The following is a 72,089-nucleotide window of genomic DNA, read 5'->3' on the forward strand; positions in this document are numbered from 1 at the left end:
GACTTTCCATATTTCAAACCTTCGAAAATGCGTAGCCGACCACGACGCAATAATACCACTCGACGATCTTCAGGTCAATGAGACGCTACACTTCGTGGAAAAGCCTGTCGAAATCATGGACCGACAGACCAAGCAACTCAGACGCTCTCGCATTCCTATTGTAAAAGTACGATGGGAAGGCAAACGAGGCGCGGAGTTCACTTGGGAACTCGAAAGTGACATGAAGGCCAAGTACCCGCAGTTATTCAGATAGATCTGAAGCATCAAATTGGTAAATCGCACGGTGATGTACGGTTCTCGGCCTAATTTCGGGACGAAATTCCCTAAAGGTGGGGAGACTGTAACACCCCGTGTTTTCCAAAAGTCAAAGTCAAAGTCAAGAGTTGACTGTTATTGGAATTAAAGATCAATAAAGATTAATTTCATTTTAGTTTCATTTTGATTTTCGTATTATTTGGAGTAAGTGTTGTATAATCAAACTAATCGGACGATAATCGAACTGTGAATCAACGACCGACTGTGAATGATAGGAAGTAACAACGCAATAAAGCTAGTCAATCAATAATCAAGCTAATCAAATCAATCATCAAACTCAAGTGTGGGGATTTTAGTACTTTTTATACGTGTGTGTGTGCCTTATGTGTTACTTGTGCATGTTTACTTTTATGTTAAAGTGTGTGGTGAATCAATCAAATCAATCAAGACTCAAGGGTGAATCAAACTCAATGGAAAATCGAACCCGAAATGGTTGTAAGGATGCTCGTATGTTAGATATAGTAGTTGAGACTAAAAGTAATTTGATTAGGAATTCTATCATCCTCAAATCATCGTTCATCGAAGTCGAAATATCGAAAATCGTCGCGAAACACTCAAAACCAGGCAAGCCGATCGAACAGGGCAACCTGATCGAACAGGCTAGCCGATCGAACAGGCTGTTCGATCGGACAGCCGCTCGATCAGGGATGCTGTTCGATCAGCTGACCCTTTCCTCTTTTGGAAGCCTATAAATAGGGCTGTCCTTGTCAAACTTTCCACTTTTGGAAAGCTCTGACCGACCAGCCTCTTCTTCTCACTAAATCTCAGATTTCTCTCAAACCAGTAAGTATTTCGCTCTAATCCTTGTACGTTTTTGTTCATTAATCGATTCTACATCTTTCTATCTTTCAAAACTTGGATTTCATCCATGAAATCACCAAGATCTAGGTGTTCTTGGGTGATGTCATCATGTGTTCTTCAAGAACACTAAGTTTTGGCATCATTCCACCATGAATAACTTAGATCTAACCGATTTCCACATAAATAACCTAAAATCTTCCAAAAATCTTAACATTTCACGGTGGAAAAGGATTGGAAGATGGGTTTTCATCTATCTTTCAACTCTTTTACACTCCAAAAGGGTGAAAACGAGACTTGAACCGATTTACAAATCAATCTAAACAAACACATGGTTCAAGATTCGGGTTCTACCGAGAGATATACCGATTTCGGGTTAAACGTTAAACTTGGGTTCCAAACCGTCTCTGACCAAGTTTGGGTGATTCCTGCTCGAGTCAGTGGGCTAAGTGGGGACTTCAGTTTTGTGGTTCAACTCGTAGTCAAAATATCTCTAAAACATCAACAATTAACGGGAATAACCAAGTGTTAAGTGATAGGTTAACCGAATCGAGAAGCTGGCCGAACGGCTAGGCTGTTCGATCGAACAGCCCAACCGAACGACTATGCCAGCCGATCGACTAGGCTAACCGATCGACTAGCACTTAGTTCCCCAAACTCACAAGGTGTAGTATTGAGTGAGTTCTGTTCGATCGATCGAGCTACTCGATTGTGATCATCACTACTCGAATCATGAGATACTACACTTCAAAACACTTAGACTTTTCGAAACATTGGAATGTCACCCGATCGAGCGTGCCAACCGATCGAGTGACATATTTGAAAACAATGAAGTGCTAGCCGATCGGTTGGGCTAACCGATCGAACAGCCCGTTCGATCGACCAACTTGAAAGGTAGTACAAACCATCATACACAAACACATCCTTCTCATCAAAGGGAGAAACAATCCACTTGAAGGAACCAGCCGATCGAGCCAGCCGGCCGATCGAATGGATGTTCGAACGGACTTTCAAACCAATCGAACAGCCCACTCGATCGAACTGCTGTCCGATCGAATGGCCTACTCGATCCAAGTACATTGTTTACTTTTCCCGCGTTACTCATCGTTGTGTTATCGAACTATTCAGGCTAACCTATTCTCAGTGCTCCTTTCAATCCACAACCAACCACTGTGAGTATACTCGATCCCTTTTTGCTTTCAGCACTTTTGGGTGTTACATACGTAATCTATCAAATTCACAAACAACACAAACTATTTGAACGCTAACCTACTTGCATGTATTACTTGACTAAATGATTGCTGTTTATTATGTTTACACGTGGAGTGCTATCTGCCTGCTTTAGCAACATAGTACTATAGTTTGGACTCAGCACCCGTTCACACGGGGGTTGCTAAGGACAATTACTTGCATGGATTACAGTGGTAATCCTGTATTGCGAACTGCCTCGGACAGTCAACTTGAAGTCGTTGGTATCGATGGTCCCATGTTGATAATTTACATGCATCGTTTGCCCTTGTGTACGTGCTTGGTTATGCGTAAACTTTTCGAACTTTATATGCTATATCAAACTTGTGTACTCACCTTTACATTATATGTATTGACTTTTATTTTAACGTATGTGACAGGTGTTTAAGCTACTAGCGTGCTAGGGAAGCGAGGCAATAATACGCTTCTAGGAGCCTGTGACCTTAGGACAGTGTCCACATACCTGCTCCAGGGTCATAATTATCTGTAGATCTTGTACTGGCACCTGTAGTCAGTAAGATCTATAGTTAGCCGTCTAGAAGTCTTAAAACAATATCTAAATTCGGTCTGTAATAATTAAGAATCTGAGTTGTCGGAACAGTTCCCATATTGTTTAGTTGATTTCTATGATAACTTGTTATTATTTGGGACACGGTATGGGACGTGTTATATAACTGAATTGTATGATAGTTGTTGTGGAAACTTCTGAACAATCTGTTTCGCTCAGTGCCGCGCCCCGATGATTCCGCCATCGGTTGGGGTGTGACAGATATAGTGGTTGGTACGGATTGGCTGTCTAAGCACCAAGCTGAGATTCTGCGTAAGGAGAAGATTATACGTATTCCTCTCCCTGGTGGAGAGTCATTATCGGTTCAGGGGCATGGCAGTGGTGCGATGGTTGGTATCATCTCAGCTATGCAAGTGCAGAAATGTCTACGAAAGGGGTATCCTGCTATTTTAGCACTTGTTACTTATACCCCGTCAGGGGAAAGAAAGATCGAGGATCTGCTATTTGTACGCGAATTTTCCGATGTGTTTCCTGAGGAACTTCCTGGTTTACCTCCTCACCATCAAGTGGATTTCAGATTGATCTTGCACCAAGAGCAGCCCCGATAGCTCGTGCTCCTTACCATTTAGCACCTGGAGAATTGCAGGAGTTGTCTAATCAACTGCAAGAGTTACTAGATAGGGGCTTTATTCAACCCAGCTCTTCGCCTTGGGGAGCGCCGGCTTTGTTCGTAAACAAGAAAGACGGGTCCTTTCGCATGTGTATTGATTATCGGGAACACGACAAGGTGGCTGTCAAGAACCGTTATCCATTGCCACGCATCGACGACTTGTTTGACCAGTTTCAAGGGTCAAGTTTTTATTCGAAGATCGACTTAAGATCGGGCTATCACCAGATGAGAGTCCGAGAGGAGGATGTTCCTAAAACCGCTTTTCGAACACGTTATGGGAACTATGAGTTTTTAGTTATGCCGTTTGGATTGACGAACGCGCCAACGGTCTTCATGGATCTCATGAACCGTGTATGCAAACCGTATCTCGACGATTTCGTTATAGTATTCATCGACGATATTTTGATCTACTCGAAGAGCAAGGAAGATCACGAGCGGCACCTGCGTCTTATTTTGGAGCTCCTGAGGAAGAGCAACTCTATGCGAAGTTTTCTAAGTGTGACTTCTGGATTCAAGAGGTACACTTCCTTGGCCATATTGTGAATGAAACGGGAATACACGTGGATCCTGCTAAGATTGATGCTATCAAAAATTAGAATACACGTGGATCCTGCTAAGATTGATGCTATCAAAAATTGGGCGGCACCAAAGACTCCTTCGGAGGTGTGACAATTTCTTGGACTCACTGGGTTCTATCGCAGGTTTATTAAGGACTTTTCGAAGATCGCCCAACTTCTTACTTCATTGACACAGAAAGGCATTGTATACTCATGGGGAACGAAACAAGAAGAGGCTTTCCAGTTGTTAAAACAGAAACTCTGCAGTGCACCGATCTTGTCTCTACCTGAAGGTACAGAAGACTTTGTAGTATACTGTGATGCTTCCATACAGGGTCTTGGTTGCATGCTGATGCAACGCAACAATGTGACAGCTTATGCCTCTTGACAGTTGAAGGTTCACGAGAGGAATTATACGACACACGACTGGGAGTTGGGAGCCGTAGTATTTGCGCTCAAAATCTGGAGGCATTACCTGTACGGTACTAAATGCACTATTTATACCGACCACAGGAGCCTTCAGCATATTTTCAACCAGAATGATTTGAATATGCGACGACGTCGCTGGGTAGAACATTTAAATGACTAAGATTGTGCAATCAAGTATCATCTGGGTAAGGCCAACGTGGTAGCTGACGCTCTCAGTCGAAAGGAATCAAAACCCAAACGTGTTCGTGCTTTGCAGCTCACCATTCATTCTAACCTACCTGACCAGATTCGTTCTGCACAAGCTGAAGCATTGAAGGAGGAAAACATCGAAGCAGAGTACTGAGAAGAGATCTGACGGCATTTATTATTTTATGGAAAGGGTATGGATCCCTTTGTTTGGTAACCTTAGAGATCTTGTGATGGACGAAGCGCACAAGTCTCGATACTCTGTTCATCCGGGTTCGGATAAGATGTATCAGGATCTCAGAATCATGTATTGGTGGCCGAAGATGAAAGCTCACATCGCAACCTATGTGAGCAAGTGTTTGACCTGCTCAAAAGTTAAAGTGGAATATTAGAATCCATCTGGATTGCTTCAACAACTAGAAATACCCATGTGGAAATGGGAACAGATCGCAATAGATTTTGTCACTAGGCTACCTAGAACTCAAAGCGGATACGATACAATTTGGGTGATCGTTGATCGTCTCACGAAGTCAGCGCACTTTCTAGTAATCAAGGAAACGGATAAGTTCTCACAGCTAGCTGCAGTCTATCTTAAGGAAGTGGTTTCTAGGCACGGGGTGCCGACCTCTATTATTTCTGATCGTGACCCGTGTTTCATCTGAGATTTGTGGCAGTCTGTCACACCCTGGCTTTGCGGAAGCGTGGTTAATTTGGTGTGACTTCTTAATACCATAGCTTAACCATAACAAAGCTATATGAATAAAAACCATGCAAGATCATCCATTCGATTAAGTTTTAAAAACCAAATACAATAACATAGTATCAACGGGAACACACCCTAACGATATAAACATTGTTCAACAAACATTACATACTCAAACATAACATAAACATGGTTTAAGGACTGTGATTTGTCCAGGAAAGAGTCACATTCCCTAAACCCGGATGACCTCGGAAATAGTGCAGCGGGAAAACGTGCCATACCGTGCCAGATCCTTTAATTCCCTGAAATACGTGTAAGTTGAAAAATCAACAATAATGTTGAGCGAGTTCATGTGTAAGTGAGTAAATAAACCTTTGTTTGTGTAAAAATCCTGGTATGTAGCAAATAAGGAAAAAAAGATCACCAATGGTTTGCAAGGCCATTGATATGTGTGAAATGCAAGTAGGAAGGCTCAAACCTAGCAGATTTATGCGCCGGGTACAAAGTCATCCCGAGGTCCGTTATGCTGGGCCTGGGATTGGGCTCGCTACACCCAAATAGATCTATCGCTCCTGCCCCTCGGCCCTACCCTGAGGATTAATGACCTCAAGTTTCCGCCTACCCATTCACATGATCTAAATAGTAACCCTCCTTACGCTAACCATACCATGTATAAGTATTCATAATCAAAGTAACATGTATTTCACCCCCGCAGTTTAGAAAACTGAAAATACTTAAGAGAAAAGGGGGACATGAACTCACAGCGGTGCGTCTCTACCAAGTAATACTCCAAGTCAAGCAGCTGTGCAACGACCTACATGTACTAACTCTATTAGACGGACGGCCGTGCCTTAGCTTTAATGTTTAGGTTTTGGGAAATAGTTAGACAACTATTTCGTGTTTACATTTAGTGCATACTTGGTAATTATTTCCTTCCCAAGGATGGGGGATTTAATACATGTGCGTACGAAATATATTATTAAGTCTCACTTAATATTTATTTATTTCTAACTCCAAAATATAAATATTTTTCTCAAAAATATTATATTTTGCTTCACACAATTCTCCCAAAATAATACTTTAACAAAAATACGCGTTCATAAATATGGTCGTAAAATGCGTAAGTTACGTTTTAACGATCGAGTGGTAATAGTAATTACCGGTGTAACTTATGTATTTATCGTGAAAGCGTTCATATTATTTTGGATCCGTTAACGTTCGATAATATTATTTTTACTCTAAAATAATATTACATACTTCACAAAAATAGTTGACAAGTGACGTTGTGCAAAATATATTTACCAAACATATATATCACGTTTTATTTTGTGAAAATCCCACCTCCGATATTTGTAAATAAAGTCGTGGCGAAATTTATATTTTGAAAACATGTCGAAAAGTATTTCTAACACTTTATAGTGAAAATAATTCTAAGTATTAGGTTTTTGGAAAAATTTCGCCAGAGTTTCCTCTGTAACTGGAGGTGGCCACGCTTTCAAGCGTATCATTTTCTTTTACAAATCAATTCAACAATTTTCTTATTCAATCAAAACAACGTTCGAGTCAACAAACTAGTAAATAAATATGTAAATCGCAAAGATTTCATGAACTTGTGATTTACTCAAAAATACGAAGTAAATCTCATTACTTTTAGCGGATCTTAATATAAATTAGTCCGGTTTCGTAAAAACCTTGCTTTTAAAGAAATTCCGTCTTCACAACTTCTCGTCATCTTTTACAAAAATTGTTATTTTGTCGAAACTTTGCGTTACACAAGTGTTTACACACTTGTGTGTTCTAAAAATCATCCTAGTTATCATAAGATCCATCTTTAGAAAACATGATTTTCTTGACACTTGGTCCTTTGAAAATACCACTTGTAGATACGTAGATCTGCTAGTTTTAAACACTATTTTACAAGTAAAAACGCTTTTACACAAGTTCATGATTCGTGTGTGGTAGAGGTTCACCCTTTAACCCTTGTTTTATTCAAAACAACCTTATGTCATGATCCATGATCATGACCAACCCGGGTTAAATGATGATCCGAGCTACCACAACATAGATCGGGTCCAAATAACCACACAATTTAATTACTACAACATTTACACATCACATGAGCTTTTAACCATCATTTTAAGTGTTTTTAGTGGACTTTAAAGCATCAACTTGTAAGATTTCGAGTTTTAACCGTTACATATCCTATTAACCACTTCAAAATAGTTCAAGAAGGTGATTTGAGCAACATACCACTAGCTCGAGGCTAGGGAAGAATCTAAGCGCAAAATGAGAGGATAAAAGCAAGAGGATGAGGTCCTTCGAGCTCCGAGTGCACCAAGACTCCTTATACGTGACCCTTGACACTTGAATGATCTTAGAATGTGAAGATGGAAGCCGAAAATATGATGGATGGACAAAGGGGATGTTCGGCCGAAGCCTTTAGAGGGAGAGAGAGGAGCTTGTGTTGAGTTTGTGAAAGTGTATGATCATATGTGCAAATCCAAGTTACTTATAGACAAATGTGGGATTATAATCCAATGGATCTTGTGCTCATTAGATATTAAACATCCTAGATTATAATAATCAAAGTTGTACCATGCATGTCCCCTAGATGGGGACGGTTTCTAAGGGGGGGGGTTCTAGTTCAAATTCAACTAATAGTTAGATTAATAGTTAGGTTAGTTAAGTAATTAACCCGGTTAGTTGTGTGTAGTGTTTTAGGGCGGGTGTTAGGGTATTCAGGGACCCTAACTGGCTCAGAAAAAGATAAATAATGTTAATGGCAATATTTTCATGTTCCGGGTATAGTCCGGTTGTTCGGTTGGATAGTAATCCGTTAAAGTGCTTAACAAAGCTTTAGAGTGTCGTTAATACCATTTTTAGTGACACAACTTATTCCCGACACTTTAGAAAGTGTCTAGTAATATTTTTCTCATGTTTTGGCACTTTATTAGTTAGCTAAAAGCTGAATTGTTTGTTAAAGTGCTGAGTTTTGTGCTTAGTGTCCGTTTTAGGCACATCCTGTCATTGTATCTTATTCCTAGAGACGCAGTTCTACAACCCTTGTGTCCCTACATTCACTATGGGTGTAGTAAAATCTTTCTGGCTTATACAGGCCTTAGAGGCAGTGTCTGCCTGATGCTGGCTTTATCAGCATGTTCAATAGGTTATCCGTTCATAGTGCTACTGTGCTTTTGTGCATCATGTTTGTCACTAAGGTTCAGCATGTAAATAATGTAGTGACGGTAATTAAAGTATGAAGATATGTACAAGTATCAGAGATCAAGTAGCAGTTCATCAGTAATCTCAAGCAAGCACAGTAATTAAGCAGTAATTAATTATTAATTAAGTCATACGGATACCTGGTTTAGTGAGGGTTGTCACATTCTCCCCCCGTTAGAAAAATTTTGTCCCGAAATTTTAAGTTCTGCTTCTAGTCGCAGGGTTCTTGGGAAATAAGTGGGGGTATTTCTCTTTCATCCGGTCCTCACGTTCCCAGGTGTATTCAGGACCATGTCTGGCATTCCAACGAACCTTGACGAGCTTGACACTGCTCCGGCGGGTCTTGTTCACTTTCCAGTCCGTAACCTCAACGGGTTCTTCAACGAAGTGGAGCGTGTCGTCAACATGAATTTCGTCGGTAGGAATGACAACGGTATCTTGAGTTGGACTCTTCTTCAAATTAGATACGTGGAACGTATCGTGAACACCATTCAGTTCGGCAGGTAGATCCAACTTGTATGCTACGGACCCAATTCTTTGCAGAATTCTGAATGGGCCAATATACCGCGGATTCAACTTCCCACGCTTCCCGAAGCGTGCCACACCCTTCCAGGGTGATACCTTCAACAAAACCATATCTCCTACCTCAAATTCCAGAGGCTTCCTTTTTCGATCTGCGTAGGCTTTCTGACGGTCACGAGCCGCACTGATGCGATCTCGGATCTGTGCAATCTTATCTGTGGTTTCCTGGACCACATCAGAACCAACCAACTGTCTATCACCTGCGTCAGACCAACAAAGCGGTGATCTGCACTTGCGGCCATATAGAGCTTCAAACGGCGCGGCACCAATACTGGTGTGGTAGCTGTTGTTGTATGAAAATTCGACCAGTGGCAAATGTTTATCCCAGCTACCACCCAAATCCATAACACACGCTCTCAGCATGTCTTCCAAAGTCTGTATCGTTCGCTCGCTTTGACCATCGGTCTGCGGGTGAAACGCGGTGCTCATATTCAATTGCGAACCAAAGGCTTCTTGGAAGGATTGCCAAATCCTTGAGACGAACCTTCCGTCTCTATCAGAGATGATTGAGAGAGGTACTCCATGGCGTGTAACAATCTCTTTCATGTAAATTTCGGCCAACTTGCTCGTATTATCCTTCTCTCTGATAGGTAAAAAGTGTGCTGACTTTGTCAATCGATCCACTATTACCCAAATAGTGTCATGGCCTCTTGGCGTTCTTGGCAACTTTGTAATAAAATCCATGGAGATTTGTTCCCACTTCCACTTGGAAATCTCCGGTTGTTGCAGAAGTCCTGAAGGCTTCTGGTAATCCGCTTTAACCTTAGCGCATGTTAAACACTTGCTCACATAAACAGCCACATCGCCTTTCATCCTAGGCCACCAATAATAATCCTTAAGGTCCTGGTACATCTTATCCGCTCCAGGGTGGATAGAGTACCGCGATTTGTGAGCTTCATCGAAAATAACCTTCCTTAAACCTCCAAACAAAGGAACCCAAATCCTTTTCTCAAAACATAATGTTCCTTCCCCGTTTGGTACCAATACTTCTCCATCCCACGGAGATATTCTTCTTCAAGGTTTCTTTCCTTGAGAGCTTCTTTCTGCGCGGCACGAATGCGCAAGGAAAGATCGGTCTGAATAATCATTTCCAAAGCCCTAACCCTTATGGGCTTGATCCTCTCCTTTCGACTTAGGGCATCGGCGACCACATTCGCTTTCCCTGGATGATACTTTATCTCGCAGTCGTAATCATTCAACAGCTCAACCCATCGTCTTTGTCTCATATTCAACTCCTTCTGGTTGAATATGTGCTGGAGGCTTTTGGGATCTGTGAAGATTGTACACTTCGTACCACAAAGGTAGTGTCTCCAGATATTTAAAGCAAAAACCACTGCGCGTAGTTCCAAATCATGTGTGGTATAGTTCTTTTCATGCACTTTCAGCTGGCGTGACGCGTAAGCAACAACCTTTTGGCGTTGCATCAACACGCAACCCAATCCTTGACGTGAGGCGTCACAGTATACCACAAAATCATCTGTACCTTCCGGTAGTGCTAAGATTGGCGCGTTGCAGAGCTTATCCTTCAATATCTGGAACGCTTCTTCCTGTTTGTTTCCCCAATCAAACTTCTTATCTTTCTGCGTGAGGAGCGTCAAAGGTTGAGCGATCTTTGAAAAATCCTCAATGAACCTTCGATAGTAGCCAGCCAAACCCAAGAATTGTCGAAATTGGCGTCTTTGGCGTTTCCCAATTCTTGATCGCTTCGATCTTTGTGGGATCAACATGAATTCCATCTCCATTCACCACGTGTCCAAGGAATTGGACTTCTCGTAGCCAAAAGTCGCACTTAGAGAACTTGGCATACAACTGTTCCTTCTTCAGCAATTCCAAAATGGCTCTTAAATGCTGTTCGTGCTTGGCCTTCGTCTTTGAATAAATCAAGATATCATCGATGAACACTATCACGAACTTATCCAAATACGGCTTGCAAACTCGATTCATCAAATTCATGAACACTGCAGGTGCGTTTGTCAACCCAAACGGCATGACTAGAAACTCGTAGTGTCCATAACGAGTTCTGAAGGTTGTCTTCGGGATACTCTCCTCTTGTATCCTTAACTGATGGTATCCAGATCGAAGATCGATCTTTGAATAAAAGCTTGAACCTTGCAGTTGGTCAAACAGATCATCAATCCTTGGCAGAGGGTATCTATTCTTGATCGTCAACTTATTCAACTCCCGGTAGTCAATGCACATACGAAAACTACCGTCCTTCTTCTTGACGAACAAAACTGGAGCTCCCCAAGGCGAGAAGCTTGGTCGGATAAATCCCTTGTCTAACAACTCCTGAGGTTGTGTCGACAGTTCTTGCATCTCAGACGGAGCAAGTCTATAGGGTGCCTTAGCCACAGGCGCGACGCCTGGAACTAGATCGATGCGAAACTCTACTTGCCTTTGAGGCGGCAATCCAGGCAAGTCCTCTGGGAAGACTTCTGGATATTCCCTCATGACAGGGATGTCTTCGATCTTCGGTTCTTCAGCTTTCTTATCTACAATGTGTGCCAGAAAGGCAGCACATCCCTTCTGTAAACATTTTCGCGCTTTGAGGCAGCTGATAATCCTTAACGGTGTATCACGCTTCTCTCCGTGAACCACAATTGTTTCACCATCTTCAGTTGGGATACGAACTACCTTTTCATGACAAACTATCTCAGCCTTGTTGCCTGATAACCAATCCAGTCCTACCACCACGTCGAAGCTTCCCAACTGGACTGGTAGTAGATCCAGAGCAAACTCACGCTCTCCCAATTTGATCACACATCCTTTGATAACTTCATTGGCTTCTACCAACTTTCCATTAGCCAACTCGATCGAGTACGGAACATCTAATTTACTAGCGGCTATACCAAGCATATTCTTAAACTCTAATGATACGAAACTATAATCGGCGCCAGTATCAAATAAAACGGATGCATAGCGTTGGTTTACAGGGAACGTACCAGTAACGACATTGGGATCCTGGCGCGCTTCCCTCGCTTCTATGTTGAAAACCCTTCCACGGGCTTGGTTCAACTCTAGGCAATTCCTCTTGTAGTGCCCAAGATCACCACAGTTGAAGCATCCGGATCTCTGCCCATTTCCACCAGCTTGGTTATTCCTCTGATTACGATTCACAGCACCCGCTTGATTAGCAATGTTAACTCGATTTCCATCACCTCCATTGTTCCCTTGTGGGCGATTTCCATTTCCGCCCCGGTTGGTGTTTCTGTTCCCGAAACCTCCCTGGCCTCTCTGGCCAGCTATGGCCCAACAAGAATCCTTCAAGTGGCCAGTCTTTCCACAAGCTTCACAAACTTTCAAACCACAACGGCCAGAATGGTGGCGCTGGCAGGTATTACACTTGGGCTGGGTGCCCATGTATCCTTTTCCTTTCTTCCCACTACCAGCTGTAACCTGAGCTGGCGTGCTTGATTCCCCTTTCTTAACCACACCGCTAGTGCCTTGCTTGAAGTTCGAAAACTTCCGCTTGTTACCTCCTGATGACTCCACATGAGTCTCTTTCTTCTTTGGCTCAGCTTCACCAAACTTGTTCAGGCGAATAGCTTCCTCTGTGAGAGCCACGCTCAAATCAATCGCCTCAGTAATAGTCGCAGGCTTGGAGGAGGTCACCATGCTTATGATTTGAGGAGCTAATCTCCAAATAAAACGTTCAATCCTTTTGAACTCCGGAGTGACCATGTAGGGTACCACATGCGATAAGTCATGAAACCTCTTAACGTATTCTGCGATCTTTGGACCTTCCATCTTTAAATGCCAGAACTCTGTTTCCAATCTTTGGATTTCAGCGCGGGAACAGTACTTTTTGCGCATAAGTTCCTTCAGTTCGGTCCAGGTCAGCGCGTAGGCAGCAGCTTCACCAAGTGTCTGTACTTGCAAATTCCACCAAGATAGGGCTCCATCCAAGAATAGCCCAGAGATATAGGTGACTTGCTGATCTAGTGCGCATTTGCTCATGCGAAGAACAGATTCAGTTTTCTCAGCCCAACGAACAAAGGCGACAGCACCTCCTGTGCCCTCAAAGTTGACCGGCTTGCAGTCCAAAAACTGCTTGTAGGTGCACCTTGCACGTACAGTATAACATGTGAACGGCATTAGCATCTTTGCTACAGATATCCAATTAGGTCATGGTATGTCTAAATGACTTAGTATTACCATGAGGTGGGTTGTTGTTGTTGCCAGTGTTGCCTGAGTTTCTTCCACTAGTCCCTCCTTGAGAGGCGGTGTATTGTGCGATGGCAGCAGCAATGATTTGCTGGAGTTCTGCCTGATTGGTAGGCATTTGCGGTTCTTGACGTCTCGGCGGCATCTTCTAAAGATGTGTTTACGTCTGTCAGGCCATAGTAAAGCGCACGTATATAATAATAGTAATAGTACATAACATCTCATGTTATCAATATATCATTCACATATCATCTCTTGTCACAAATATCATTCACACAACATCCCATGTCATAAAAACATAAATAATCAATCAAGCATCAAATATGATGAGAATACTGCGATTGCCATATATCGAGACCACATAGTAAGTGTATCAGTACCTCACAGTGTCATACAACATCAATCGACTAGGGGCTACATCACCCCTGTCCAAAAACTATATCAAATCAGTGTCACTACATCCCATGTACAAAGTCAACAAAAGTCATAATCAGAAAGTAGTCTAAAAAATGCTGTGCAATCAAAAGCAATCGATGTCTTCTCACCAACGTCTACTCAAACGGTACTGATGAGCTCTACACAGATGGCGGTGGAGGAGGGGGAAAGTGAGTGTAAAACAAACGACGCAACTGGAGCCAGTCCTCCTCCAAGGCTCTCTGGGTACGAAGGAAAGAAGCAACCTGCTGCTCTAGTGCAAAGAGGCGTGCAGCATAATCTGAGGGTACAGGTCGAGAAGGCTGCAAAGGAGAGTGGGTCTGACCCTGGCACTGACACGGTGGCGGCTGAGCTCTCTCCAGCTCCTGAATGCGCTGTGTGTGTGCCTCGTGCTGAAAAACAAAAGACATCAAAACGTCCTCAATAGTGTGCCCCACATGGAAGGGATGGTAGGGGTCAGTCGGTGGCATAACGGGTGGTGACGACCAAAGAAACGGCTCCCTGGCTGGATCAAAAGGTGCCACATGAAATGGAGAAACAGGAGGTAAAACAGGTGGAAACTGTGTCATGAAGGGAACAGATGTCGGCACATGCCCAAAGGGATGGGCCGAAGAACCCTCTCCAGGTCGCGCTGGAGGTGTAAACTGAGGAACTGGGAAAGAGAAATCAACGTGTCGTGCATCAGTGATATGAGGGGGAATAGGTGGAACCTCATCATCAGCAGGAATCCACCCATGCTGTGCGTGCTCATCTGGTGGATCCATGTGGGTCGCAAATAGTGCATGCTCGGGCTCTAGTGGAACGGGATCAGGTGGGGGAGCAACAAGAGGGTGAACGGGTGCATCAGCAATAAGTGGGTGATCAACATGATCAGCAGCAATGACATGATCGCCCTCCAACAACGGAGCATCCACAGGGTGATCATCTACAGGTGGGTCAGCAATCACAGGCTCAATAGGCATGCCAACATGAACGGGGTCATGCTCAAGCACAGGGTCTAAAGCGGCTGCCTGCTCAGGGGCGATGGCAGGCTCGGGATCATCAAAAGCCATCTCAAAGTCAAACTCAGGGTCGATGGCATCCACTGGGTCAGCTGGGTCGACTGGATCCTCCATAGGCTGATCCATAGGTATAAACTCTATATCCTGATCCGGGTCGAACCCTGGGGGAAAGATAGGGTCGGAATCCTCCACATCATCATGGTCAAAAGCAAAGCTAGGTATAGGGGCAACAGAGGATGCCTGGTCAGGATCTGAACCATGTGAAAAGTGCTGTGCGCTCAGAGTGTGGGAAGGTGCGGAGGCCACAGACTCGAAGGAGTCTGGAGCAGGTGAGTGTGCAGGTGACTCCGCAGCTGGAGCATCTGCGAGCAGTAAAAGTCCTCCGTCGGCTATGAGGGCCTCGCCCTCCTCATCGTCCTCTAGGAGATCAGCGTCAAACAGATCAATATCGCCGTCAGCCTCGGCGTCAAGAAGTAAATCGTAGGCAGGGTAAACAGCTAAGGGTATGGGAGCAGGGATCTCCACTAACGGTAGGTACTCAACAAGAGGGCCATCGGCGAGCTCATCAGCCTCGTCAGGTAGCGCGAAGGGCTGGAAGTCGTCCTCGTCCGTGCTAGAAACGTCCGACGTGTGCACCTCGTGCTCTGAAGATGCTAGGTCATCAGATACTACAGGTCTAGGTCCGGTGGTGTCTGAGTCGCATACGCACAAACATGTCGCATGGCACTGGCGACTCATGATGTCTGTAATATAAACACAAATATGCACAAATAATCAGTCATACCATCAGGTAAACACATTAGTCACCAAGTAAGAAATCACATAATTTTCCTAGTCCCACTAGCCTCCCGGTCTCCTAGACTGACACTCCTAGTCCCACTAGCCAAATTCTCCCAGTCTCTAAGACTGCTCTATCATCCACCTCGACCTATTAGATCGAGCCTCGGCCTCCAAGACCGAGCCTCAGCCTCCAAGACTGAGCCTACTCTTCCTAGCCTCACTAGCCATCTACCTCGATCTCTTAGATCAATCCTCGGTCTCCAAGACCGAGCCTCAGCCTCCAAGACTGAGCCTACTCTTCCTAGTCTTACTAGACATCTACCTCGATCTCCTAGATCGAGCCTCGGTCTCCAAGACCGAGCCTCAGCCTCCAAGACCGAGCCTAAAAATAAATAAATAAAATGTGCTCAACATTTGTTTATAAAAACGTTTTGGATCTGGACTTAAGTGTTATGCAGTAAAAATGTTTTCGTGAGAGCCCTAGTGATCATAGTCTAGACTCGAGAAGGAATCCTAGTTCGCTATGATCAGAGCTCTGATACCAAGCTGTCACACCCTGGCTTTGCGGAAGCGTGGTTAATTTGGTGTGACTTCTTAATACCATAGCTTAACCATAACAAAGCTATATGAATAAAAACCATGCAAGATCATCCGTTCGATTAAGTTTTAAAAACCAAATACAAAACATTGTATCAACGGGAACACACCCTAACGATATAAACATTGTTCAACAAACATTACAAACTCAAACATAACATAAACATGGTTTAAGGACTGTGACTTGTCCAGGAAAGAGTCACATTCCCTAAACCCGGATGACCTCAGAAATAGTGCAGCGGGAAAACATGCCATACCGTGCCAGATCCTTTAATTTCCTGAAATACATGTAAGTTGAAAAATCAACAATAATGTTGAGCGAGTTCATGTGTAAGTGAGTAAATAAACCTTTGTTTGTGTAAAAATCCTGGTATGTAGCAAATAAGGAAAAAGAGATCACCAATGGTGGTTTGCAAGGCCATTGATATGTGTGAAATGCAAGTAGGAAGGCTCAAACCTAGCAGATTTATGCGCCGGGTACAAAGTCATCCCGAGGTCCGTTATGCTGGGCCTGGGACTGGGCTCGCTACACCCAAATAGATCTATCGCTCCTGCCCCTCGGTCCTACCCTGAGGATTAATGACCTCAAGTTTCCGCCTACCCATTCACATGATCTAAATAGTAACCCTCCTTACGCTAACCATTCCATGTATAAGTATTCATAATCAAAGTAACATGTATTTCACCCCCGCAGTTTAGAAAACTGAAAATAGTTAAGAGAAAAGGGGGACATGAACTCACAGCGGTGCGTCTCTACCAAGTAATACTCCAAGTCAAGCAGCTGTGCAACGACCTACATGTACTAACTCTATTAGACGGACGGCCGTACCTTAGCTTTAATGTTTAGGTTTTGGGAAATAGTTAGACAACTATTTCGTGTTTACATTTGGTGCATACTTGGTAATTATTTCCTTCCCAAGGATGGGGGATTTAATACATGTGCGTACGAAATATATTATTAAGTCTCACTTAATATTTATTTATTTCTAACTCCAAAATATAAATATTTTTCTCAAAAATATTATATTTTTGCTTCACACAATTCTCCCAAAATAATACTTTAACAAAAATACGCGTTCATAAATATTTTCGTAAAATGCGTAAGTTACGTTTTAACGATCGAGTGGTAATCGTAATTACCGGTGTAACTTATGTATTTATCGTGAAAGCGTTCGTATTATTTTGGATCCGTTAACGTTCGATAATATTATTTTTACTCTAAAATAATATTATATACTTCACAAAAATAGTTGACAAGTGACGTTGTGCAAAATATATTTACCAAACATATATATCACGTTTTATTTTGTGAAAATCCCACCTCCGATATTTGTAAATAAAGTCGTGGCGAAATTTATATTTTGAAAACATGTCGAAAAGTATTTCTAACACTTTATAGTGAAAATAATTCTAAGTGTTAGGTTTTTGGAAAAATTTCGCCAGAGTTTCCTCTGTAACTGGAGGTGGCCACGCTTTCAAGCGTATCATTTTCTTTTACAAATCAATTCAACAATTTTCTTATTCAATCAAAACAACGTTCGAGTCAACAAACTAGTAAATAAATATGTAAATCGCAAAGATTTCATGAACTTGTGATTTACTCAAAAATACGAAGTAAATCTCATTACTTTTAGCGGATCTTAATATAAATTAATCCGGTTTCGTAAAAACCTTGCTTTTAAAGAAATTCCGTCTTCACAACTTCTCGTCATCTTTTACAAAAATTGTTATTTTGTCGAAACTTTGCGTTACACAAGTGTTTACACACTTGTGTGTTCTAAAAATCATACTAGTTATCATAAGATCCGTCTTTAGAAAACATGATTTTCTTGACACTTGGTCCTTTGAAAATACCACTTGTAGATACGTAGATCTGCTAGTTTTAAACACTATTTTACAAGTAAAAACGCTTTTACACAAGTTCATGATTCGTGTGTGGTAGAGTTTCACCCTTTAACCCTTGTTTTATTCAAAACAACCTTATGTCATGATCCATGATCATGACCAACCCGGGTTAAATGATGATCCGAGCTACCACAACATAGATCGGGTCCAAATAACCACACAATTTAATTACTACAACATTTACACATCACATGAGCTTTTAACCATCATTTTAAGTGTTTTTAGTGGACTTTAAAGCATCAACTTGTAAGATTTCGAGTTTTAACCGTTACATATCCTATTAACCACTTCAAAATAGTTCAAGAAGGTGATTTGAGCAACATACCACTAGCTCGAGGCTAGGGAAGAATCTATGCGCAAAATGAGAGGATAAAAGCAAGAGGATGAGGTCCTTCGAGCTCCGAGTGCACCAAGACTCCTTATACGTGACCCTTGACACTTGAATGATCTTGGAATGTGAAGATGGAAGCCGAAAATATGATGGATGGACAAAGGGGATGTTCGGCCGAAGCCTTTAGTGGGAGAGAGAGGAGCTTGTGTTGAGTTTGTGAAAGTGTATGATCATATGTGCAAATCCATGTTACTTATAGACAAATGTGGGATTATAATCCAATGGATCTTGTGCTCATTAGATATTAAACATCCTAGATTATAATAATCAAAGTTGTACCATGCATGTCCCCTAGATGGGGACGGTTTCTAAGGGGGGGGGGGTTCTAGTTCAAATTCAACTAATAGTTAGATTAATAGTTAGGTTAGTTAGGTTAGTTAAGTAATTAACCCGGTTAGTTGTGTGTAGTGTTTTAGGGCGGGTGTTAGGGTATTCAGGGACCCTAACTGGCTCAGAAAAAGATAAATAATGTTAATGGCAATATTTTCATGTTCCGGGTATAGTCTGGTTGTTCGGTTGGATAGTAATCCGTTAAAGTGCTTAACAAAGCTTTAGAGTGTCGTTAATACCATTTTTAGTGACACAACTTATTCCCGACACTTTAGAAAGTGTCTAGTAATATTTTTCTCATGTTTTGGCACTTTATTAGTTAGCTAAAAGCTGAATTGTTTGTTAAAGTGCTGAGTTTTGTGCTTAGTGTCCGTTTTAGGCACATCCTATCATTGTATCTTATTCCTAGAGACGCAGTTCTACAACCCTTGTGTCCCTACATTCACTATGGGTGTAGTAAAATCTTTCTGGCTTATACAGGCCTTAGAGGCAGTGTCTGCCTGATGCTGGCTTTCTCAGCATGTTCAATAGGTTATCCGTTCATAGTGCTACTGTGCTTTTGTGCATCATGTTTGTCACTAAGGTTCAGCATGTAAATAATGTAGTGACGGTAATTAAAGTATGAAGCAGATATGTACAAGTATCAGAGATCAAGTAGCAGTTCATCAGTAATCTCAAGCAAGCACAGTAATTAAGCAGTAATTAGTTATTAATTAAGTCGTACGGATACCTGGTTTAGTGAGGGTTGTCACACAGTCGATGCACAAATCTTTCGGCTCGCGTCTCGATACGAGCACTGCTTATCACCCGCAGACGGATGGTCAAAGTAAGCGAACCATCCAGACACTTGAAGATATGTTACGAGCATGCATGATTGATTTTGGCAAGGGTTCGGAGAAACACTTGCCGCTGATAGAGTTCACTTACAACAACAGTTACCATACCAGCATTCAGGCAACTCCATTCGAAGCATTGTATGGGTGGAAATGTCGTTCACCTCTCTGTTGGGCTGAGGTGGGTGACAGCCAAGTTACAGGCCTAGAACTTGTACTCGAAACCTCTGAGAAAATTGTTTAGATCGGGAGTCGTATGGCGGCAACGCGTGATCGCTAGAAAAGCTATGCCGATAAGCGTAGAAAACCGTTGGAGTTCACAGTTAATGATCGTGTTATGTTGAAGGTCTCACCCTGGAAGGGTGAGGTGCGTTTTGGGAAACGTGGCAAGCTTAATCCACGTTATGTTGGACCGTTTAAAATTCTAGAAAAGATTGGCAAGGTGGCCTATAAGCTTGAGTTACCTGCTGAGTTGGGTAACGTACACGACGTCTTCCACGTGTCGAAGTTAAAGAAGTGTTTGTCGGATGAGACACTTGTGGTACTGATATGCGCAAAATGCAACATATAAATTACATCAATTATGGCATAAAACTAACCCTTTTTTAGTACTAATGTTGGAAAAAGTGTGTTTTTGTCTTCCTTTTGTATTTTAAGGATTAAATGAGCTCAATTTAACAAAAGAAGCAAAAAGGCAGCTAAATCTAACATAAATACAAGAAAAGGAAAAAATGTGGCATGCCCGACCCCCCGACGGCATCTTCCCAAGTAAAAACAAAAGAACAGAAGGCTAAACACGCCCCGTGCTCAATGAGCACGAGGGCGTGCCCAAGTGTCTGCAAAAAAGACAAAGTTGTAGAAGCTTCTATCACCCACCACGGGGGCGTGCCCAGCTGACACGGGGCCGTGGTCAACTCTAAGATTCGCAGAATCTAGGAAAATCTTGATAATACAGATACGCTTCTACACACAGGGTCGTGCCCAGTGGACACGGAGGCGTGGTTAACTAATGCAGACAAACTGCAATTAATGAAGAAAAAGAAGATGGGTGGACACGGGGCCGTGTCTGGGCTTCTGTGCAGGCTATAAATAGGGGTGCTTGGCTCATTCGCAAACCATCCCTTGGCAAACCACCTCTTTCACACTTCACCCACCCACCACCACCATCACAACCCACATCCACCACCATCATCCATCATAGAGTGTGTGAGTAGTCTCGGGATCCAAGATTGATTGTAAGATTTCTTGACAATCAAAGGCTATGTTTTCCTAAGTCTCTTACATCACTTGGTGAAGACAAGTGTCTAGTGTAATACTTTTTATTTTTAATCTTTTCGCACCTTTTATTTGGTTATGTATTAATGACTTTAATCATTTGTCCGTGGTGTCTTGGCGTTATTTTACTGTCTATATAAAATAAAAGATTTTCACCATTCATATCTCCATGGTCTATATGGAGATATGTTGGCTACCTGGTCGGGGGTTAAGGGAATGGTTTGGTAACAGTCTTGCCTTGTTCAGTGTATAGATCCTGCAAGGACCTGGGTCAACTTTAGTAGGACCTCCTTCAATACCCACTGGTATTGGATGGCGGGGGTCCGAACTCCTTGATCCCCTCATATGTAAGCTACTATTAAAACTTTAACCCGACTACTTAGGACTGCATCTCTGCTGACTCAGACTACTTAGCCGAGGGTAACGTCACCTTCAAAAGAGGGGCCTACCACATTACGCATTAATAACTTAATTAATTATCTTTCAATAATCCAACCCTTTAGGATTGTATCCTTGCTGACTCAAACTACTTGGTTGAGGGTAACGTCACCTTCAAAAGAGGGGCCTACTACAATAACTAAGATAATCTCTTAAAAAGTGCAAAAGTGCGGAAATAATCAAAGGTTACACTAAATAGGAGTCGGATGCAAGTGATTCATCTTGTCTATCTGTTTTATTTTTATTTTTATACTCAGCATTTTTAGTTTTTATTTTCTAGTTTAAAACATTTTTCTAAACTTTTGATTTGATTAGACGTTGAGGATAAACCGGTATTAAAAGCTCTTGTGTCCTTGGACGACCTCGGTATTTTACCAACACTATACTACACTCACGATGGGTGCACTTGCCCATATTTGTGTTTGGTGTTAGTAAAATATCGTGTTTTATAAATTTAAAACTTAACTAACGTGTAAAAAGGGCTAAAAATATACATAAAAACCTATAACACCACACGCGCATCAAGTTTTTGGCGCCGTTGTCGGGGACAAAAGGATTTTAAGAAAGTTAGGAATCAATGGCCTAATCGTTTTTCTTATTTTTCTATTTTTTAGGATTTTTCTCAGATTTTCAGCTTCTGCAGAACTCAGCATGGGCCGTGCCCGCTAAACACGCCCCGTGCCCAATCTTTGGTACTGGCAATCCTGTTTTAAGTCAGAAAGTAGCTGAACATGGGGCTGTTCCCACTCAACGCGCCCCATGCCCAAGCTTCAGTTACTGAAAACAGAACCGTAAGATCCCGACGGTTGGTAATTTCTCACACAAACATGAGTGATACTAATATTTTTTACTTTCGGCACTCTTATGGTACGTGGTGTCAATTGTGTGGTGGCCCCCATAAAGATTTAGGATGTTATTTTCTAAATTATAATCCCCATTATTTAGATCCATTGTTTTCCTGTAGCTTTAAGAGGGGAGAAATAAAAATAATCCTTATCTCTCCCTCGAATGCTCTCAACCGAATCTTATAGGAGAAATGCTTCTTGATGAATTATTTCAACTAGACGATTTAATTCTTAATTGGTTAAAAGAACTTGAGTTGGACTTTCCATCCCAAGACGATACCCAAAAAGAATTGTTGGGATCGCATTCGAAAAAAGACAACTTCATTGTTCCCGATGTTACCTCTAACTCTAGCGAAGACTTGAGCGATAGTCGTCCATGTGTCAAGTGTGCCGTGAAGGACTCCCCATCGACTTCGTTCGGTGCATACATAGACTTGAGCGATTCAGCATACACCTTCTTTAACGAGAGCCCGGGAAAGGGTTGGACTTGTCCACCTACATTTAGCATAGGAATCACCCTCACCGACAACCTCTTGCGTTCTCGTCTTAATCTAGAACAATTAAGGTATCTCGGGCACTTCGGGGTTGTTCCATCCAGTAAGGAACCGCCCGATCCGGTTAAATTCCTTAGAAATAGACAAAACTTCATAAACAACCTCTAGACACGGGGCCATGTCCAGGTCAGCACGCCCCTGTGTCCACCAAAAGATTCCCGTCTGACTTTTTGTCAGAATACGGACAAAATGTGTCAGGGTCTTGTTTGCACACGGGGCTGTGTCCAGCCGACACGGGGCCGTGTGCAGCGTGCTGTCGTTTTCTATAAATGCAGCCAAGAATCCTGCACATTTGGATCATTCCAGGGACAGAGATTTGGTGGGATCCTCACACATAAAATCCTAGGTATTTTCTAAAAGAAGGTTCTCAACAACCATCTTGTCCTTTCCTCTCTTGTCCATTCCCCTCTTCTTCATTTTTTTACCTCAACACCTCCATTAAAGCTTGGGATTCACCATGATTCCAAGCTTTATTGTGATGTTTGTTAGGTTTTGTGCAAGGAATCTTGTTAAAAATAAGTTTTATAACATGTTTTAAAGTTATTTCTGCTCAAAAACGCTTCTTAAGTTAGAAAAATAATTTGAAACTCCAAGATTCCTTGTTCCGAAAACCTGCATAAAGGTGAACATGGGGCCATGTCCGAGGTTACTGTTTCATTAAAATGAACTCTTTTCAGTTTGTTTTCATAGAATGTTGAGCCAAAACAGTGGAACTTCGTCAGCACATTCCAGAAACAGTAAAAAGAGAACAGAGGTCCTCAATCGAAGCAACTCTCGTACGCTACGTGATGGCATTACGTGAAGCTCTTGATGAGATAACATCGATAGAGGAGGTCCTCATAGACCGTATAAATCATCTTACGGTGGGGTTGGAAAACAGTTTTCAAGAAATCAACCACTTGCACCAGAGGTTGAACATTCTTGTGACACCTCCCATGAAGCCAATCCTCCCTCAAGAGGATTGGAACCTAGCACTTGGAGTCAACAATCCCACTGGATGGGATGACATTCCAGCAGAGCCTCCTCTTGATGAATTGCAAGAAGTCCCGGTGTAAAAAGGGCTAAAAATATATATAAAAACCTATAACACCACACGCGCATCAGGTACCGTTTCAAGAGTTAAAAATCGAAGACAAGTTGCAGTTTGTCGAAGAACCTATCGAGATTATGGATCGGGAAGTCAAGGTTCGTAAGCATAGTCGAATCCCTATTGTGAGAGTTCGTTGGAACTCAAGACGTGGACCGGAGTTCCCGTGGGAACGTGAAGATCAGATGAAGCTCAAGTACCCACATCTATTCCCAGCTGACAAATCCAAGTCTGGCAAGTCTAAACCTGGTACAACTAATGAATTTCGGGACGAAATTCCCCTTCAAGTTGGGGATGATGTGGTACCCGGGGAAAATCCACATTCATCCTGATCTGACATTTCACCGCATTTATTCGACTTATCAAATTTTGGGACGAAATTTCTTTCAAGTTGGGGATGATGTGACAACCCGGGATTTCGAGACATTTCCTTTATGCGTCAGCTGTTTCGAAGTTCGACTTGTACTGTATCAGTTTATTATTTTGAATGATTAAGAATCCATAGTTGGTGATTTATTATTTAAAGTTTAAGTTAAATGTGGAAAGTTAACATAAGTGTTTAATGAAAACATAAGTTGATTATGTCATTCGCCATGGGTGTTTCGCCACAAAAGCGTTCGATGAAAGGTGTTAAGTTTCATCACTCACGGTCCAAATGCAGCCCAGCAAGGGCCCAACCCACTCCCTTTTAGAACGTGTATATAATCGTCGCACCATTGATCAGTTGAAACCCTAGACTTTCCCTAAACTTAGCAACGACAATTCCCTCATCTCCCATTTGAGACTCTCATCCCCTAGGCACCACCGATCTATACCACATCAAGGTTAGTGTATAATCATTGTTACTGGATTAATTGTTGATGATTATGGTTCTGTTGCTATGATGTTGTATGAATTAGGGATTGTTAACAATAGTGTGAATCTGATGATTGCATGATAAGGTTTGATAGTTGATTCATGATTTCATGGACAAGCTAAATTGGTCATGAATGTGTACGTGCATATGGATTGATATGTTTGTGATGATCTAGTGTTGCCTGTATGTTACATAAGAAGTTATGGTTTGCATATTAAGGTTGTTGTCATAATGTAAATGATTCAGTCAGAATGATAAATTGATTGGTCATATGCATATTTGAATTGTTAAATGCCCTTGTTACGTATTGTATGATTAATTAGGAAGTGTAAGCGATTAGGGTGATTATTGTTAATGACGCATAGTGAGGAAGATGTCCCTTGACGAAAGGTGTTGTGTTTCGTCAAGAAGGCCCTCGACGAAAGATGTTATGTTTCGTCAACTTGGACTCGACGAAAGGTATCAAGTTTCGTCAACATGGACTCGACGAAAGATGTTAAGTTTCGTCAACATGGACTCGACGAAAGATGTTATGTTCGTCAATACGGACTCGACGAAAGATGTTGTGTTTCGTCGACAGGAAAACCAGACAGAACAGATGTTTATGCTGAGTTTGAGTATGAATAACTATGTAATGAAAGTCTATTATTATCTGTTAAGAATATACATATTGACTGATTGAGGAAAACATGGTTTAGTTGTCATGAATAGTACCCTTAAACTGTTAAGTACTGTTGTGAAACGTATATGTGAATTGTGGAAACTTTATGAGTAAATAACTACTATGTTGCTTGTGTGCACACTATGATCATAACTTATACGTGAACCATGTGAATGTAAACTGATCATGTATACATGAATACCATAGGGTGTGACTGTTTAAGTGTGAACAAGTAACTAATCTTACCGGGCAAACCGAGGTGAGTTCACTACTCTTTTTCCAAGCATGCATCCCGGGGAGGGATATCGGGTAACATTCCGGGGAGGAATGTCAGGTTATTGGGATGTTGGTTATTACACTCATTTCTATCGATAAGACCCCTTACATCTACCGATTAGTTGCCGGGTAGGCAACGAGGTTATTTGTTGGTGCACTACATCTGTCGACTTCGTCTTGTATCGAGTCTTACATTGCTTTGTATAGATTAGGGCTCGATTTACAAGAAAATATGAGAGTGTATGTGATTAGTAAGAAGATTTCGCTCATAGGGCATTTAGCAGAAGGTTTCGCTTATCTATACTACTTTATAATACATATTAGAAGGACTTCTTAAAGTCCATAAAAATTTTCTTAAAACACCCCTAAAGCATACTGTACAAACCTCTAAAGCACAATATAATTTACAATTCCAAATATGCCCTTCACTAAAAAAAACACACGGATACAACATTAGATGCATAATATACAACACTTAAAGCATAAAGAAACACAAAAAATTTACCCTTCAACTGGTTCATTTTCAGCCATCTATTTCCCTCACTTTTTCACACGGATCGTGATCTAAGGGCTGATATTCACTTCACACATATCAACCTTTCTATTCCCTCTCAAACACCCATTATCTTCTTTTATTTTCATTTGCAGATGGATGAACCGAGAAGAGAGAGAGAGAGAGAGAGAGAGAGACGGGAAGGAGAGTCGAGAGAGAATGTAGAGGTGGAAAATGGAACTAGAGTTCCGGCGACGACAAGATACAACGAGGTTGAACGGTGGCTCTTCGCTTTTAGGGTTTTGCGTTTGGTTGATTTGGATATGCTAGGGTTTGTGTTTCTTGGTTGTGGAGTTTTATATTTGGATAAAAATGTTTGCTTTTTTGTATTAAGATCTGTTGTCTCATATGTTATTATTGATTATCTTTGTAGTTGTGAAATGATGGTGATGATTTAATTAGGGTTTGCTAATCTTGAAATCACTTGTTACAGCCTATTCTTCAAGCAGGAAATGGAGATTTCTTTGATTGGGCTCCAGAATGCTGGCAAAAATTCTCTTGTAATGCATTTCATTCGCATCTGAATCCGGTTTCTTGAAAGTTATCGGTAACACAGGTTCTAACTGTTTTTCCTTTTGTGTTATTTTGTTTGTAGACGGGTGGATATAGCGAGGACATGATCCCAACTGTGAGTTTTCTTCAAGTTTTATATTATTATTGGTCTTTACAAAGTTTTTAATTATATTAGTGCATCTTATAAAAGAAAAAAATGTCGTTTAGGTGGGATTCAATATGCGCAAGGTAACTAAATGAAATGTGACAATAAAGCTGTGGGATCTTGGAGGTCAACCCCGGTTTCGCAGTATGTGGGAGAGGTATTGCCGTGAAGTTTCTGCTATCGTGTAAGTTACTTTCACTAAAACACTTTTTTGAGAGCATTTGACTTATGATTTGTTAAAAGTAATTAATTTTGTTGATTTCGTTTTGGATGTGTGCAATTACGTTGTGGATGCTGCAGATCATGATAACCTGAGCATTTCAAAGGGTGAACTCCATGATCTTTTAAGCAAACCAGCATTGAGTGGTATTCCTTTGCTGGTTTTGGGCAACAAAATTGATAAGGCTGGTGCCCTTTCTAAGCAAGCTTTGACAGATCAAATGTAAGGCCTTTTTTTAAGTTTTATCTTTTTTTTTTTTTTTGTACATTATCAGATTAAGGATATGAATAATATGGTTATAAGTTGTTACTTAGATAACACATGAATGCTTCTTAGATCATATCATGCAGGGTTTTGATGATGCAAAACAAGTATATTGTTTATAGATAATCTTTAAGGGTGGATTCATTCTTTTTGTTGTGATGGTATACAGGGATTTGAAGTCTATAACAGATAGAGAAGTGTGTTGCTTTATGATATCTTGCAAGAATTCAACAAACATCGACTCAGTCATCGATTGGCTTGTGAAGCACTCAAAATCAAAAAGTTGAAGACTTTATCAAAGCAAATTAGAAAGAAAATGGACCGCCATTTTCGTGTGCTTGGTTTGTGTCGAGTTTGCCGGACTTGATATAGAATAGAGAGATGTTATGAGTGAATTTGAGTATTGGTGTGTCCAATGGTATACCTTATTATTATTTGCTGTCATTCTTTCTTTCCTGATCCTGGTTGTTATGTTGTATATCTATTTCTGCTACTTTATGATGTTCAATGAGTTCTGTTCTATTAATATGTTTTCATGATTAGGAAAACTTTTTGAGGTGTCTTAAGTTTAAGATGAAGAATAATATTTTTCTTCATAAAAACAAAAACTTTTAGGCCACTATTCACATTCATACAGGGATATTATATATTTTTATTGAAAAGTAAACTTTATAAAGAACAACTCCCCTACCCAAAACAGGCAGGAGCAGCAACAAACGACCCAAAAAACTTGCAGCATATTTACATCAAAAGAAAAGTTACAGCACTCTACCTAATGAATATTCTTGAATCTGATGTTACCACCGGACCCAATGCTGTCTCTACGGGTGCAAACGAGCCGAGCCCGAGCTCGATCAGGCTCGAGCTCGGGCTCGTTTAACATATGAAAGCTCGAGCTCGGCTCGATTCGAGTTTTATTTCTAAAGCTCGAGCTCGGCTCGAAGTTACTTTTTTCAAGCTCGAGCTCGGCTCTGGCTCGACACATTTAGTATTTATTAATTAATTTTATATTAATTTTAATTATTATTATACATATAATTTAGTTATTTTTATATTTATATAAATGGTAATTATTATTATATAAATATATTAATAAAAAATATATAAACAAAAAGCTCGATTAGGCTTGCGAGCCGGCGCGAGCTCGAAAAGCAAAGCTCGGGCTTGTTTACTAAACGAGCTTGTTTTTAGGCTCGGGCTCGAGCTCGAGCTCGTTTAAGCTCGGCTCGTTTGAGCTTTTTTTTCGAGCCGAGCTTGAGTAGCTCGCGAGTAGCTCGGCTCTGTTTGCACCCCTAGCTGTCTAATGAGATTAATCGGAACTTAACACCTGCAAAAGATAGATTAGATTCAATGGGAGATTATATAGGCCTTAGTTAAGAGCGTTTATGTCTCATTTGCTATCTTGATCCTTATAATTTAATTAAAAATCATTATTCCGTAAATTTATGTATAAATTTTGTTTAATCTCTAAAAACCCCTCACATCTTATTCTCCGTCTCTATCTCTATTTTTTATATAATTTCTTCCTCTTTCTTCCATGTTTGAGGCACAGACCGAAATACTTGACGTGCAAACCAAAATGCATGTTGTACGATCTTTAAATTTTGGAGATGTGAATAGTGAATCCTTATATATAGAGACCCGCTGTAGTTCTCTATATCTTTATCTCCAAAATTTGAAAATAGGGTATAATATAGAGTATGTGACTGAGTGTTATTTTTCCTAAATATTTAAGATAAAGATATAGATAGGGATAGACTATAGAGAATGGGCTGTTGATTCATTTAAAAAAAGTTAAAATTTTGTGTTCTTAGTTTATACTGAACTCTGGACTAATTTGATTCATAATTTTGGTTCAATACATGCAATTTGCAATGATCAATCATTTAACTTATACTTTAATGACACATGCAGGTTTCAAACGCTAGCAAATGGGCTATCAAGCAATCAGTTGTTTCATGAGGCGCAAGGTTTACTCATAGCTGCTATAATTCCCATGGCATTTTTTACTCCCTATTTTTTATCTGATGATTCCGTTGGGTTTTTACCCGCTTTGTGTATATTTCTAAGTATTGCATTATGATAAACTAATAAGATTATGTTTTATAAAACATAAGGTATTTAAAATTGATTTCAGAAAAAAAAAACGTTTTAAATACGACGACTGTTTTTGACACACTAACTTTTATTTTGATTTTCCATTCACTAATTCTTAAATATACATTTTGGTTTAGGGAACTATTAGAGTATACAGAGGTGGTTCTTAAATATACGACGACTCTTTTCACCATGAACAAAAATTCTTCTCCACCATAGTCTTGAGACGTATCATCCTCAAATCGAAAATTGTAGAACTTGATACACACAATCAAGCCGTTAAACGACCATAAAGGATGGGTCAAACTCAAACAAAGTCAAAATTTGTAGAACTTGAGAACATGGTCCATACAGTTGATGTATGGAATGGTACTCACTCAACTTCTTTTTTTACCAAATGGGTCAACAACCGAGCTAATTTTATTCTCTAATGGGTTGGTCTTTAAAATTTAAGCTAAATCAGAAATAAGGCCTTTCATGTATGAGTCGAATGTAGCCCAAAAGCTATTTCTACAATATAAAAACAACTCATTTCTCTTCACATATCTCTAAACTCACCAACCTAAGTGATATGTTTCCCGCCGCATCGCGCGGGTAAACGACTAGTACATACATATGGTGATTTCGCTTTTATGGTCATGTGACACATAAGCGAAATCATCAGGCCTATATATAGGTGTGCTTGAGCGAAATCATTAGTCATTCCTTGTAATTCCATACCGAGGTGCTGCCGGTGTGAAGATCGAGCTGTAATCATTGTCAAATAAATACAAATAGTAGATTAAGTGATGAACAAGCTATTTCTACCTCCGTTTCTTGTTATTCCGCACCTGAAACGAAGTTGAACATCTCTGAACGACTCAAACGGGTCAGAACACAATCCTACAATTGGTATCAGAGCTCAGGAGGAGGAGTTCTGCAGAGATTAGCTGGAATTCATCTTGATTTCTTACTTCTACACCTTTTTCTTCATTTCAGAGAGATTTACCGGTTGAATTTCGCTCAAAATTTCACAGACCGTAGGAAATTGAACATTGACAAACCCTGGAAAGTTTCAGACCTAAATACAGACTAAAAATGGATCAAATCAACCTCCGATCAGGTTTCGCTTATACGAACATTCTGGGATTTCGCTTATAGATACAATTTGATTTCGCTTTTGAGTGTCAATTGCTATTGATTTCGCTCAAAGTTGTATCAGATTTCGCTTTAGTGACACACCTAAGAACCCTAATTTCGCTTTTGTGTCACAATATCAAAGGTTTCGCTACTGGATAACCATTGGTTTCGCTCCAAATACAGGTTTCGCTCCAAATTCACATCAAGCAGTAATTTCGCTCCAAGTGCATATAGGGATTTCGCTCTTGTGACAAAGAATATTGATTTCGCTCATAAGGCAATCAAGTACCCTGTTTTCGCTCTTGTGAACATCAAGTACCCTGATTTCGCTTTTGTGACACATAGATCATCCTGATTTCGCTCATAAGGCCACCAGAAGCCTGATTTCGCTTTTGTGACACATAGATCATCCCGATTTCGCTCATAAGGCCACCAGAAGCCTGATTTCGCTTTTCTGAACATACAAAACGCTGATTTTGCTTATATGTCACTGTTCTTGAAAAATGTGCTAAGTCATCATGGATACCGAGTTCTACAACGCGTTTGCAACACCGTCTGGTCCAGCTACTATTGCTCAAGCTATGAACCTTGAAAATGAAACGGGAACCACCCAAAAGCCCCCGAAATTGATGAGTATTGAAGAATACTACGGGTGGAGAGACAGATTCGAGAACTGGGTTCAAGCAAACCATCTTAGGTCTTGGGAATGCATATTGAAGAAATACGTGTTGCCTCGAACAGATTTGCAAGTTCTCAAAGAGTTATCAGAATTCACGGATCAAGAACGGGTTATGTACAAAGCAGAAAAGATGATGATAAGTCTGCTTCAACAAGCCATCAAAGAAGACATCTTTATTCTGCTACAGCATGACAAAACTGCAAAGTCAATCTGGGATGCACTTAAAGTCAAATTTGAGGGTAGCGAGAATATGATAAAGAGCAAGAAGGCATTGCTAAAGAAAGAGTTTGATTTGTTCAGCAGCTTATCGGGAGAGGATACAAAGAAGCTGATCGAACGTTATTGCCACTTAGTGCGATCCATGTCTATGTTGAGCATTACAAAAGACCGTGAGGAGTGGGTGGACAAGCTAGCTGATGCGTTACCACAGAAAGAGTGGGGAATGTATTTGATGATTCTGAAGAACACAGGTGTTTATGATGGATTGACTATTTCTCAGTTCATAGAGAAGATCGAAAGTCAAGATCTGGAACAACAAAAGATCGCGAGGATGAACAGTCCTAATGGTCAACAGGACGTAAAGATGTACTATAAAGGTAGTGTTCCGGTTCCTGAAGCTGAGAGAAGTCCGAAAATCCAAACTGCATTTAGTGCTGGGGATTCAACGGAAAAGTCTGATCAAGGTTCAAACAAAATCGGCAGTGGATTTTCATCATTTCCAAGTGTCAGTCCTAAAGAGTCAAATACAATCTTTCAGTCTCAAGGCACAAAGACAGGAAATGGTTATGTAATTCAGTCCAACATCGCTCTAAATCTTCCAGAAGGTCAAAGTTTTTCTGAAGACACTGCAAAAGACCACATGGCTCTACTCGGATCAGTGTTGTTATCTTATGAAGGTCTTGTTGCTGGGCGGATCGGAAATCCTATGCTGACAAAAGAGGATTACGATCAAATAGACGCCGAAGAGATGGAATTAATGGATATCAAATGGTGTCTTGCTAGTGTCCTTAGGCGTGCTGAAAAGTTCAAGACAATTACCGGGAGAAATGACTTTCTTGATGCTCATGTATCTACTTTAGGTTTTGATAAATCTAAAGTTACTTGTTTTCGTTGCAGGGAGAAAGGCCATTTCAAACGGGAATGCAAGAACAGAGAAGCTAGTGGTGCTCAGAATCCGTTCGGAAAAGACGATTACTACCGAAAAGCCATTTATCAGCAGGTTGGTCAATCACAAGACCCACAGACAGCTCACGGTAGAAAGATTGAGGATTCAAAAAGAGCATGCTTGGTGGACTTCAACTGGAGCAACTACATATCACCTGAAAGCAAAGCATGTATAGTCGATCAAGATGATGAAAGACTACCTGAAGGCTTCAGCTGGGATATGTTTATTGATGAAAAGGGTGATTTTAAAGCTTTCATCGCGAAAATTGTCAGAGAACCAGACATGTTTTGTAACACTCTATGTATTTTTTTAAAGGTTTTCGTATAAATTACGAATACAGACATGTATTTAGTGTTAAGTATCCTTAGGAAATTCCGAGTAAATTAAAACTTTGACAATTCATAAGCTATTCTACAAACGTGATTGGATTCGTCGTTAAAATTTACAACGAGGCAATGTGCGGAAGCATGAGTCTTTATCGTGTTCGGTTCTTCATTGAGCTTGATTGTCTTCCGGCATTCCATAGAGTACCTACATTTCATAAACATGAAATGCTTAGTCATACAGAGTTTTAAACGTGTCTAAACGGGTCCGAGTAACAATTGATAACAAAACAACAATTTCAACCTGGCCTCCACCGTAAATTACGGTGGCACCGTAATTTACGGTGGCCACTGGTTTTACATGCCCCTACCGTAAACCAGTAGGGGGCTACCGTAAGACTTTTCATCTCCACCGTAAATTACGGTGGCACCGTAATTTACGGTGGACCCTGCATCCAGCTTTTCCAATTTGCCGTAATTTTGACCCATTTATGTTTTTATCAAACGAAACATGTTTGTTTGATCCTTATTTTCACGGTAATCATAATTTCAATAATTCCTATCATATTAGGTTCAAGTCACGGGTTCCTTACGTATCTTAAACCCGTTTACGCTCATATGCATATTTTGACCCGTTAAGGGTATTTATGCATATTTTGGGCATGAAACGCTTTCATCCGTTTCTAGCGTTATTATACCACATTACTTATTATGAGATCTTCAACCACAACTAAATTTGTGGTGAGCTCGATGAGATGATCTATATAATCCGAGTTTTTCTCGTCGGATTGCTAATTTACGACAAAGACTTATATTGAGTCTTTTGACCCAAGGTTTACCCTTTTCATTCTCTATACTTATTCAAAGTATTTGCTTGATCATATAACTTGTTTTTAAACAACTCTTAAGGTTCATTTACTCGATTTTGCTTACGAGGGCGTTTTAGTCACCTTAAACCCTTTCTTTACAACAAGGACTTTTCATGTTGTAATTGACCAAAATTCCACCGGTTGAACTAGGAATCTTGTTTAAATAGACATCATGTTCTTAAAACATAATGACAATAACCTAAATCATTCGGTTTACTTAAAAGATAACCCAATGTCCATTTTAACTTGTTTAGTCCTCATTGAGCTTCAAGTTCTAATGATGGTTTGACCAAAAATACATAGCTGGCTCGAATCAATATATTGATTCATTTCGATACCTTGCCTTAGTAGCCGCTAAGCGATAGCGATGTACATATCCATCCGATATTTATTTCTATAATCACATAGCTCAACAATTATTAGTCAATATTGTCAAGGGTAATAATTTCACCTTTTGACCCGTTTGGTCTAAAGGACCATGAAACTCTATAAGGTAGTATTTATTACCACCTTATCTATATGACTACTTCGGTTTACACCGTATAGTCGTTCTACTTGTAAATCATTTATTGATTTCTTTGACCCATTATAACCCAAGCTATAATGTGTCCCTCCCCAATTAAACGGTTGTTGTCCACAAATGACCAAAGTGCCATTTTACCCTTACTATTTGCAATGGTTCACCTTATAAGGTAACCATTAAAAACTCATCATCTTTTAGTCATTTCATGACTAATCAACCGCATTAGTTCCTTTTTATCCATTAAACATGATTTATGTCCATTGTCTTTTGTTCCGGACCGCACTTGTCGTGTCGGAACATCATAATTTAAAACAAGACTTATTATTCACGACATATCAAACCAATAGGTATCAAATAACTAAAATGTAAGCTTTACTTACCTTGCATCCGAATTGTGCTTTTTCCTCCTTTCTTGATTTGTTTGACCCGCTTCCTTTCTCAAGCCTCCACCTAGCTCGTTAGGCGTCAAACTATTTTAAATCATTTACGAGGCGGTTAAATTAGTCATAAAATCACGACTATTCCACCTCACTTATTTTCTATGCCGAAGCTACTATTCGGCTTCATGGTTAGTTAACTTAGCTTATCAAAAGTTAACTACTTTTTGATCACATGGTTTACGCAATTAAGTCAAATCAACATTATGATTAGAACCCGCTTTACTCCATCTTTCACGTAATTAGTCAAACAAGGAAATATGCGTTTCATTCAAAATTTCACAATATGAATATTCACTTAGGCATTTTAACAAACACCTTGTGGGCATATTCTATAAAATCAACAATCAATTTTCATAACTAGTTATTTAGCCAAGCTTAATACCAATTAAGCATGTTCATATAAATTTTCACATTAACAAAATCTGAATTCACTTCCTAGAGCTCAAATTACACTAGAATAACAATCAAAATTCTAGTGTTTAACATATTCTTACAAAACCCACTTATCACCTTCAATGGTGATTGTGAATTAACAAGAATTAAGCAAAATTCCAACAAGTAATTGACTAGGGTTTATCCCTAATCACTATCTCATTCCTATTTCATCCAAGCAACTATCATGCATCATGAATTTCGAGTTTCAAGTATTGATTCAGAATTTCAATTGGAATCATTCAACGAAATTTCACATACCTTATGATCATTTCACTGAGGTGATCACTAATCCATGCTTGGATTTCGATTTGGGACTGATTTGGCCTCTCAATTTCTTGGATTTAGACTAGTTAGGGTTGAACAAAGGAGTTCCTTTGCTCCTGTGGAAAATGTCGACCAGAACACACACTTTAAGTGTGTGTTTTGGTGTTTAACTTTTGTTTTAATAAAACATGTTTCTCAGTTGACAATATTAGTCCCTCATGTTTCCTTTTGATCTAATGAAGCTATAACTCACCATTAGTCACTTAAGCACATGCTACTAACTAGATTAATTATTCCTTGTTATTTTAGCGGGTTCAGGAAGTTATAACCCATTATGTTTTTAAGTCCCGTTAACTCGGGCCTTTATAAACTTATTTCCTTAAAATTATTCATTCACGTTTTATTAAATATTAGGTTTATTTATTAAATTCCTAATATTTACCGGGTTACTTCTACCGCTAATGGTACTTTACCCGTCTTTTAGTATTAACGGGGTTTGATTAGCAAACCCGTTTTCGGGGTGTTACAAGTCTACCCCCTTAAAGAGGTTTCGTCCTCGAAACCTTTTCTTACATAATTCATTGAGTTTAAACTCAATGTATTCGATCCGAGAAATATTTTAAACATTACTTATTCTTTTTAACCAATCGTTAGTATTACCCGAAAGGTACGGTAACATCTCTTTGGTTACTACTTGTCTACATATCTCATATGACATAGTGTAACTTCGAAATGACGTAATCTCGTTATTTCCACTAGTTTAGTTAACTTAGCGATACCCATCGCTTTCATATACTATCGAATTTCCTTATGAATCCGTTGCTTTGACCCGTTTAAAGGTCTTTAGTGAAATCTTTCACTTTTAGCAGCAGTTTCTTTTGTTTTCAAATTTACTTATTCGGTTTAGTTATACCGAATTTACCGTTTACAAGCGAACCAAATTTCTTAACTTAAATTGCTGACTTTAACCGGTCTCATTAACTAGACTTATTTGTCCAGTTCCTTTTTACCGCTTGCTTGGTTATATTGTGATTTTACTTCACATTACATTTCTTGACCGTGATTGTGTTGCATCATGTTTAATTTATATCAACCCTTCATTTTTGAGAATATCACTTTTCGAATATAGCATCTTGCGCCTATCAGTGTCAAGACTAGTATATTTCATGCTTGCTATTTAAATTCCTATTAGAATTTATGTTTGTAAAAACATTATTTCTTACTAAAACCGAAGTTTTAGTTTTAGGATCTTTTCTTTAACTTGTGTCAATCAGCCATACTGGGATATTGACAGTCCGTAATTTAATCCTTTACAGTCTTAGTTTTTATGCGGGGATTCTTAACTGATTTCCTCGCTTTATTCCGTCTAACCCGTAGGTTTTATCACTTAGCCTTATGGGCTATTTTTATATATATATATATATTTTTTTTTATTAGACATTCACCTCTTTAAGGCGAAGTCCTTATAACTTCTTTCTAATCACGACCCGTGGGTCGTTTTAGTCCGTATATCTCTCATTTGTTAATAACCCTAAAGGTTATGTTGATCCCGTAGATCACTCTTTTTACTCGTGTCTTATTAAAATATATATATTGGGTGTCAAAGCACTCTTTTTACGTTTGAAATTCATTTGTCTCAAGCTTACCGTTATCCGGCTTGCGCTTACTTACGCCTTCAAGCATTATGCTTTATTCAACCCGTTCAATCTCAACATAGTTGAATATAGTTATCAGAATTTCTGTTTACGAAATTTTTATGGTCTTTTAGTCATAACTCATAATCCGAGTCTTTTGACTTTAAATTCATGTTCTCGTTTCTCGGTTTACGCATGTGTTTAATTCTTACCCATCAACCGGGTGTTTTACCAAAGTCGTTATTATTGCAATCCTCCCGGTATGCATTAAGACTTCGCTTCATTTTTATATTCTGACTTTGTCTTTAAGTTCGACATTTTACAAAAATGACCCGTTAAGGGACATATTTGCATTTTCCGGGTTCGAGTGCAAGTACACCCCCTCCCAATGGATATCTAACTCATCTTACATGTTTACATTCTCCGGGTTCGAGTGTAAGTATCACTCCCCCCCAATATTTGTCTAAATCGTTTTACATGCTTGATGTTTTCTGGGTTCGAGTGTAAGTACACTCCCTCCCAATACTTGTCTAAATCATTTTACATGCTTGATGTTTTCTGGGTTCGAGTGTAAGTACACTCCCTCCCAATACTTGTCTAAATCATTTTACATGCTTGATGTTTTCTGGGTTCGAGTGTAAGTACACTCCCTCCCAATACTTGTCTAAATCATTTTACATGCTTGATGTTTTCTGGGTTCGAGTGTAAGTACACTCCCTCCCAATACTTGTCTAAATCATTTTACATGCTTGTTTGTCCCTTCACTCGGGCTCATTATCCTAATGTAATACGCTCCCGTCACTTGGTTGTGCGTTTACATTATTATCAAATATTTTGCTTATCTGATTCATTTGGGTACTTTTTAATTAGTCCCATTCACCCTACCCTTACTACATCGGATGTAAATGTGTCCGCCATAAGAAGTTCATGGTATCATATGCCGCTACTTACTTGGCCAGAGTAAGCGATTAACACATGACACGCATGACCTTTTTACAGTTTTCACATCACGCTCTATGTAAGTAATACCTCTCTCTGTTTTTCTTGGAAACAATATCCCGGATAGGTTTTCTATTCAGGTCTTTCCAAGTTTTCAATCTACATATGCAACTTTCAATCTCTACATATCTGTTGCATATTACTATTTATGCAATGATTTAAAACGTGTACCTGATAATGCTTGCCCTAACGGGCTTCTCTTGCCATTAGCCTTGTTCGCGGTCGTTACGCGATTTAGTCCTTGATGGGCATGTTCCTCTTGTCATGCCTCGGACTGTTCCTCTATCACATCTTGCATTTGTTTAACCTTTGCCATCTTTAAATGTAAGTGTCCTTCAATCAAGACATTCACAAGGTTAGTAATGTCAACTCTACTAAATGCCCGTATCATAGTACAAGGCTCTTGTACTATATGTGTCAACGCACGAAATGTTGTTAACCATATCTATCATTTAATTTGGGGTAACGTGTATTTCACGATAACCCTATGTGTTGTTTACAACACTTTAATATGCTAACGATTAACATACATACACTTACCGGATTTGCGATCAAGCCTCGAACCGAACACACCTTACTCTTTAACCATGAGCTCTGATTACCAACTTGTAACACTCTATGTATTTTTTTAAAGGTTTTTGTATAAATTACGAATACAGACATGTATTTAGTGTTAAGTATCCTTAGGAAATTCCGAATAAATTAAAACTTTGACAATTCATAAGCTATTCTACAAACGTGATTGGATTCGTCGTTAAAATTTACAACGAGGCAATGTGCGGAAGCATGAGTCTTTATCGTGTTCGGTTCTTCATTGAGCTTGATCGTCTTCCGGCATTCCATAGAGTACCTACATTTCATAAACATGAAATGCTTAGTCATACAGAGTTTTAAACGTGTCTAAACGGGTCCGAGAAACAATTGATAACAAAACAACAATTTCAACCTGGCCTCCACCGTAAATTACGGTGGCACCGTAATTTACGGTGGCCACTGGTTTTACATGCCCCTACCGTAAACCAGTAGGGGCTACCGTAAGACTTTTCATCTCCACCGTAAATTACGGTGGCACCGTAATTTACGGTGGACCCTGCATCCAGCTTTTCCAATTTGCCGTAATTTTGACCCATTTATGTTTTTATCAAACGAAACATGTTTGTTTGATCCTTATTTTCACGGTAATCATAATTTCAATAATTCCTATCATATTAGGTTCAAGTCACGGGTTCCTTACGTATCTTAAACCCGTTTACGCTCATATGCATATTTTGACCCGTTAAGGGTATTTATGCATATTTTGGGCATGAAACGCTTTCATCCGTTTCTAGCGTTATTATACCACATTACTTATTATGAGATCTTCAACCACAACTAAATTTGTGGTGAGCTCAATGAGATGATCTATATAATCCGAGTTTTTCTCGTCGGATTGCTAATTTACGACAAAGACTTATATTGAGTCTTTTGACCCAAGATTTACCCTTTTCATTCTCTATACTTATTCAAAGTATTTGCTTGATCATATAACTTGTTTTTAAACAACTCTTAAGGTTCATTTACTCGATTTTGCTTACGAGGGCGTTTTAGTCACCTTAAACCCTTTCTTTACAACAAGGACTTTTCATGTTGTAATTGACCAAAATTCCACCGGTTGAACTAGGAATCTTTTTTAAATAGACATCATGTTCTTAAAGCATAATGACAATAACCTAAATCATTCGGTTTACTTAAAAGATAACCCAATGTCCATTTTAACTTGTTTAGTCCTCATTGAGCTTCAAGTTCTAATGATGGTTTGACCAAATATACATACCTGGCTCGAATCAATATATTGATTCGTTTCGATACCTTGCCTTAGTAGCCGCTAAGCGATAGCGATGTACATATCCATCCGATATTTATTTCTATAATCACATAGCTCAACAATTATTAGTCAATATTGTCAAGGGTAATAATTTCACCTTTTGACCCGTTTGGTCTAAAGGACCATGAAACTCTATAAGGTAGTATTTATTACCACCTTATCTATATGACTACTTCGGTTTACACCGTATAGTCGTTCTACTTGTAAATCATTTATTGATTTCTTTGACCCATTATAACCCAAGCTATAATGTGTCCCTCCCCAATTAAACGGTTGTTGTCCACAAATGACCAAAGTGCCATTTTACCCTTACTATTTGCAATGGTTCACCTTATAAGGTAACCATTAAAAACTCATCATCTTTTAGTCATTTCATGACTAATCAACCGCATTAGTTCCTTTTTATCCATTAAACATGATTTATGTCCATTGTCTTTTGTTCCGGACCGCACTTGTCGTGTCGGAACATCATAATTTAAAACAAGACTTATTATTCACGACCTATCAAACCAATAGGTATCAAATAACTAAAATGTAAGCTTTACTTACTTTGCATCCGAATTGTGCTTTTTCCTCCTTTCTTGATTTGTTTGACCCGCTTCCTTTCTCAAGCCTCCACCTAGCTCGTTAGGCGTCAAACTATTTTAAATCATTTACGAGGCGGTTAAATTAGTCATAAAATCACGACTATTCCACCTCACTTATTTTCTATGCCGAAGCTACTATTCGGCTTCATGGTTAGTTAACTTAGCTTATCAAAAGTTAACTACTTTTTGATCACATGGTTTACGCAATTAAGTCAAATCAACATTATGATTAGAACCCGCTTTACTCCATCTTTCACGTAATTAGTCAAACAAGGAAATATGCGTTTCATTCAAAATTTCACAATATGAATATTCACTTAGGCATTTTAACAAACACCTTGTGGGCATATTCTATAAAATCAACAATCAATTTTCATAACTAGTTATTTAGCCAAGCTTAATACCAATTAAGCATGTTCATATAAATTTTCACATTAATAAAATCTGAATTCACTTCCTAGAGTTCAAATTACACTAGAATAACAATCAAAATTCTAGTGTTTAACATATTCTTACAAAACCCACTTATCACCTTCAATGGTGATTGTGAATTAACAAGAATTAAGCAAAATTCCAACAAGTAATTGACTAGGGTTTATCCCTAATCACTATCTCATTCCTATTTCATCCAAGCAACTATCATGCATCATGAATTTCGAGTTTCAAGTATTGATTCAGAATTTCAATTGGAATCATTCAACGAAATTTCACATACCTTATGATCATTTCACTGAGGTGATCACTAATCCATGCTTGGATTTCGATTTGGGACTGATTTGGCCTCTCAATTTCTTGGATTTAGACTAGTTAGGGTTGAACAAAGGAGTTCCTTTGCTCCTGTGGAAAATGTCGACCAGAACACACACTTTAAGTGTGTGTTTTGGTGTTTAACTTTTGTTTTAATAAAACATGTTTCTCAGTTGACAATATTAGTCCATCATGTTTCCTTTTGATCTAATGAAGCTATAACTCACCATTAGTCACTTAAGCACATGCTACTAACTAGATTAATTATTCCTTGTTATTTTAGCGGGTTCAGGAAGTTATAACCCGTTATGTTTTTAAGTCCCGTTAACTCGGGCCTTTATAAACTTATTTCCTTAAAATTATTCATTCACGTTTTATTAAATATTAGGTTTATTTATTAAATTCCTAATATTTTCCGGGTTACTTCTACCGCTAATGGTACTTTACCCGTCTTTTAGTATTAACGGGGTTTGATTAGCAAACCCGTTTTCGGGGTGTTACAAGTCTACCCCCCTTAAAGAGGTTTCGTCCTCGAAACCTTTTCTTACATAATTCATTGAGTTTAAACTCAATGTATTCGATCCGAGAAATATTTTAAACATTACTTATTCTTTTTAACCAATCGTTAGTATTACCCGAAAGGTACGGTAACATCTCTTTGGTTACTACTTGTCTACATATCTCATATGACATAGTGTAACTTCGAAATGACGTAATCTCGTTATTTCCACTAGTTTAGTTAACTTAGCGATACCCATCGCTTTCATATACTATCGAATTTCCTTATGAATCCGTTGCTTTGACCCGTTTAAAGGTCTTTAGTGAAATCTTTCACTTTTAGCAGCAGTTTCTTTTGTTTTCAAATTTACTTATTCGGTTTAGTTATACCGAATTTACCGTTTACAAGCGAACCAAATTTCTTAACTTAAATTACTGACTTTAACCGGTCTCATTAACTAGACTTATTTGTCCAGTTCCTTTTTACCGCTTGCTTGGTTATATTGTGATTTTACTTCACATTACATTTCTTGACCGTGATTGTGTTGCATCATGTTTAATTTATATCAACCCTTCATTTTTGAGAATATCACTTTTCGAATATATCATCTTGCGCCTATCAGTTTCAAGACTTGTATATTTCATGCTTGCTATTTAAATTCCTATCAGAATTTATGTTTGTAAAAACATTATTTCTTACTAAAACCGAAGTTTTAGTTTTAGGATCTTTTCTTTAACTTGTGTCAATCAGCCATACTGGGATATTGACAGTCCGTAATTTAATCCTTTACAGTCTTAGTTTTTATGCGGGGATTCTTAACTGATTTCCTCGCTTTATTCCATCTAACCCGTAGGTTATATCAGTTAGCCTTATGGGCTATTTATATATATATATATATATATATATATATATATATATATTTTTTATTAGACATTCACCTCTTTAAGGCGAAGTCCTTATAACTTCTTTCTAATCACGACCCGTGGGTCGTTTTAGTCCGTATATCTTTCATTTGTTTATAACCCTAAAGGTTATGTTGATCCCGTAGATCACTCTTTTTACTCGTGTCTTATTAAAATATATATATTGGGTGTCAAAGCACTCTTTTTACGTTTGAAATTCATTTGTCTCAAGCTTACCGTTATCCGGCTTGCGCTTACTTACGCCTTCAAGCATTATGCTTTATTCAACCCGTTCAATCTCAACATAGTTGAATATAGTTATCAGAATTTCTGTTTACGAAATTTTTATGGTCTTTTAGTCATAACTCATAATCCGAGTCTTTTGACTTTAAACTCATGTTCCCGTTTCTCGGTTTACGCATGTGTTTAATTCTTACCCATCAACCGGGTGTTTTACCAAAGTCGTTATTATTGCAATCCTCCCGGTATGCATTAAGACCTCGCTTCATTTTTATATTCTGACTTTGTCTTTAAGTTCGACGTTTTACAAAAAAGACCCGGTAAGGGACATATTTGCATTTTCCGGGTTCGAGTGCAAGTACACCCCCTCCCAATGGATATCTAACTCATCTTACATGTTTACATTCTCCGGGTTCGAGTGTAAGTATCACTCCCTCCCAATATTTGTCTAAATCGTTTTACATGCTTGATGTTTTCTGGGTTCGAGTGTAAGTACACTCCCTCCCAATACTTGTCTAAATCATTTTACATGCTTGATGTTTTCTGGGTTCGAGTGTAAGTACACTCCCTCCCAATACTTGTCTAAATCATTTTACATGCTTGATGTTTTCTGGATTCGAGTGTAAGTACACTCCCTCCCAATACTTGTCTAAATCATTTTACATGCTTGATGTTTTCTGGGTTCGAGTGTAAGTACACTCCCTCCCAATACTTGTCTAAATCATTTTACATGCTTGTTTGTCCCTTCACTCGGGTTCATTATCCTAATGTAATACGCTCCCGTCACTTGGTTGTGCGTTTACATTATTATCAAATATTTTGCTTATCTGATTCATTTGGGTACTTTTTAATTACTCCCATTCACCCTGCCCTTACTACATCGGATGTAAACGTGTCCGCCATAAGAAGTTCATGGTATCATATGCCGCTACTTACTTGGCCAGAGTAAGCGATTAACACATGACACGCATGACCTTTTTACAGTTTTCACATCACACACTATGTAAGTAATACCTCTATCTGTTTTTCTTGGAAACAATATCCCGGATAGGTTTTCTATTCAGGTCTTTCCAAGTTTTCAATCTACATATGCAACTTTCAATCTCTACATATCTGTTGCATATTACTATTTATGCAATGATTTAAAACGTGTACCTGATAATGCTTGCCCTAACGGGCTTCTCTTGCCATTAGCCTTGTTCGCGGTCGTTACGCGATTTAGTCCTTGATGGGCATGTTCCTCTTGTCATGCCTCGGACTGTTCCTCTATCACATCTTGCATTTGTTTAACCTTTTCCATCTTTAAATGTAAATGTCCTTCAATCAAGACATTCACAAGGTTAGTAATGTCAACTTTACTAAATGCCCGTATCATAGTACAAGGCTCTTGTACTATATGTGTCAACGCACGAAATGTTGTTAACCATATCTATCATTTAATTTGGGGTAACGTGTATTTCACGATAACCCTATGTGTTGTTTACAACACTTTAATATGCTAACGATTAACATACATACACTTACCGGATTTGCGATCAAGCCTCGAACCGAACACACCTTACTCTTTAACCATGAGCACTGATTACCAACTTGTAACACTCTATGTATTTTTTTAAAGGTTTTCGTATAAATTACGAATACAGACATGTATTTAGTGTTAAGTATCCTTAGGAAATTCCGAGTAAATTAAAACTTTGACAATTCATAAGCTATTCTACAAACGTGATTGGATTCGTCGTTAAAATTTACAACGAGGCAATGTGCGGAAGCATGAGTCTTTATCGTGTTCGGTTCTTCATTGAGCTTGATCGTCTTCCGGCATTCCATAGAGTACCTACATTTCATAAACATGAAATGCTTAGTCATACAGAGTTTTAAACGTGTCTAAACGGGTCCGAGAAACAATTGATAACAAAACAACAATTTCAACCTGGCCTCCACCGTAAATTACGGTGGCACCGTAATTTACGGTGGCCACTGGTTTTACATGCCCCTACCGTAAACCAGTAGGGGGCTACCGTAAGACTTTTCATCTCCACCGTAAATTACGGTGGCACCGTAATTTACGGTGGACCCTGCATCCAGCTTTTCCAATTTGCCGTAATTTTGACCCATTTATGTTTTTATCAAACGAAACATGTTTGTTTGATCCTTATTTTCACGGTAATCATAATTTCAATAATTCCTATCATATTAGGTTCAAGTCACGGGTTCCTTACGTATCTTAAACCCGTTTACGCTCATATGCATATTTTGACCCGTTAAGGGTATTTATGCATATTTTGGGCATGAAACGCTTTCATCCGTTTCTAGCGTTATTATACCACATTACTTATTATGAGATCTTCAACCACAACTAAATTTGTGGTGAGCTCAATGAGATGATCTATATAATCCGAGTTTTTCTCGTCGGATTGCTAATTTACGACAAAGACTTATATTGAGTCTTTTGACCCAAGATTTACCCTTTTCATTCTCTATACTTATTCAAAGTATTTGCTTGATCATATAACTTGTTTTTAAACAACTCTTAAGGTTCATTTACTCGATTTTGCTTACGAGGGCGTTTTAGTCACCTTAAACCCTTTCTTTACAACAAGGACTTTTCATGTTGTAATTGACCAAAATTCCACCGGTTGAACTAGGAATCTTGTTTAAATAGACATCATGTTCTTAAAACATAATGACAATAACCTAAATTATTCGGTTTACTTAAAAGATAACCCAATGTCCATTTTAACTTGTTTAGCCCTCATTGAGCTTCAAGTTCTAATGATGGTTTGACCAAACATACATACCTGGCTCGAATCAATATATTGATTCGTTTCGATACCTTGCCTTAGTAGCCGCTAAGCGATTGCGATGTACATATCCATCCGATATTTATTTCCATAATCACATAGCTCAACAATTATTAGTCAATATTGTCAAGGGTAATAATTTCACCTTTTGACCCGTTTGGTCTAAAGGACCATGAAACTCTATAAGGTAGTATTTATTACCACCTTATCTATACGACAACTTCGGTTTACACCGTATAGTCGTTCTACTTGTAAATCATTTATTGATTTGTTTGACCCATTATAACCCAAGCTATAATGTGTCCCTCCCCAATTAAACGGTTGTCCACAAATGACCAAAGTGCCATTTTACCCTTACTATTTGCAATGGTTCACCTTATAAGGTAACCATTAAAAACTCATCATCTTTTAGTCATTTCATGACTAATCAACCGCATTAGTTCCTTTTTATCCATTAAACATGATTTATGTCCATTGTCTTTTGTTCCGGACCGCACTTGTCGTGTCGGGACATCATAATTTAAAACAAGACTTATTATTCACGACCTATCAAACCAATAGGTATCAAATAACTAAAATGTAAGCTTTACTTACCTTGCATCCGAATTGTGCTTTTTCCTCCTTTCTTGATTTGTTTGACCCGCTTCCTTTCTCAAGCCTCCACCTAGCTCGTTAGGCGTAAAACTATTTTAAATCATTTACGAGGCGGTTAAATTAGTCATAAAATCACGACTATTCCACCTCACTTATTTTCTATGCCGAAGCTACTATTCGGCTTCATGGTTAGTTAACTTAGCTTATCAAAAGTTAACTACTTTTTGATCACATGGTTTACGCAATTAAGTCAAATCAACATTATGATTAGAACCCGCTTTACTCCATCTTTCACGTAATTAGTCAAACAAGGAAATATGCGTTTCATTCAAAATTTCACAATATGAATATTCACTTAGGCATTTTAACAAACACCTTGTGGGCATATTCTATAAAATCAACAATCAATTTTCATAACTAGTTATTTAGCCAAGCTTAATACCAATTAAGCATGTTCATATAAATTTTCACATTAACAAAATCTGAATTCACTTCCTAGAGCTCAAATTACACTAGAATAACAATCAAAATTCTAGTGTTTAACATATTCTTACAAAACCCACTTATCACCTTCAATGGTGATTGTGAATTAACAAGAATTAAGCAAAATTCCAACAAGTAATTGACTAGGGTTTATCCCTAATCACTATCTCATTCCTATTTCATCCAAGCAATTATCATGCATCATGAATTTCGAGTTTCAAGTAGTGATTCAGAATTTCAATTGGAATCATTCAACGAAATTTCACATACCTTATGATCATTTCACTGAGGTGATCACTAATCCATGCTTGGATTTCGATTTGGGACTGATTTGGCCTCTCAATTTCTTGGATTTAGACTAGTTAGGGTTGAACAAAGGAGTTCCTTTGCTCCTGTGGAAAATGTCGACCAGAACACACACTTTAAGTGTGTGTTTTAGTGTTTAACTTTTGTTTTAATAAAACATGTTTCTCAGTTGACAATATTAGTCCCTCATGTTTCCTTTTGATCTAATGAAGCTATAACTCACCATTAGTCACTTAAGCACATGCTACTAACTAGATTAATTATTCCTTGTTATTTTAGCGGGTTCAGGAAGTTATAACCCGTTATGTTTTTAAGTCCCGTTAACTCGGGCCTTTATAAACTTATTTCCTTAAAATTATTCATTCACGTTTTATTAAATATTAGGTTTATTTATTAAATTCCTAATATTTACCGGGTTACTTCTACCGCTAATGGTACTTTACCCGTCTTTTAGTATTAACGGGGTTTGATTAGCAAACCCGTTTCCGGGGTGTTACAAGTCTACCCCCCTTAAAGAGGTTTCGTCCTCGAAACCTTTTCTTACATAATTCATTGAGTTTAAACTCAATGTATTCGATCCGAGAAATATTTTAAACATTACTTATTCTTTTTAACCAATCGTTAGTATTACCCGAAAGGTACGGTAACATCTCTTTGGTTACTACTTGTCTACATATCTCATATGACATAGTGTAACTTCGAAATGACGTAATCTCGTTATTTCCACTAGTTTAGTTAACTTAGCGATACCCATCGCTTTCATATACTATCGAATTTCCTTATGAATCCGTTGCTTTGACCCGTTTAAAGGTCTTTAGTGAAATCTTTCACTTTTAGCAGCAGTTTCTTTTGTTTTCAAATTTACTTATTCGGTTTAGTTATACCGAATTTACCGTTTACAAGCGAACCAAATTTCTTAACTCAAATTGCTGACTTTAACCGGTCTCATTAACTAGACTTATTTGTCCAGTTCCTTTTTACCGCCTGCTTGGTTATATTGTGATTTTACTTCACATTACATTTCTTGACCGTGATTGTGTTGCATCATGTTTAATTTATATCAACCCTTCATTTTTGAGAATATCACTTTTCGAATATATCATCTTGCGCCTATCAGTGTCAAGACTTGTATATTTCATGCTTGCTATTTAAATTCCTATCAGAATTTATGTTTGTAAAAACATTATTTCTTACTAAAACCGAAGTTTTAGTTTTAGGATCTTTTCTTTAACTTGTGTCAATCAGCCATACTGGGATATTGACAGTCCGTAATTTAATCCTTTACAGTTTTAGTTTTTGTTGGAACCTGAAGGTTTATTCATGTAGGTTAGTAATGTCTAGGGATTGATCTTGTAATTATCTAGTTCTTTATGTTTTGGGTTAACTAATGTGGTTTGGGCTAGATAGAGGTGTCGCATGGGCTTAGGGATTTCGGCCCTATGTGTTTTGTATTTAAACAACGTTAATCACTTAATTAAGGGTTGTAGATTGTGGTTACAAGTTGGGGGCGACACAAGCATAAGGAACCGAGTTCCTCTCGAATACTTGTATCAGTCATTGGTAAACATTGAATGCAAGTTTCGGTTTGTTTATTGTTCTTATTCATCGTTTGATCTTTATATTTGTTCTTGAATCTACTTGTTTTTGAATTCCGCGCTTTCACAAGTTAAGATTGATATCATTGAGAGATCCTCACGGGTTTTACAATTGGTATCAGAGCCATTGAAGCCATTCAAGGGCTCGGTTTTGATATCATTCGGATTCAAGAATTTTCATATATTACTGATCCGGTTTTTGTTGAGTGTTTTTGCAGAAATATTTACTATATGTTCTTGACAGAATCATCGAAAAAACCACTGATTTTGGTTTGTTGATTTCAGTCTTGGTGTTTGCTGATTTTTCGGGAATTCGGTGGTCAACAGATTCAAAGATTACAATATCTTTGAATTTTGGAAATTGCTGAAAAGTAGGGATTGCGAGTAAACAGATCTTATCACTTATTGTTTTGCAGGTTACGACTCGCAATCACTCAGTTGCGGCTCATCACGCTCAGTTACGACTCGCAATCATTGCTGGTTTCGGTTCATCTTGGTTTGTTGCGACTCATGATTGCGACTCGCAATCTTCTGGTTGCGACTCAGTTTTCCTGGTTGCGACTCATGGTTTCGAGTGAACAGTGACAGTGTTTGTTTTGTTTTTAATTTTTATCACTGTTATATATGTAATTGGAAACTTATATGTTTTGTGATTGTGTGCAGAAAAATGGATTTAAAGTTTATTGCATCTCATAATCAAGTAGCATATTTGGCACCTCCACCAGTGAAGCACAAGCAGCTGTTCACGTCATTGATAAAAGGCCTAAATACATGCCGTATTGTTCATGCTCTTCGTGAAAATCCGGTCGTTTATGAAAGCCTAATTCGAGAATTTTGGAAGACTGCTGCAGTTGAAATCATTGAAGGAAAGGGAGCTATAGCTGCTGAGATCGACGGGACGAAGGTTATAGTGACGGAGCAGATTATCAGAGATGTGTTGAAGTTCAATGATCAGGAAACAGATCCAATCGAGCTTGCTGCTGGAACCATTGAAGTAATTTTGCCACGATTGAGTTATGAAGGAAAGTTTCCTCCCCTGGTTAAGAAGTTTGTTCATCCGTATTGGCGTCTATTACTGCACATGTTCCTGTTGTGCATGACCGAAAATCGAGGGGGAATTGATCAGTTAAACACCACACAGACGGCTGCATTGATTTGCGTGATTACAAACGAGCCGTTCAACTATTCAAGATATGTTCTGGAAGCGATGAAGAGAAATGCTATTGGGCTTCGAAAGGATAAGTTTCTTATGTATCCTCGATTTGTGCAGATGATTCTGAATGAGCGTAATCCTGAATTGAAGAGATCTGGTGACACTCTGGAGTTAAAGCCTATGGGCCCTTCATGTTTTGGTGCTCTCACTACGAAGAAGGGAACAGAGAAAAAGTTTGAAGGTTTGATCGAGTTGGAGAAGTTTGGTCAGTTTGCAGAGACCGAAGACATTGTTGAGAATCCAGTCATGGCACAAGCCGTATCTGCACGTGCCATTGTTGCTGAAGAACATGACATTCGAAGGAGAGCTGAAAATGAGCCTGAGCCAGAGCGTATCACTATTAACTCTGACGATGAAGGTGTTGAGATTACATGTGATTCAGATGATGATAACATAGAGCTTCCTCCTGAAGTTAATGCTGATGCTGTTTCTACAGTTAATCCAGTGATTTCTGCTGAGAGTTTGGCAATGCTGATAAAGAAAGTGACTGACACGATGGGAAATCCTCCTCCCAATCTGTCAGTATCTACTGAAGAGCCAGAAGAAAGCCCAAGGGATTCTGACTCTATTCCGTTAAAAAGGAAAAGGAGGGATCCTAGACCCGGAATGTTTATCGAACAAGGAAAAGATCAATCCGTGACTGTTGCTGATGATACCGAAGGTTTGTATGACTTTGATTTTGAAAAGTATGTTGACGATGCTACCACCACCACTACAGAGAATATCTTTGAGTCTGGTGTTCATACTCAAAGAGATGATATAGCTACAATGGAAGTTGAAGTTCAGAATGAAGCTAGGCCCAATGTTGAAGTTCACAATGAAGCTGGTGCTGGACCTTCTGGTACTATTCATGAAGAACCGAGCAGTTCAAGTGGTAAAAGGCCTGTAGAACCACTTAGAATGCCTTTTGACAGTGATTCTAGTGATGATGATGAGTTTATAAGCATGAGGGAAATGAAGAAACGTTTGGTTGTGCTTGAACAAGATTCAATTCATGAAGATGCAAAGATCATTCAGCTTGAAGACACAATTCTGAAGAAAGATCAACAAATTGAGCAACTGCAAGGAGACGTTAGCCTATTGTTCAATATTGTTTATGATCTACGAGGAAAGCTTGAAAAGAAGTTTGGACAAAAATTTTCTGATCCAACAGATGTCGAGAACAGAAAGAAAGCTTTTGAAAAGGATAATGCTGAAAGGAATGCTGCTATGGAAAAATACTTTGAAAGAATTACTGATCCAGAAGCAGAGAAAGCTAAAGCAGAGAGGTTGAAGAAGAAAAGAGAGTTTGTGATTCTGAAGAACAAGAATGCAAATCCAGATGATGAAGATGCACGTGCTACACATCATTTAATGGATGTTGGTGAAACTCTCTACGATAAGAAAGGAAATCGATCTGGTGTAGTTAGCTGGGGTTATGATCATGATCGTAACAGATGGTGGATCAAGAGGAAAGTTGGACCGGTCGAATGGTACAAACATTCAGGACAATTTCAGTCTTTCACTAAGGTAGATTTGACAGACTTGACAAATAAACCTTATGTGGATGATAAGCCTAATGGTCCTGGTTATGCATTCTTCGAGAGATTGAAAAGGGAAGTTGCTAAAGGTTTTCCCTCGATGCGTACAGCGGATTCTATTGTTAAACCAGCGAAAGGGATTAGGGATCCGTATACAAACAAACGAATGAAGATTGTGCACTGGCCCGCTACTGATAAAGAGAAGACGATTCCGTTGGTGAGAAAGATTCCAAAAGGGGCGCTGAAGACATTGCACTTTTGGGCGTATGATGAACGTCTTGGTCAAGCGGTGATTGTTTGTGATGGAGATGCTAGCTACTGTTTGGAAGATCAGATCGACTTATTGAATCTTGCAGTTGAAGATCTTGAAGTATTAGCAAGCAACCAAATCAGAGCTACTGAAAAATATGAGGAAATTGCTAAGGGTTGGACGTCTGCAGTAGCTTCTGTCATGCATATTCATAAGAAGGGTTTTGGTGGATATAAAGACAACATGAGTGGTGGTAATCAAGGCAACTGAAGTTGGAAGAACCTGCATGCATAAACCTAGGGGGAGATTGTTGGAACCTGAAGGTTTATTCATGTAGGTTAGTAATGTCTAGGGATTGATCTTGTAATTATCTAGTTCTTTATGTTTTGGGTTAACTAATGTGGTTTGGGCTAGATAGAGGTGTCGCATGGGCTTAGGGATTTCGGCCCTATGTGTTTTGTATTTAAACAACCTTAATCACTTGATTAAGGGTTGTTGATTGTGGTTACAAGTTGGGGGCGACACAAGCATAAGGAACCGAGTTCCTCTCGAATACTTGTATCAGGCATTGGTAAACATTGAATGCAAGTTTCGGTTTGTTTATTGTTCTTATTCATCGTTTGATCTTTATATTTGTTCTTGAATCAACTTGTGTTTGAATTCCGCGCTTTCACAAGTTAAGATTGATATCATTGAGAGATCCTCACGGGTTTTACAGTTTTTATGCGGGGATTCTTAACTGATTTCCTCGCTTTATTCCATCTAACCCGTAGGTTTTATCACTTAGCCTTATGGGCTATTTATATATATATATATATATATATATATATATATATATATATATATATATATATATATATATATATTTTTTATTAGACATTCACCTCTTTAAGGCGAAGTCCTTATAACTTCTTTCTAATCACGACCCGTGGGTCGTTTTAGTCCGTATATCTCTCATTTGTTTATAACCCTAAAGGTTATGTTGATCCCGTAGATCACTCTTTTTACTAGTGTCTTATTAAAATATATATATTGGGTGTCAAAGCACTCTTTTTACGTTTGAAATTCATTTGTCTCAAGCTTACCGTTTTCCGGCTTGCGCTTACTTACGCCTTCAAGCATTATGCTTTATTCAACCCGTTCAATCTCAACATAGTTGAATATAGTTATCAGAATTTCTGTTTACGAAATTTTTATGGTCTTTTAGTCATAACTCATAATCCGAGTCTTTTGACTTTAAATTCATGTTCTCGTTTCTCGGTTTACGCATGTGTTTAATTCTTACCCATCAACCGGGTGTTTTACCAAAGTCGTTATTATTGCAATCCTCCCGGTATGCATTAAGACCTCGCTTCATTTTTATATTCTGACTTTGTCTTTAAGTTCGACGTTTTACAAAAATGACCCGTTAAGGGACATATTTGCATTTTCCGGGTTCGAGTGCAAGTACACCCCCTCCCAATGGATATCTAACTCATCTTACATGTTTACATTCTCCGGGTTCGAGTGTAAGTATCACTCCCTCCCAATATTTGTCTAAATCGTTTTACATGCTTGATGTTTTCTGGGTTCGAGTGTAAGTACACTCCCTCCCAATACTTGTCTAAATCATTTTACATGCTTGATGTTTTCTGGGTTCGAGTGTAAGTACACTCCCTCCCAATACTTGTCTAAATCATTTTACATGCTTGATGTTTTCTGGGTTCGAGTGTAAGTACACTCCCTCCCAATACTTGTCTAAATCATTTTACATGCTTGATGTTTTCTGGGTTCGAGTGTAAGTACACTCCCTCCCAATACTTGTCTAAATCATTTTACATGCTTGTTTGTCCCTTCAGTCGGGCTCATTATCCTAATGTAATACGCTCCCGTCACTTGGTTGTGCGTTTACATTATTATCAAATATTTTGCTTATCTGATTCATTTGGGTACTTTTTAATTAGTCCCATTCACCCTGCCCTTACTACATCGGATGTAAACGTGTCCGCCATAAGAAGTTCATGGTATCATATGCCGCTATTTACTTGGCCAGAGTAAGCGATTAACACATGACACGCATGACCTTTTTACAGTTTTCACATCACGCCCTATGTAAGTAATACCTCTATCTGTTTTTCTTGGAAACAATATCCCGGATAGGTTTTCTATTCAGGTCTTTCCAAGTTTTCAATCTACATATGCAACTTTCAATCTCTACATATCTGTTGCATATTACTATTTATGCAATGATTTAAAACGTGTACCTGATAATGCTTGCCCTAACGGGCTTCTCTTGCCATTAGCCTTGTTCGCGGTCGTTACGCGATTTAGTCCTTGATGGGCATGTTCCTCTTGTCATGCCTCGGACTGTTCCTCTATCACATCTTGCATTTGTTTAACCTTTGCCATCTTTAAATGTAAGTGTCCTTCAATCAAGACATTCACAAGGTTAGTAATGTCAACTTTACTAAAAGCCCGTATCATAGTACAAGGCTCTTGTACTATATGTGTCAACGCACGAAATGTTGTTAACCATATCTATCATTTAATTTGGGGTAACGTGTATTTCACGATAACCCTATGTGTTGTTTACAACACTTTAATATGCTAACGATTAACATACATACACTTACCGGATTTGCGATCAAGCCTCGAACCGAACACACCTTACTCTTTAACCATGAGCTCTGATTACCAACTTGTAACACTCTATGTATTTTTTTAAAGGTTTTCGTATAAATTACGAATACAGACATGTATTTAGTGTTAAGTATCCTTAGGAAATTCCGAGTAAATTAAAACTTTGACAATTCATAAGCTATTCTACAAACGTGATTGGATTCGTCGTTAAAATTTACAACGAGGCAATGTGCGGAAGCATGAGTCTTTATCGTGTTCGGTTCTTCATTGAGCTTGATCGTCTTCCGGCATTCCATAGAGTACCTACATTTCATAAACATGAAATGCTTAGTCATACAGAGTTTTAAACATGTCTAAACGGGTCCGAGAAACAATTGATAACAAAACAACAATTTCAACCTGGCCTCCACCGTAAATTACGGTGGCACCGTAATTTACGGTGGCCACTGGTTTTACATGCCCCTACCGTAAACCAGTAGGGGGCTACCGTAAGACTTTTCATCTCCACCGTAAATTACGGTGGCACCGTAATTTACGGTGGACCCTGCATCCAGCTTTTCCAATTTGCCATAATTTTGACCCATTTATGTTTTTATCAAACGAAACATGTTTGTTTGATCCTTATTTTCACGGTAATCATAATTTCAATAATTCCTATCATATTAGGTTCAAGTCACAGGTTCCTTACGTATCTTAAACCCGTTTACGCTCATATGCATATTTTGACCCGTTAAGGGTATTTATGCATATTTTGGGCATGAAACGCTTTCATCCGTTTCTAGTGTTATTATACCACATTACTTATTATGAGATCTTCAACCACAACTAAATTTGTGGTGAGCTCAATGAGATGATCTATATAATCCGAGTTTTTCTCGTCGGATTGCTAATTTACGACAAAGAATTATATTGAGTCTTTTAATCCAAGATTTACCCTTTTCATTCTCTATACTTATTCAAAGTATTTGCTTGATCATATAACTTGTTTTTAAACAACTCTTAAGGTTCATTTACTCGATTTTTCTTACGAGGGCGTTTTAGTCACCTTAAACCCTTTCTTTACAACAAGGACTTTTCATGTTGTAATTGACCAAAATTCCACCGGTTGAACTAGGAATCTTGTTTAAATAGACATCATGTTCTTAAAACATAATGACAATAACCTAAATCATTCGGTTTACTTAAAAGATAACCCAATGTCCATTTTAACTTGTTTAGTCCTCATTGAGCTTCAAGTTCTAATGATGGTTTGACCAAATATACATACCTGGCTCGAATCAATATATTGATTCATTTCGATACCTTGCCTTAGTAGCCGCTAAGCGATAGCGATGTACATATCCATCCGATATTTATTTCTATAATCACATAGCTCAACAATTATTAGTCAATATTGTCAAGGGTAATAATTTCACCTTTTGACCCGTTTGGTCTAAAGGACCATGAAACTCTATAAGGTAGTATTTATTACCACCTTATCTATATGACTACTTCGGTTTACACCGTATAGTCGTTCTACTTGTAAATCATTTATTGATTTCTTTGACCCATTATAACCCAAGCTATAATGTGTCCCTCCCCAATTAAACGGTTGTTGTCCACAAATGACCAAAGTGCCATTTTACCCTTACTATTTGCAATGGTTCACCTTATAAGGTAACCATTAAAAACTCATCATCTTTTAGTCATTTCATGACTAATCAACCGCATTAGTTCCTTTTTATCCATTAAACATGATTTATGTCCATTGTCTTTTGTTCCGGACCGCACTTGTCGTGTCGGAACATCATAATTTAAAACAAGACTTATTATTCACGACATATCAAACCAATAGGTATCAAATAACTAAAATGTTAGCTTTACTTACCTTGCATCCGAATTGTGCTTTTTCCTCCTTTCTTGATTTGTTTGACCCGCTTCCTTTCTCAAGCCTCCACCTAGCTCGTTAAGCGTCAAACTATTTTAAATCATTTACGAGGCGGTTAAATTAGTCATAAAATCACGACTATTCCACCTCACTTATTTTCTATGCCGAAGCTACTATTCGGCTTCATGGTTAGTTAACTTAGCTTATCAAAAGTTAACTACTTTTTGATCACATGGTTTACGCAATTAAGTCAAATCAACATTATGATTAGAACCCGCTTTACTCCATCTTTCACGTAATTAGTCAAACAAGGAAATATGCGTTTCATTCAAAATTTCACAATATGAATATTCACTTAGGCATTTTAACAAACACCTTGTGGGCATATTCTATAAAATCAACAATCAATTTTCATAACTAGTTATTTAGCCAAGCTTAATACCAATTAAGCATGTTCATATAAATTTTCACATTAACAAAATCTGAATTCACTTCCTAGAGCTCAAATTACACTAGAATAACAATCAAAATTCTAGTGTTTAACATATTCTTACAAAACCCACTTATCACCTTCAATGGTGATTGTGAATTAACAAGAATTAAGCAAAATTCCAACAAGTAATTGACTAGGGTTTATCCCTAATCACTATCTCATTCCTATTTCATCCAAGCAACTATCATGCATCATGAATTTCGAGTTTCAAGTATTGATTCAGAATTTCAATTGGAATCATTCAACGAAATTTCACATACCTTATGATCATTTCACTGAGGTGATCACTAATCCATGCTTGGATTTCGATTTGGGACTGATTTGGCCTCTCAATTTCTTGGATTTAGACTAGTTAGGGTTGAACAAAGGAGTTCCTTTGCTCCTGTGGAAAATGTCGACCAGAACACACACTTTAAGTGTGTGTTTTGGTGTTTAACTTTTGTTTTAATAAAACATGTTTCTCAGTTGACAATATTAGTCCCTCATGTTTCCTTTTGATCTAATGAAGCTATAACTCACCATTAGTCACTTAAGCACATGCTACTAACTAGATTAATTATTCCTTGTTATTTTAGCGGGTTCAGGAAGTTATAACCCATTATGTTTTTAAGTCCCGTTAACTCGGGCCTTTATAAACTTATTTCCTTAAAATTATTCATTCACGTTTTATTAAATATTAGGTTTATTTATTAAATTCCTAATATTTACCGGGTTACTTCTACCGCTAATGGTACTTTACCCGTCTTTTAGTATTAACGGGGTTTGATTAGCAAACCCGTTTTCGGGGTGTTACAAGTCTACCCCCCTTAAAGAGGTTTCGTCCTCGAAACCTTTTCTTACATAATTCGTTGAGTTTAAACTCAATGTATTCGATCCGAGAAATATTTTAAACATTACTTATTCTTTTTAACCAATCGTTAGTATTACCCGAAAGGTACGGTAACATCTCTTTGGTTACTACTTGTCTACATATCTCATATGACATAGTGTAACTTCGAAATGACGTAGTCTCGTTATTTCCACTAGTTTAGTTAACTTAGCGATACCCATCGCTTTCATATACTATCGAATTTCCTTATGAATCCGTTGCTTTGACCCGTTTAAAGGTCTTTAGTGAAATCTTTCAATTTTAGCAGCAGTTTCTTTTGTTTTCAAATTTACTTATTCGGTTTAGTTATACCGAATTTACCGTTTACAAGCGAACCAAATTTCTTAACTTAAATTGCTGACTTTAACCGGTCTCATTAACTAGACTTATTTGTCCAGTTCCTTTTTACCGCTTGCTTGGTTATATTGTGATTTTACTTCACATTACATTTCTTGACCGTGATTGTGTTGCATCATGTTTAATTTATATCAACCCTTCATTTTTGAGAATATCACTTTTCGAATATAGCATCTTGCGCCTATCAGTGTCAAGACTTGTATATTTCATGCTTGCTATTTAAATTCCTATCAGAATTTATGTTTGTAAAAACATTATTTCTTACTAAAACCGAAGTTTTAGTTTTAGGATCTTTTCTTTAACTTGTGTCAATCAGCCATACTGGGATATTGACAGTCCGTAATTTAATCCTTTACAGTCTTAGTTTTTATGCGGGGATTCTTAACTGATTTCCTCGCTTTATTCCATCTAACCCGTAGGTTTTATCACTTAGCCTTATGGGCTATTTTTATATATATATATATTTTTTTTTATTAGACATTCACCTCTTTAAGGCGAAGTCCTTATAACTTCTTTCTAATCACGACCCGTGGGTCGTTTTAGTCCGTATATCTCTCATTTGTTAATAACCCTAAAGGTTATGTTGATCCCGTAGATCACTCTTTTTACTCGTGTCTTATTAAAATATATATATTGGGTGTCAAAGCACTCTTTTTACGTTTGAAATTCATTTGTCTCAAGCTTACCGTTATCCGGCTTGCGCTTACTTACGCCTTCAAGCATTATGCTTTATTCAACCCGTTCAATCTCAACATAGTTGAATATAGTTATCAGAATTTCTGTTTACGAAATTTTTATGGTCTTTTAGTCATAACTCATAATCCGAGTCTTTTGACTTTAAATTCATGTTCTCGTTTCTCGGTTTACGCATGTGTTTAATTCTTACCCATCAACCGGGTGTTTTACCAAAGTCGTTATTATTGCAATCCTCCTGGTATGCATTAAGACTTCGCTTCATTTTTATATTCTGACTTTGTCTTTAAGTTCGACATTTTACAAAAATGACCCGTTAAGGGACATATTTGCATTTTCCGGGTTCGAGTGCAAGTACACCCCCTCCCAATGGATATCTAACTCATCTTACATGTTTACATTCTCCGGGTTCGAGTGTAAGTATCACTCCCTCCCAATATTTGTCTAAATCGTTTTACATGCTTGATGTTTTCTGGGTTCGAGTGTAAGTACACTCCCTCCCAATACTTGTCTAAATCATTTTACATGCTTGATGTTTTCGGGGTTCGAGTGTAAGTACACTCCCTCCCAATACTTGTCTAAATCATTTTACATGCTTGATGTTTTCTGGGTTCGAGTGTAAGTACACTCCCTCCCAATACTTGTCTAAATCATTTTACATGCTTGATGTTTTCTGGGTTCGAGTGTAAGTACACTCCCTCCCAATACTTGTCTAAATCATTTTACATGCTTGTTTGTCCCTTCACTCGGGCTCATTATCCTAATGTAATACGCTCCCGTCACTTGGTTGTGCGTTTACATTATTATCAAATATTTTGCTTATCTAATTCATTTGGGTACTTTTTAATTAGTCCCATTCACCCTACCCTTACTACATCGGATGTAAACGTGTCCGCCATAAGAAGTTCATGGTATCATATGCCGCTACTTACTTGGCCAGAGTAAGCGATTAACACATGACACGCATGACCTTTTTACAGTTTTCACATCACGCCCTATGTAAGTAATACCTCTATCTGTTTTTCTTGGAAACAATATCCCGGATAGGTTTTCTATTCAGGTCTTTCCAAGTTTTCAATCTACATATGCAACTTTCAATCTCTACATATCTGTTGCATATTACTATTTATGCAATGATTTAAAACGTGTACCTGATAATGCTTGCCCTAACGGGCTTCTCTTGCCATTAGCCTTGTTCGCGGTCGTTACGCGATTTAGTCCTTGATGGGCATGTTCCTCTTGTCATGCCTCGGACTGTTCCTCTATCACATCTTGCATTTGTTTAACCTTTGCCATCTTTAAATGTAAGTGTCCTTCAATCAAGACATTCACAAGGTTAGTAATGTCAACTTTACTAAATGCCCGTATCATAGTACAAGGCTCTTGTACTATATGTGTCAACGCACGAAATGTTGTTAACCATATCTATCATTTAATTTGGGGTAACGTGTATTTCACGATAACCCTATGTGTTGTTTACAACACTTTAATATGCTAACGATTAACATACATACACTTACCGGATTTGCGATCAAGCCTCGAACCGAACACACCTTACTCTTTAACCATGAGCTCTGATTACCAACTTGTAACACTCTATGTATTTTTTTAAAGGTTTTCGTATAAATTACGAATACAGACATGTATTTAGTGTTAAGTATCCTTAGGAAATTCCGAGTAAATTAAAACTTTGACAATTCATAAGCTATTCTACAAACGTGATTGGATTCGTCGTTAAAATTTACAACGAGGCAATGTGCGGAAGCATGAGTCTTTATCGTGTTCGGTTCTTCATTGAGCTTGATCGTCTTCCGGCATTCCATAGACTACCTACATTTCATAAACATGAAATGCTTAGTCATACAGAGTTTTAAACGTGTCTAAACGGGTCCGAGAAACAATTGATAACAAAACAACAATTTCAACCTGGCCTCCACCGTAAATTACGGTGGCACCGTAATTTACGGTGGCCACTGGTTTTACATGCCCCTACCGTAAACCAGTAGGGGCTACCGTAAGACTTTTCATCTCCACCGTAAATTACGGTGGCACCGTAATTTACGGTGGACCCTGCATCCAGCTTTTCCAATTTGCCGTAATTTTGACCCATTTATGTTTTTATCAAACGAAACATGTTTGTTTGATCCTTATTTTCACGGTAATCATAATTTCAATAATTCCTATCATATTAGGTTCAAGTCACGGGTTCCTTACGTATCTTAAACCCGTTTACGCTCATATGCATATTTTGACCCGTTAAGGGTATTTATGCATATTTTGGGCATGAAACGCTTTCATCCGTTTCTAGCGTTATTATACCACATTACTTATTATGAGATCTTCAACCACAACTAAATTTGTGGTGAGCTCAATGAGATGATCTATATAATCCGAGTTTTTCTCGTCGGATTGCTAATTTACGACAAAGAATTATATTGAGTCTTTTGACCCAAGATTTACCCTTTTCATTCTCTATACTTATTCAAAGTATTTGCTTGATCATATAACTTGTTTTTAAACAACTCTTAAGGTTCATTTACTCGATTTTGCTTACGAGGGCGTTTTAGTCACCTTAAACCCTTTCTTTACAACAAGGACTTTTCATGTTGTAATTGACCAAAATTCCACCGGTTGAACTAGGAATCTTTTTTAAATAGACATCATGTTCTTAAAACATAATGACAATAACCTAAATCATTCGGTTTACTTAAAAGATAACCCAATGTCCATTTTAACTTGTTTAGTCCTCATTGAGCTTCAAGTTCTAATGATGGTTTGACCAAATATACATACCTGGCTCGAATCAATATATTGATTCGTTTCGATACCTTGCCTTAGTAGCCGCTAAGCGATAGCGATGTACATATCCATCCGATATTTATTTCTATAATCACATAGCTCAACAATTATTAGTCAATATTGTCAAGGGTAATAATTTCACCTTTTGACCCGTTTGGTCTAAAGGACCATGAAACTCTATAAGGTAGTATTTATTACCACCTTATCTATATGACTACTTCGGTTTACACCGTATAGTCGTTCTACTTGTAAATCATTTATTGATTTCTTTGACCCATTATAACCCAAGCTATAATGTGTCCCTCCCCAATTAAACGGTTGTTGTCCACAAATGACCAAAGTGCCATTTTACCCTTACTATTTGCAATGGTTCACCTTATAAGGTAACCATTAAAAACTCATCATCTTTTAGTCATTTCATGACTAATCAACCGCATTAGTTCCTTTTTATCCATTAAACATGATTTATGTCCATTGTCTTTTGTTCCGGACCGCACTTGTCGTGTCGGAAGATCATAATTTAAAACAAGACTTATTATTCACGACCTATCAAAACAATAGGTATCAAATAACTAAAATGTAAGCTTTACTTACCTTGCATCCGAATTGTGCTTTTTCCTCCTTTCTTGATTTGTTTGACCCGCTTCCTTTCTCAAGCCTCCACCTAGCTCGTTAGGCGTCAAACTATTTTAAATCATTTACGAGGCGGTTAAATTAGTCATAAAATCACGACTATTCCACCTCACTTATTTTCTATGCCGAAGCTACTATTCGGCTTCATGGTTAGTTAACTTAGCTTATCAAAAGTTAACTACTTTTTGATCACATGGTTTACGCAATTAAGTCAAATCAACATTATGATTAGAACCCGCTTTACTCCATCTTTCACGTAATTAGTCAAACAAGGAAATATGCGTTTCATTCAAAATTTCACAATATGAATATTCACTTAGGCATTTTAACAAACACCTTGTGGGCATATTCTATAAAATCAACAATCAATTTTCATAACTAGTTATTTAGCCAAGCTTAATACCAATTAAGCATGTTCATATAAATTTTCACATTAACAAAATCTGAATTCACTTCCTAGAGCTCAAATTACACTAGAATAACAATCAAAACTCTAGTGTTTAACATATTCTTACAAAACCCACTTATCACCTTCAATGGTGATTGTGAATTAACAAGAATTAAGCAAAATTCCAACAAGTAATTGACTAGGGTTTATCCCTAATCACTATCTCATTCCTATTTCATCCAAGCAACTATCATGCATCATGAATTTCGAGTTTCAAGTATTGATTCAGAATTTCAATTGGAATCATTCAACGAAATTTCACATACCTTATGATCATTTCACTGAGGTTATCACTAATCCATGCTTGGATTTCTATTTGGGACTGATTTGGCCTCTCAATTTCTTGGATTTAGACTAGTTAGGGTTGAACAAAGGAGTTCCTTTGCTCCTGTGGAAAATGTCGACCAGAACACACACTTTAAGTGTGTGTTTTGGTGTTTAACTTTTGTTTTAATAAAACATGTTTCTCAGTTGACAATATTAGTCCCTCGTGTTTCCTTTTGATCTAATGAAGCTATAACTCACCATTAGTCACTTAAGCACATGCTACTAACTAGATTAATTATTCCTTGTTATTTTAGCGGGTTCAGGAAGTTATAACCCGTTATGTTTTTAAGTCCCGTTAACTCGGGCCTTTATAAACTTATTTCCTTAAAATTATTCATTCACGTTTTATTAAATACTAGGTTTATTTATTAAATTCCTAATATTTACCGGGTTACTTCTACCGCTAATGGTACTTTACCCGTCTTTTAGTATTAACGGGGTTTGATTAGCAAACCCGTTTTTGGGGTGTTACATGTTTGCCACCTGTATGAAGTCTATTGCAGAGACGGTGAAGAGCGTGGAGGAACAGTCTATTGCATCTGATGAAAGCTCAGAAAGTGCTGATGAAGGTTCACAGAGTGTAGATGAGAGTGCACATAATGATGTTACTTCAGAAAAGGAAGTTGTATTTGATCAAACACCGTCAGATTCTGATGTATCAGATGCTAGTACTGAAAAATCTGCACAGTTTGATCAATCACCAGTTGATAGTAGCAGTGATGATGAGGAAGAGAAACACATAAATGTTGCAAAATCTCATCTATCTCCTGAAAGTTTTCATTTCTATTCTGCAGATCGCATGGAGAAACTGAAGGAGAAACGAGCTGCTAAAGAACAACAACAAATGAAATCTGAAGATGTTGTTCAGAAAGAGAGTGTTGAAAGTGTTGCTGAGGAAATTGCTAATGATGAGAAGGTGATTAAAGAAGAAAAAGTGGTTGAAGTGGTGAAAACAGTTTAGATTGAGAAGATTGTTGAAGTTGTAAAACCTTGCGAAAAATGTTTGGAAGCATGCAAGGAATGTGCAACAAAGGATGACATAATTGCTGAATATGAGAAGATGAAGGAGCAGTTACTGTTTAATTTTAACTATGTAAAAGAATCATATGATGTCTTGAACAAAACAGTAACTGGTCTTCAAAAGACAAATTCAGAAAGAGAACAAGCACTGACGATGAGGAATGCTGTGATGATGACAAAGCAAAAAGCAATCAATTTCTACATCGAAGAGAGTGCTAAGTGGAAGCAAGAGTTGGAGACAGAAAAGATCGAGAATGAGAGAATCAGACGATTATTACAAAGTTATTCTAGTTCTGATTATCTTATTGACCGAATTTACCCAACTGTTGCAGGAATGGAAGCTTTTTAAAACGAGAAGCCGAAGAAAAAGAAAGATAGTGGTAAGAAACCGACTGTTAGCTATAACAAGTGTCCGCCTCCAATATGGGAAGGGTGTTCTCCTAGAAAACCAAACGAAGAGCAACTTGCAAAAGCAGTCAATATAAAGCTAAAAACCGACACAACTGATGAATTACCAGAAAACATTGATGTAATGTTCACCTCATCTGACACTGATCATGAGTCTGAATTAATCAAAAAGGTGGTTGATCAGGTGTTGGATACTGATGAGGAGTCCGATTCAAAATCTGAGTCTGGAGAGTCAAATTCGTCAGTCAACAGTCCAAAATCGTTGGTTAAACGGTCTTATAGTAAAGAATTTTTATTACCGAAAGCAAATTTGGATGATGAAACATTTGAAGTCGCATACACTTTAAATGATTCTGACAAATTATACTCTGACAAAGAGTTTCCAATAAGAAGTGTTCGTTTTGACAGGATCAAAAAGGTTTTCAAAATGACAGAAATTAATATTTCTGAAATAAAAGATTTAAATCTTACTGGAAAACCTAAAAAGTACACTTCAAGAGTTCAACAACGGTTAAACAAGAAAAAGGGTTACAATTCTGGTTTGGGTTCTCAAAAGAAACCAAACCAAAATCGTAGCTACAAAAAGAAAGGTTTAGGCTTTATTCCATCAGAAAATGATAAAAATTTGAAAAATTCTAAAACAAAAACAGAATTTGTGTCAGGTGGAAGTTCAGAAGACGAACAGAAGAAACCATTCTGGAGACAGTCAAATCAAGAGTTTCTTGCTAAGAGAAAGAAGAATGGAACTGAAAAGAACTATTCAAGAGCGACTCGAACCTGTTACAGATGCAATGAAGCTGGTCATATTGCATGGAACTGTCCAAAGAATATCAAGAAAAAACAGGGAGTTTCTTAGAAACTTAAAGAAAAATGTGTTGATGTTGAAACACCAACCGAAAAATTTATGTTTTTTGAAAACTCAACGTATGAGGTTGGTGAGTGTTCTAAAAAGAATTTTTATAAAAAGAAAGAAAATGACAACCAAGTGTGGGTTGTTAAACAGACGAATGAAAATGTCGGCGATGAATCTGGTTCCACAAAGCCAGAAGAGCCACAGGTTGATGTAAAAATTTCAGTGAATGATGATGATTTTCCATCACTGAAATTTGAAGAGGTTAAAAAGAAAGTTGGTAAAACTGAAATCTCGAATCAGTTTTACAAAGAGAAAAATGAATTTGATGTCGAGAAAACATTCAATGGGAGTGTTAAAAAGATTTTTGGGAAAATGTTGAATGGGAAAGCAAAGGGGGTTAAATATTTTTACGCTACTAAAAAGGCAACTTACAACCCCACTGCACAAGAACTGAAAGCCATCAAGTCTGAAAAGACTTGGATGGAAGTTTGCTTCCCATGATAGTCTTAGGACTATGCCGGAGATCCCAAGTTTATATCGTGGATCAGGAATCGGCATCATTCTAGTTTTGAATAAATTGTTTGAAGGATTTGAATTGTTAAAATTTACAGGTGAAAGGACTACGCCGGAGCTTCTAGGTGGTTAATTGTGAAGCAGGAATCGACATCGTTGTGATCAATCCTACAAGTGGTAAAAAGGTCTATGTAGACGTAACATTCCTACAACTGGTATTGCTTGGTTATACCTACAAGTGGTATTGTGTGTTTTACTAGTGGTTATTTTTATAAGTGGTACAAACGTTGCTCAATTGCAAATGGTAAATCAGGGACATTAATTTGTACTTGATTTGCTAACATACAAGTGATTGATGAACAAAATGATGAACCACATCCCCGTGCTTAACAAATGGTAAACCTACAATTGGTAAAACAAACTCATTTTCCGGAAAGATCATTTTGATTAAAACAAACTTAAGTGTTTTGAAATCTAAATGAGAAGATGGTTTGTGATAGGGGGAGTTCGGCTTGTTTATGCCTAGTGAATGGCGATTTGATGCGATTCGATGTTGGTTGTCAAATTTCTGTATAGTTTGTGTTGCATTTTGTGTTTTCAAGTGGGTCAAGAGTTAGTGATTTTGAATTTTTCTTTAATGTGTTTGCATTTTAGGGGGAGTAGAAATTTTTCAGAAAATCCAAAAACATTAGAAAATTTGATAAAGCCAAAAACATGATAAAAATAAAAAATGAGTTTTGCTGTATTAGAGCGGAAATGATAGTACATCAGTGGGCGGTCACAACATGCTAAAGAAATGTAAAGTCAAAAATGTGATAAACAATCTCACTGCGGATGTGTCAGTAGGTTTTTACACACTTAGTAAATTGTGACGAGATATAAACCTAAAAATCAAACTTGCTTGTTCTGTGGGTTAACAACATCTTGGATATATAGGTAACCCCTGAAATCTTGTTTGAAAGGTCCCTTATTCTGAGATACTAGGTCTTTATGCTCAGTGATATCTGGGGTATTATCCCGGGACTTCTGCTGAATGGAAGTTCTGACCTAGTCCCCGGATAATGCTTTCCGCAAATGCTTGAAACATAGCTTCGCCCTCAGCAAGCTGATGAAACAATAAAATTGATAGTCGCTGCTGTTGAAACAAAAAGATCCTCTAAAGGGGACACACCGAAAGTCGAAGCCGTCATCTCTCTGCGTATGCGGAAGTATCGACCTGAGCTCTCACGGCCCTCGCATCTAATCCCTATACAGATATCATCTGTGGTATACTCACCTGTAAGACTGAATATTGGGATCTGGATACGGGAGTATATTTAAGATGTGGGACACACGGATAAGTTCAAGATCTTAAAACATTAACATCGTATCTCGAAACAATTGAACTTTGTGTAAAAATTTAAGTAGACAAACATACTGACAATTTAGGTGAATTGTTTAGAACTTAGTATGTAATCAGCTTAACGGTGTTGGTGACATGTCTTATAAACTGATATGATCCTCTTATGCGAACTCACAAAAATATTGTCTATAAATATTTCATTTCTGCATCTTGTTGATTTGTACAATTGGTGTCAGTATTTGTCTTCACAAGTGGTGTCATTTATATTCTTTTAGAAAATCCAAAAAGATTTTGTGTGTGTTTTAGCATATATTTTTGGAAAAGTCAAAAAGATTTTCGACAACTGATGTTGGAAAGCTGATTTTCAAAATTCCAAGTGCTAAACATGATGACATTGTTGTGAGGGGGAGTGTGCTTTGAACATCAAAATGTGCTTTTAAATCAACAAATGGTTCATCATAGAGAAAGTGATTTGAGGGAGAATTGTTGTTGGTAAATACATTTTTGAGAGGGAGTCGTCTGACTTGGTCAGAATTGGTGCTCTACAAATTGTTAAATTTAGAAAATTTACTTCTGGGTTAAGAATGTGCAGGAATAGCCAGGTTTCAATCTTGTACCTGAAGATAAAAAGCCAGGTTACAATTCCTGAGGACTTTGATTGAAGAAAGCCAAGTTTCGATCCTGGAAATTGAAGTCTCTGTAGATTGAGTCAGGTTTCGATCCTGGAACATGAAGAGCCAGACAATGATCCTATTGAAGATGTTGCTGAAGAACAATGAAATGGCAGCAAATCGAGAGGGGGAGTCTGAAGAAATTCAAGCAGATATGGTTAAAGCGGAGTCTGTTGATGAAGATAGAGAGAGAGAAAAGCCCAGAGACAGATCAAGACTGAAGATGTGAATACACAGCATTGTTGTGACTCGATAGTCGACTCGTCAACATCTGAGGGGGAGTCTGTTGGTGCACTACATCTGTCGACTTCATCTTGTATCGAGTCTTACATTGCTTTGTATAGATTAGGGCTCGATTTACGAGAAAATATGAGAGTGTATGTGATTAGTAAGAAGATTTCGCTCATAGGGCATTTAGCAGAAGGTTTCGCTTATACATACATATGGTGATTTCGCTTTTATGGTTATGTGACACATAAGCGAAATCATCAGGCCTATATATAGGTGTGCTTGAGCGAAATCATTAGTCATTCCTTGTAATTCCATACCGAGGTGCTGCCGGTGTGAAGATCGAGCTGTAATCGTTGTCAAATCAATACAAACAGTAGATTAAGTGAAGAACAAGCTATTTCTACCTCCGTTTCTTGTTATTCCGCACCTGAAACGAAGTTGAACACCTCTGAACGACTCAAACGGGTCAGAATACGATCCTACATTATTAGTTAATAGCGCTATTAGGTTTGGCACCCTCACACTGTACCGTGGAGGACGGGCGTAAACTAATTACCTTAACCACTTGACCAATGTTTTGATAGAGACATTGGGGCCGAGCAAATAAATCTTGTAGCCATCTGTGGTAATCGAGTTAATAACAACATCAAATCAAATCATTGAACTGTTTTATACTCATATCTGGTAACTAAATGCGTTAACAAAACTTTGAACTCACCAGCGTCGTCTGACACACTTGTCTGCATGGTTGCAGGTCGTTAGATTCTTGATATGGACTTCCTATTTGGGATTGCCAGAGTGGTCATGGGTCGAGACTCTTGGATACTTGCTTCGTTGATTATGAACACATGTTTTGACACATTTGATTTACAGCTTACATTATGCTTCTGCTAAACATCTACTTGATTTAACTTATGATTTGGATTTATATTTTGAAATGAATGGAATGTTTTATTTAAATATTATGCGTAGTTCAATGTGATTAGTGGCTTGGATCCTGGTATGTCACACGCCTAGCGGGGGTTACCGCATGTGGTATTTTGGGGGTGTGACATGTATGGTTACTATTTGTTAGTTTAAGATTGAATGATGGTTACTGTTTGTTAGTTCTAGATTGAACGAAGATGTTAGTAATTAGTTTATCACAATTTTCTATAATAACCGAACGTATTATGACTTTATTTTTTGAGTTTGCTTTCTTTGTCACCTCGGGTTCGAATTTAGTCACGATGGGCATCACACGTTAATGTCATGATCATAACACGTGTAATGAAGCCGTAAACGCGATGTTGCCGCTGCAACGCGCGACACGTGTCAAAAATCTATTTATCTTAAAGATAAATGTCGGTGGCTTTTGCCACCGACCAATTTCTCTATTTTTGTCTATGCATATAGAAGTTTATCTAAAACTTTCACAAGTATTGACGTCTGGCTTGGTGGTCAGCCCTCTATCTAGTCTACGTGCTGCTATAGTTCGATTCCCACTACACCCGATTTATTCGCTTGTTTTTCGCTTTTCATCAGCTTCTTATATTCTGGGCCAGGCCCAAATTTCTACCTTTATTCTTTTTCGTTCAATGTCACATAGTTATACTTTGGTTCTTTTTTGTTTAATGTTACGTAGTAATATTTTTCCAACACTTTGCTTTTAGTTATTATAATTTATATACAAAGCTTATCACATATAACCGGGGCAATGAGCTAGGGGTAAACCTTCAACCCTTGATTATATTTTTTTTACGTTTCCAATGTATGATTCGGGTTACATATAAAGACAATATGATTGTACGTTATAAATTCGTTTACTTTAAATTTTGATCCAACCGCAATGCTATTGAGTTAAACTGGATACGTCAAAACACACGTTTTCGTATGGTTAACGCATGACATAACGTCTGGACTAATTCGCTCAATGTTTGCAATGTTCCCGCGCAGCAACCCGCGCGGGTCTAAGTACTAGTATATATAATAGAATGAATAAATAAATAAAAGAAAAAAAACATTACTAACACATGTTGGGGAATTTAGAATGCAACGGTTGATCAGAGAGGCGTGTAAACTTTCAAATTGGATTATTTCGGTGGTTCTCCCAAAATATCCAATCGGATACAACTTAGATTACGTATTAGAACTTAGTATGTGTGTTTATGAAATTCATATGAACTAGAATCTTTGTAATAACCAAAGGGATTTCGAATTAGAGATGCAAAAACGACTAACTGCCTAAAGGAAGTTATAAATTAAAAGTAAAAATTACCTTCGAAATGCCTAATTTTTTTATTTTGAAAATAAGTCCAATTTCAAGAAAAAATGCCTCCAAAATGCTTTAATCGACCCAAGCCAGATTCTGCTGCCTCTTGGACTCTGCTCTCAGTGAGAAAACAAAAGCAGTACATATTATAACAACTCAAACAAGAGTGTACCCCCGCACCTTCTAACTTGTTTGATGTGTATTACAATTCACTTTGGTCAAGTAAATTCAGATTACACTAAAATATTCAACACTATATATTTAAATAATAAACCCTTTCAAAAGGGGAGAATAATAATAATTATGGAACATAAGTGAGAAATCAAAAGTAGTACATATTATGGATAAGTGAATTAGGGATGAGATTGGTACAGTACTCATACCAGTATCGAAAATATCGGTATCTAATTTGAACAAAACTGGGTACCAAATACCGTACCGAATATATTGGTATGGTACGGGTACGAGTACGAATATTGGTGCGGGTATTCGGTACGATACCCGCTTTGGTACCACTTTGTTTTTATTTTAGTTTTTGAGCAGTCGTACTGCAACACTCCAAAGTTCGTATTTCAATTTTTATGTTCATTTTCATACGTTTCTAGTATGAGGACTAAAAGTAGTAACCATTAGCTTAGTCATGTTAGAATGATAATAGTTATTTAATGAATACTTAAGGGGCCAAACTAATATATAACTAAACATAAGGAGGCTAAATGTGACATATAGGAAAGTAACTATAACCTTTGTGGAAAATTCTGAACATTCAAAAATTTTTTATTTTGGAAGTAATTCGTTAACCGATACTTAAACATAATCAGTTTAATGTAACGTACACACCGGGAAAAGGAAATAAGCTACACATACCCTAAATACCCTTTACATAACTTAGATATAAGCTTTTGAGGGGTTAGGAATGACAAAAACACATTTATACAAGTCCAGGGGCCATTTTTGACAAACCTCAAAAGTGTGCCCCAAGCCACAACATATGGGCCGTATGTACAAATCCGAACATTTTCTTATTCATTAAAATCTTGTATTTTAATTGCGCAAATGCATAATTTCAATCATTGTGCAATTTCGATCATTTTTGTGTTCGATGAAGTCTTATACTTTATTTATGAAACGCGTAACCATACGATTGAAAGAAACCATATCCATGACATTTCCGGACAAAATCCAAGTTACACATGCCTTAACACCTTTATATAACCTAAATATTAGGTTAAAAGGGGTTAAAAGTGACAAAACGCGACAATACAAGTCCAGGGGCTAAATCTGCCAAAAGCTGAAACTTCTACCCCTGACAGGGGCTTACGAACCATAAAGGAAAACCCCATATGGTCCGTATGGGATGCCCAACACATCAATATTGTTGGCAGCCTCTTGTTTCATGCCTTGGCCTCTAAGGTCGCGATTTTCCACTCTTTTACCTCCATTGGACATGTGTTATCACATTCATCAGATCATGACACCTCAAGGACGCTTGGCATGATCTTAGGAGCTCAAGAGCACTATAAATAGCCAAGAATTCTTCACTTTAACTTGCCCATTTACTCACTTTCATTCTCCCACTTTATTGGAGCTTGTTTCCAGTCATTGGAAGCCTCCTACTGGAGCTCTTAAGTGTTCCTCAACACAAGTAAGTGCTCACTCCTAGTCTATTTCATTTATTTTAGTTATTTTGAGCTCAAAGTCAAACAATTTGACTTTTTGTTTGACTTTCGATTCTGGCCATTTTTGGTCAAGTCAAAGTTCACTTGCAACGTGATCGTAAACACGAAGGTTATAATCCCTTGCGATTGCACCTTCTGATTACCACGTTTACTAGACGAAGTGACGAGTCAAAGTTTTATTTATTAATAGTCAAAGATGCGCATATGTGCATTTTACGACGAAATGGTTTTCGGGTATTAAAATTTAAAGTTTTGACATCAAATCAGTTTTATAAACATATGTTTTTAGAAAATTTAAATAGAATCTTTTAATATGAGAATTATTTATTTGGTGGGTCCATTTGAAGGTTGAACGAATGGAAGTCAAGAAAGAGCATTGTGGATTTGCGGTGGATTTTTTTAAGGACGAAACTTCTATTAAAATAAAAAAAAAAATCGGATCAACAATAATAAACTGGAACCGAAACTTATAAAATTACATCACGAAAATTAAAATCATACTACCTCTCCCAATCTAGATTAACATAC

At 38.1% G+C, this 72,089-nt stretch overlaps 1 non-coding gene across 2 annotated transcripts; it reads left to right on the plus strand.

Moving 5' to 3' along the window:
• The first annotated feature begins 26,256 nt into the window (after positions 1-26,256).
• On the plus strand, positions 26,257-27,880 carry LOC110941251. 2 transcript variants are annotated; one of them, XR_002593940.2, is made up of 6 exons: positions 26,257-26,411; positions 26,633-26,699; positions 26,795-26,827; positions 26,920-27,041; positions 27,158-27,299; positions 27,511-27,880. It is a non-coding gene; the product is annotated as an uncharacterized LOC110941251 (transcript). The 2 variants fall into 2 exon arrangements; XR_002593939.2 differs by having other exon boundaries at positions 26,287-26,470.
• The last annotated feature ends 44,209 nt before the right edge of the window (positions 27,881-72,089 follow it).

Source organism: Helianthus annuus, chromosome 5 (assembly GCF_002127325.2).
Source record: "Helianthus annuus cultivar XRQ/B chromosome 5, HanXRQr2.0-SUNRISE, whole genome shotgun sequence".
NCBI classification, from domain to species: Eukaryota; Viridiplantae; Streptophyta; class Magnoliopsida; order Asterales; family Asteraceae; genus Helianthus; species Helianthus annuus.